Source organism: Panicum virgatum, chromosome 6N (genome assembly GCF_016808335.1).
Source record: "Panicum virgatum strain AP13 chromosome 6N, P.virgatum_v5, whole genome shotgun sequence".
Taxonomy (NCBI): domain Eukaryota; kingdom Viridiplantae; phylum Streptophyta; class Magnoliopsida; order Poales; family Poaceae; genus Panicum; species Panicum virgatum.
Genome location: NC_053150.1, coordinates 3669161 through 3738499, shown reverse-complemented (window position 1 = coordinate 3738499; position 69339 = coordinate 3669161). Strand labels below are relative to the sequence as shown.

The 69339-nt window shown below is 44.8% G+C and overlaps 6 protein-coding genes and 1 long non-coding RNA gene across 12 annotated transcripts; 6 read left to right on the top strand and 1 right to left on the bottom strand.

Moving 5' to 3' along the window:
- Positions 1-34380: 34380 nt before the first annotated feature.
- LOC120677614 (cytochrome c-type biogenesis ccda-like chloroplastic protein 1) lies at positions 34381-38351 on the top strand. The gene is made up of 13 exons (XM_039958766.1): positions 34381-34551; positions 34894-35099; positions 35193-35273; positions 35380-35435; positions 35724-35851; positions 35976-36061; positions 36162-36193; positions 36406-36567; positions 36840-36912; positions 37031-37131; positions 37335-37427; positions 37574-37620; positions 37975-38351. The coding sequence occupies exons 2-13, from the start codon at positions 34976-34978 to the stop codon at positions 38048-38050; spliced, it is 1059 nt and encodes a 352-aa protein (XP_039814700.1). The 5' UTR covers positions 34381-34551; positions 34894-34975; the 3' UTR covers positions 38051-38351.
- Positions 38352-40070: 1719 nt separating this feature from the next.
- Positions 40071-44577, top strand: LOC120677611. Of its 5 annotated transcripts, XR_005676375.1 has the most exons (7): positions 40641-41067; positions 42463-42548; positions 42686-42792; positions 43189-43424; positions 43500-43565; positions 43650-43736; positions 43815-44577. XR_005676375.1 is itself a non-coding variant. In XM_039958765.1 (6 exons), the coding sequence occupies exons 3-6, from the start codon at positions 43388-43390 to the stop codon at positions 44087-44089; spliced, it is 465 nt and encodes a 154-aa protein (XP_039814699.1). In that variant the 5' UTR covers positions 41074-42548; positions 42669-42792; positions 43189-43387; the 3' UTR covers positions 44090-44577. The 5 variants fall into 5 exon arrangements, 2 of the variants coding, with proteins under 2 accessions (XP_039814698.1, XP_039814699.1); XM_039958765.1 differs by lacking the exon at positions 40641-41067 and having other exon boundaries at positions 41074-42548; positions 42669-42792; XR_005676376.1 differs by adding an exon at positions 40071-40419 and having other exon boundaries at positions 40655-43424.
- An 83-nt stretch (positions 44578-44660) lies between these two features.
- Positions 44661-47831, bottom strand: LOC120677613. The gene is made up of 2 exons (XR_005676378.1): positions 47335-47831; positions 44661-44962 (listed from the first exon to the last, which is right to left on the bottom strand). It is a non-coding gene; the product is annotated as an uncharacterized LOC120677613 (long non-coding RNA).
- A 584-nt stretch (positions 47832-48415) lies between these two features.
- On the top strand, positions 48416-51459 carry LOC120677610. Its single transcript, XM_039958763.1, has 4 exons — positions 48416-48539; positions 48668-49408; positions 50281-50816; positions 50906-51459. Exons 2-4 carry the CDS (start codon positions 48694-48696, stop codon positions 51320-51322), a joined length of 1668 nt encoding a protein of 555 aa, XP_039814697.1. The 5' UTR covers positions 48416-48539; positions 48668-48693; the 3' UTR covers positions 51323-51459.
- Positions 51460-51934: 475 nt separating this feature from the next.
- Positions 51935-57272, top strand: LOC120677609 (protein CHUP1, chloroplastic-like). Of its 2 annotated transcripts, none has more exons than XM_039958762.1 (8): positions 51935-52111; positions 53349-54217; positions 54315-55271; positions 55367-55498; positions 55593-55774; positions 55882-55993; positions 56471-56614; positions 56873-57272. In XM_039958762.1, exons 2-8 carry the CDS (start codon positions 53432-53434, stop codon positions 56954-56956), a joined length of 2397 nt encoding a protein of 798 aa, XP_039814696.1. In that variant the 5' UTR covers positions 51935-52111; positions 53349-53431; the 3' UTR covers positions 56957-57272. The 2 variants fall into 2 exon arrangements, with proteins under 2 accessions (XP_039814696.1, XP_039814695.1); XM_039958761.1 differs by having other exon boundaries at positions 51935-52115.
- A 2173-nt stretch (positions 57273-59445) lies between these two features.
- LOC120679783 (chaperone protein ClpC4, chloroplastic-like) lies at positions 59446-63986 on the top strand. Its single transcript, XM_039961435.1, has 8 exons — positions 59446-59864; positions 59971-60123; positions 60210-60395; positions 60850-61068; positions 61148-61365; positions 62446-62521; positions 62613-62708; positions 62835-63986. The coding sequence occupies exons 1-8, from the start codon at positions 59466-59468 to the stop codon at positions 63984-63986; spliced, it is 2499 nt and encodes an 832-aa protein (XP_039817369.1). The 5' UTR covers positions 59446-59465.
- A 902-nt stretch (positions 63987-64888) lies between these two features.
- LOC120677608 (translation initiation factor IF-2-like) lies at positions 64889-69076 on the top strand. Its single transcript, XM_039958760.1, has 6 exons — positions 64889-65109; positions 65181-65535; positions 65727-65788; positions 67740-67830; positions 67915-67999; positions 68080-69076. Exons 2-6 carry the CDS (start codon positions 65270-65272, stop codon positions 68794-68796), a joined length of 1221 nt encoding a protein of 406 aa, XP_039814694.1. The 5' UTR covers positions 64889-65109; positions 65181-65269; the 3' UTR covers positions 68797-69076.
- The last annotated feature ends 263 nt before the right edge of the window (positions 69077-69339 follow it).

Here is a 69339-nt window from a genome sequence, read left to right as displayed (position 1 = left end):
CTTATTACTAGACTCGGCCTGACCATTGGCCTGAGCATAGTATGGAGATGAATTGAGTATCTTGGTCTTATAAGATTCTGTAAAATCACGTACCTCCTTTGAAATAAAAGATGAACCTTGATCCGTTGTCAAAGTTTGAGGAATACCGAATCTATGAATAATATGCTTTGTAATAAACTCAATTACCTCCCAATGTGTCATATTCTTCAAAGGAACCGCTTCGGTCCACTTAGTGAAGTAATCCGTAGCAACCAACACGAAGCGATGTTCCTTTGAAAAAGGGGGATTAATCTGACTAATGAAATCCAACCCCCAACCTCTGAACGACCATGGCTTGATTATAGGATGCAATAACGCAACAGGCACTAACTGAACATTACCAAATCGCTGGCATTCTTCACACCTTTTATAATATCTTAAACAATCTGCCATCATAGTTGGCCAACAGAAACCGGCCCTTCTAAGCAACCACTTCATTTTAGGAGCCGATTGATGTGTACCACAGATGTCTTCATGAACTTCCCCCATAACAACACGAGCCTGATCAGAATCTAAGCACTTGAGAAGTACATCTTCGGCGGTTCGACGATAAAGCTCATCATCGATCAAAATGTATTTAAACATCAAACGCCGAATATTTCTCTCTGCACCACGACCAGGATCCTTTAAATATGTCACAGTAGACACCCTCCAATCAGCAACCTCGGCCTTCCCTTTAGATTTGGAAGTATGGGCCGACACGCTATTCCCAGCAGTCTGACCAGTCAGACTGGTCTCTGGACCGGTCAGACCGGTCTGGACGGTCAGACCGGTCAGGGCATCCGGTTTGACCGGTTCGTCCAGAACCAGTAACTCGGCTGTTGCTCGCATCGGCTTTCTCATGTTAAAATATTTTTTAGTAACATCATAGCCAGATGCTTGCTGAGCCAGAGCATTTGCCTTCTTATTACTATCTCTCAGAATATGTCGAATTACAAATTCATCAAAGCAAGAGATAATATCAAGGCATCTATCAAAATATGCATTTAAAGACCCGTTATAGCATTGGTATACCTTGTATACTTGTTGCACCACCAGAAGTGAATCACCATAAGCTTCCACATGTTTAACGCCCATTGATTCCAAGAATTCCAAATCAAATAGAAGTGCTTCATATCCAACTTGGTTATTCGTGCGTTCTTTTTCCAATCGATTTGAGAACTCAAAAATAGCGCCACTCAGAGAAATAAGAACAACACCAATTCCTTGCTTCCGCATCAATATGCCGTCGGCCAACATATGTGATAATATACTCCCTTCCTTCGGTTTTTTAAGTCAAAACATCATCAATAACCTTATCTTCCGCAGCCACATAAAGCCTAAAAGGAGTACCTCTCTTAGGCGCCTTGAGAACCGGTGGTGAAGACAAATATTTCTTGATCTTCTCAAAAGCCTCTTGCTGTTCTGCCCCCCAAGTAAATACAGCTTCATCTTTCAACCGAAGAATAGGAGTAAAAACATCTATCTTTCTGGACAAATTGGATACAAATCTTCTCAAATAATTTACTTTGCCCAGAAACTTTTGCAAGTCTTTCTTGCAAGCAGGAGCTTCCACCTTCTTCATGGCTTCAATTCTTTTTGGATCAATCTCTATACCCTTCTCGAGAATAATGAAGCCCAAGAACTTCCCAGCCAATACACCAAAAACACACTTGAGCGGGTTCATCTTCAATCCATACTGACGCATCCTTTCAAGAGCAAGTCTTAAATCAGTCAAATGATGACTCAAGCCGGCTGATTTAATTACAATATCATCGATATAGACTTCCAATATAATGCCAATTAAATCATAGAAGATCAAATTCATAGCCCTTTGATAAGTAGCACCAACATTCTTCAAACCAAAAGTCATGACAACCCACTCAAATAAACCAACAAAACTAGAACATCGAAATGCCATTTTAGACGTATCTTCTTCGGCCATGAATATTTGATTGTAACCCGCATTACCATCAAGAAAATTGATAATGCAATGTCCAGAAGTCTCATTGATCAACATATCGGCTATAAGTATAGGATATTCATCTTTAGGAGTAGTTTTATTAAGATCTCTAAAATTAATGCATACTCTAATCTTGCCTGAATCTTTCTTCTCAACGGGCACAATATTAGAGATCCACTCCACATAACAACAAGACCGAATAAATCCAGCATCTAATAAATGATTGATTTCTTCCTTTATTCGGTCATACATCACAGGATTAAAACGCCTAGAAGGTTGTTTATACGGTCAAAAATCGGCCTTAATCGGTAGCCGCTGCTCAACCAAGTCACGACTCAAACCAGGCATCTCAGAGTATTCCCATACAAAACAATCGACATATTCTTTCAATAACTTAATTAAATTGGCTTTATAATCACCCAATAAGTTTGTATTTACAAAAGTCAGCCTAGGAATAGAACCATCTCCAATGTCTATTTTTTCTAATGGATTAGCCGACGTAAAACATTGGCCTAACTTATCTAAGTCACCCAAGTCCTCAATAGCCTCGCACATATCTTTCGCCTTGTCCCGATAGTGTTCAATGCGTTTCTGCAGCCACTCTGCGCTGGACCGGTCTGATGTACCGGTCTGACCGGTCGGCCGGTCCGACTGGTCAGAGGAAGCAGTCTGACCGGTCGGCTCTGTATTGACGCCCTGCTGCATCATAAAAGCAAATATAGCCGATTCTCCATCGGCTTTAGAACTGCAGACACAAAACCCTCCTTGGTGCAATTGATCAAGTCAAAATTGGTCAAGTCCAGGCCCGATAAACACTTGATGTGATCATGCGCACCAATGAGCTCAGAATCGGCGGCACCAATGAAGGAAGAGGTATCACCATGCACAACCTCAACTTCATCGCCGATCCACTGAATGAGAAACTAGTGCAAGGAAGATGGTACACATTGATTGGCATGAATCCAATCACGCCCAAGTATGAGGTTGAAGTTACCTTGCACCTCGGAGACAAAGAATGCCGTTGCAATTGTCTTGCTCCCAACAGTCAACTCCATTGAAGCAACCCCCTTGGCACCAATGGGATCACCTCCTCCAACGTAGCTAACCGTCATGTTCGTCTTGACTAATTCTTCATCCGTCACACCGAGCTTATTGTAGAATGACTAGGACATCAAGTTCACAATTGCCCCATTATCCACAAGCATACGAGAAACTAGCTTCCCATTGATGTGCCCCCTCACGTAGAGAGCCTTCAAGTGATTATCTGAATTCTTGGGCTTCTAAAATATAGCTTCGCGGGGCCCAAAGTCCAGATGTGTGGTCTCCTCCTCCGAAATCGCCCAATAGTCATCAGAAAATTGCACAACATTGATCCCCATGTTTGTGCGTTTCGCAGAAGCCTCATAATCCACCAACTCCTCGTCTTCTGCTGTAGAAGGAGCTACTGGAACCTCTGATGCGTCAGGAGACGAAGTGGGAATACTCTCTTCGGCTTTCTGCTCAAGCTCAAATGTCAACCGGTCTGACCGGTTGCTCTAAGCTGTCAGACCGGTCCGGGACACCGGTCAGACCGGTCGGCTGAAGCGGTCCGACCGGTCCTGTGGGCTGGTCAGCTGCCTTGACCTACCACACCTTACCTTGAGGGATCCTTGGTCTGTACTTGTCGAACTGCTCATCCCTCAACTTCTCCATCTCCTTTTCCTTCTATTTTTGGCGGTGAAGACGCTGCAACCTCCTCTTCTACGTGTGTGTCAACCCCGGTGGGCACCACCTAGGTTGAAAGTACTTCTCTTTGTCTTGGTCCTTGAGGTTGCTGCTGCTGGCCTCATGATCATTGGCCAACACAAGCTTCTGAGAAACGTTAACCGGTTTCTCAACGATCACCGGTCCCGCTTGTGCATCTTGATCTTTACGTTTTCCGTCTTCAACTTGCACAACCTTGACTGGAGCCTTCTCAGAATCAACTTGCATTGGCTCAGACTCATCCTTCTTCTCCTTAACGCGATATTCTTGGTGCACTTGACGAGTTTGGGTCGTCCTCTGCTGAGACCGGTCCGGGGTTCCGCCCCTGACCAGATTGGTGCTGTCCCAATCTATCGTGAACCGGTTGCCTTAACCTGTCAAATACAGGTCCTCTAGAGCTTCCCTCCCTCTGGAAGTTGTTGACGACCAAAATTGGTAGACCGGTCTGACCAGTGCCTATAAGCGGTCTGACCGGTCGAACCTATTTTAGGTCCGGCAAAGCGCCGAACGGTCTGACCGGTGGGTCTGACCGGTCAGACCGGTCTAACTAGAATCCGAGTACAACTAGGACTTTTTGTAGATTTAAATATATAATAGGATTTCTTGCGGGATAAGTCCACCCCACCCTATAAATATAAAGGCTCACGACCGATTGAGGGTATCCAATCGAATCTATCAAACACTTTTATCTTTTTTACCTTTTTTTTTGCCCTAATCTTTTCCAACCCTATGTGTTGTTCGTCTCTCGTCTCCATGGCGTGAAGGGGTGCCCTAGCTGGCTAGCCAGGCCTTGGGCAACCCAAGGTGCGCCTGCCCCAACGGGGTCCCTCCCAGGCGGGCGTTCGTTGAATCCTCGTCGGGCTACCCGGCGAGACCGGTCTGACCGGTTCACCATACCGGTCTGACCGGTTGGTGTTGCGGCTCTGCAAGGAGCATCACTGCGTACTGCGCGATCTAGTGCGATCGTGTGTTGGCCTAGAAAGGCGTCAACACAAATTGGCGACTCTGTTGGGAAACGAGAATCTGGGTATCATGGCCGATCTATCAAACTCCAGCAATATGATGACACTGGAAGGATTGCCTGAAGATCTACGCAAGGACATCGACATACATTTCCATACTCACTGTTATAGGGTAACAGAGTAAGGCGTCATCATGATGAAGATGTTTGTCATCGACGAGTTGAGGATGTTCGATCTACCAAAGCACTCTAAGTCCACAGCTAAGTTCATAACTGATTTGCTTAGTTTTGTGGATGAGCTGATTAATAAAAAGAAGAGTGTAGATCCAATTCCTATTCCTGAAAAGTCGGTTGTTGAGAAGCCGACTCATAATCCTTGCAAAGATTTGACAACTTATGATGTTGTTAATCAAGATACAATTCGGCCGTTTTAAGCCGAATTTGTCAACCCGAAATCCTCTAGCAAGAGCACAGAAACTATATCTAGTACCTCAATGCTCGGGGGCAACAGAATAAAGGCAAAGGTTCTGGTTGCACCGCGACCGGTCTGACCTATTTTCAGACCGGTCTAACTGGCTCATATGGAGTTTTGCAGAACAAAGCAACATCTAAGATGGTTAAACCCAAAAAACCAGAGATTGGTGTTTGGAAAGCTATTGAAGCCAAAGGCCATAGAAAGCATTAGAAGGAGAAGCCGAAGCCCGTTTTTGGAGAGCTTCCAGCTAAATCCAAAAAACAAAATAATGATGCCAGTCGGTCTAAAAATTCCATGCCAGCCAAATCTGTTCCAAAGCAAAAAATTCTATGATCGGAATCGGCAATTGAGTAATCCTCACATGGTCTTATAATATGTATTATTCTTATCCTCCATGGTCTTATAATTCTTATCCTCCATGGTCTTATAATGCCGTTTCCATCATATAGATCATCTTTACATGTGTCATGGGAATTTTGTTTTAATATGTATTATTCTTATCCTCCATGGTCTTATAATTCTTATATGCCGTTTCCTCCTAAATATTTTTGTTTAGATTTTATTACATATAAGGAATCGGTAATTAAAAAGTCACCACCTACCAGCAATGACCGTTTTAATCATAAAAATTGGTATGTGCAGAAAAAGAACATAAGGTGACTAAACAAGTCTATCGTGTCAAAAAAGATGGGAGGTTAACTAAAAATTCAGATTTGACACAAAGGATAGAAAAGCCGACCATTGAAAAAATATCAGCTAGTTCTATTGAACAAATTGCCCAGATGTTGAATATGTTTCAAATAATATAGTTAAACAAAAACCAAATTTGGTTGGGGGGCAAGATGATCTCAAAGCGACTGGTTCTGATGGAACCGGTCTAACCGGTCTGACCGGTGCGTCCAGTGAATCTGGGAATTCTTCTGAGGCCAAGAATTGGATAAGGCCGAACTTCAAGGAGCTCCTTGCCAAATATCAGAAGATGGGAACCACCCGGAAGCAAAGGAGACGGTCAAACGAAGCTAAAGATGAGAAGGCATCATCAAGATCTTGCGAGCAATTGGATCCTCATCTATCTCAAGGTAACCATGCTGCTATGTCATACTCAGGACTGGCTGCTCCATGGTTTTGGCCGAATCCTTGTTATTATATGCCTTATAACATGATGCACATGCAACCATATGGTATATAATATCCTATTTCATATTCAAAGTATGGTTCATCACAATGACCGATTACTGTTAATGGTAATTTGGCCAAGATCGGTGCATGTGCTAAACAGTGTGAGAATAATAGCAAACAAGGTTCTAAGTATACACAGCCGAGGTGGTGTCCCTCAGACTTATCTCACACCCAAAAAAGGAGGTTGCAATGGATGCGCAAGGAGGAGTCCATGGAACAGCAAGCGGAGGTTGTACCAGCAATGTCTGCGACTATGAAGCAGGTATGGAGGCCTAAGCAAGTTGTTTCGTCATCAGCTTAAAGAAGAGCAAGATACGGCCGATAGAATTTATCGTCCTTAAAACAAAAAATGGCCTATGTATGTTTATCATCGTCCTGAGACAATTTTGGTCAAGAGGCTTGTTTTTTGGCATGCGAGCATTTCCAAAAAAAATAGGGGGCATATGTTGACGACCAAAATTGGCAGACTGGTCTGACTGGTACCCATAAGCAGTCAGACCGGTCGAACCTATTTTAGGTCCGGCAAAGCGCCGACCGGTCTGACCGATGGTTCTGACCGGCCAAACCGGTCTAACTGGAATCCGAGTATAACTAGAACTTTTTGTAGATTTAGATCTGTAATAGGATTCCTTGCGGGATAAGTCCACCCCACCCTATAAATATAAAGGGTCACGGCCGATTGAGGGTATCCAATCGAATCTATCAAACACTTTTATCTATTTTACTTTTTCTTTGCCCTAATCTTTTCCAACCCTATGTGATGTTCGTCTCTCGTCTCCATGGCGTGAGGGGGCGCACTAGCTGGCTGAAGTGTCTCCTCATAAGAGAAGACTTAAATGTGATACAATATCAGTCCCAGGAGGCTGATAACACATTTATTATATCAGATGGTACATCACCGTACAACTATACGTGGTAACGGGCAGTGAAGCGCCACTATCGTGATGATAACAACTAAAACCCACACAACGATATTAATTACGAAGAGGTCATCAGAGTCTTGCGCCATACGGAACTCCTGCGGGTGACCCTATCCACAAGCAAGGTTGGGTGCAGAATGGAACCCCTACTCAACATCCTCGGGAACAAAGTCTGGATCTTCCTCTGTAAAAATTAAGTAAGGGGTGAGTACAAACGTACCCAGCAAGTCCAACCACACCCACAGATGGGGTATAAACAGAATACATGCACATGGTAAATCAAGGATAAGGCTATGGTTTAATTTGCGGAAAGCTAATTTTTATGCATGGGTTCATTTAAAAAGATTTTTCTTAAAGCAATTCTTTTGTAACCGAATGTGGTTGATCCACACAGGATCCCAAGTTTTGTAGCACACGGCACAGCTGTCGGACACTTTCCAAAACAACTCACGCCAACCCATCCATTCCCAGAAGAAATGCTAGTTGTGTGAGCAAACCATAACTCGGCCTGTACCGTGGGCACGGCTATTCGAATAGGTTTTAACTCTGCAGAGGTGTGCAACTTTTTCCACAAGCGGGGTACCACAGCACGATCACCTTAGTATCGGTGCAGATCCCAACAAAGCCATTACCCACCTTAGCTAGACCTGACTAGCCAACACGGAATCCACCAAGGGGCCATTGACCTATCACCGAGGTTTAACCGGGGCATAAGTCACACAGAGCTTATCTCTTCTCCTTGGTCACCCATTGCTCTCAGCTCTCCTGATGGCTATCAGACTAACTAGTGGGGTTTATGCTAAGCCGTTGCCACATACAACGGTCGAGTGGTTTGCACGATAGTTGAGTTAGGCAAAATGACACATCAACTCGGTCCTTAATTGTGACAAGATGGATATCTCCCAACCTTGCTCAACCACTGTAAGCATCTAGGCCCTCAAGGTATGTTTCGGTGATTAATGACAACCATTATTGTGACTAATGAGTTTGTGCAGCTTAATAGATCATTATCGCTCATTTGGTCATATGTCAAAAGAGGCCCCTCAATTTCATTATTTAAAAAGGCGATCTCGGTATTCAACTCAATTATATGTCAAGACTAAGGATCTTTCTAGTCCTAAGTGTCATAAGGTTGAGAAGGACACTTAGGTTAGTATAGGTTTTATAGTTTTGTAGTGATCGCACTATTAAGAGGGGTTAAGGCCAAGTAACTTGAGCATGGATATGGTCAATCAAAAATGGATGCACACTATGGTCACTCAGGTTTTCAGAAGTTCAAATAAGTGGTTCTCAACTTATATCTCAATAATATTTGGATTTCATTCAAGACTCAAATCAGAAAAGGCAAAATCAGGAAAAAGTCTATACACCGGTTTAACCGACGACTCCAATTTTCTATACGTCGGTTAAACGAAGTCAGCAGAGTCTGGACAAGTCAATACACCGGTTAAACTGACGCGTTTGAATTGAACGTCGGTGCATTAGTCCAGAGTTGGTTTTTCCAGGGTGTTTCAAGGTTCTATACACCGGTTAAACCGATGATGTTTGAATTGAGACGTCGGTGCAATTGTCCAGTGAGATGGTTTTTCCAGGAATTTCTGAAGTTGTACTCACCGGTTAAACCGACGATTGTTTTGAGTTAACGTCGGTGCAGTTGTCCAGAGACTTGGTTTTTCAGTTGATCAGTGGACAACTACACTCACCGGTTAAACCGATGATACGTCGGTTAATCTGCCCAAGTTGTAACGGCTAGTTTTCAGAAGGGGCAGTTTACATTCATCGGTTAAACCGACGCTGGTTATTGGAGGATCGTCGGATTAACCGGCGCTACGCAGTTTTCTGGCAGCTTTTTTCCAACGGCTCTATTCGTGTGAGCTGCCTATATATACCCCTCCAATGGGTCATTTTGCCACTCTTGACACCAGGCAACATCCAAACACTCATACTATAGTCAAGAGCCACCTTGAGCTTCATCTTTCACATACTTGTTCATCCAATCAATCAAGAAGCAAGATTAAGGACTTGAGTAGAGAGAAGCTTGTGTGCATTTGTTCTTGGTGATCGGTTCTTGCTCAAGTGAAGGCCCTAGCTTGTTACTCTTGGTGATTGGCATCACCTAGGCGATCTTGGTAATCGAGGTGTTTCTCGCGGAGCTTGCCAAGGATTGTGGGAGCCCGAAGAAGAAGATTGTACGTGGCTTGATCTCCACCACGCCGGGATGGTGAACGGAGACTCTTAGTGAGCGCCCTCGTCTCGGTGACTTGGGAGGTGACAAGACTCTTTGTGAGTGTCACAACGTGGATTAGGGGTGTGTCCCAACACATCGATACCACGGGAAAAAATCCGGTCGTCTCTTGTCCACTCTCTTTATTCAAGCATTTTCTTTCATGCAATTTATTCATGTGCTTGACTTAGAGATCATAACTTAGCTCTACCTTGCTAGGCTTTTCTTCTCGTTACCTCTTTCTTAGCTTGTGTAGGTAGTTTAGTTATCCGGTTGGTGAATTGGTGCCTTACTAGCATTGCATAGGTTAAGGTTGCTTTATTGTGTTTTAGAATTTGAAAAAAGCCCAATTCACCCCCCTCTTGGTCCATCGATCCCTACAATTGGTATCAGAGCCTCGTTGCTCATTTGGATCATTAGGCTTCACCGCCTAGAGCTATGGCCAAGATGGGTGGTTCGCCGCCTCACTTCGAGGGCAAGAACTTTGCCTATTGGAAAGTTTGCATGGCCGCATACCTTGATGCGATTGCCCCCGAAGTGTGGTTGGCAACTAAGACCGGGTTCACCGGAACTCCCACCACTGAACAATTAAAATGGAATGCAAATGCTAGAAATGCAATTTTCGAAGCCATTAGTGAGGAAGTCTTTGCTAGAGTAAATGGCATGGACTTAGCAAGTGATATATGGAAAGAGCTAATTGAAATCCATGAAGGTTCCACAAAAGTCCGCGAACAAAAATATCACTTGTTTAGAGCTAAGTATGATTCCTTTAAAATGTTAGCTCATGAAAATTGCAATGATATGTACTCTCGCTTGAATGTCATTGTCAAGGATATTAATGCACTTGAAATATCCAAAATTGACAGTGCCTCCATCAATCGCAAGATTCTCATGCTCCTCCCGAAGCCCAAGTATAACATCATCAATGCTATGCTTCAAAAGGAGAATCTTGACACAATGGAAGTGGGAGAACTTGTGGGCGAAATTCGCGCTCATGAAATGAGTATCCTTGGTATGTCCGAAGAGCCAACTTCAAGCAAATCAATTGCTCTAAAGACCAAGGCAAACAAATCCCGCAAGCTCAAGATGATCAAGCAAGATTCAAACTCAAGCAATGAAGAAGATGATCATCATGAAAGCTCATCCGATGTTGAAGATGATGGAGAACTTGCTCTCATGATGAGAAAGTTCACATGCTTTAATGACAAGATCAACAAGAAGGGTTTCAACTTTGACTCTAAAAAGGGAATGTTCCGGCCAATGGATGTCAAGAACAAAATTTGCTACAATTGTGGAGAAAAAGGCCACATCCGTCCAAATTGCCCCAAGCCGGACAAAAGAAACAAGGATAACAAGAGCAAGAATCGCCATGATTCAAGCGATGATGAAGATGAAGAAAGGAAGAACAAAAACAAGAGACTTGGGAAGAAGAAGAGCCATGACAAGAAGACCAAGCTCTTCCCAAAGAAAAAGGACACACCAAGAGAAGCTTATTGGTAGAAAAACAAGAATGGGTGACCGATGTCTCATCAAGCGAAGAGTCAAGCGATGAGGAAGAAGATATCGTCACCATCGCCTTCACAAATGAAGAACCATCACTACCTCCACCTCCAATGTGCCTCATGGCCAAAGGTAACTCTAAGGTATGTGAGAGTGAAGATGATAGTGATGATGAGCATGACCCTAATGAGTTTGCTAACCTCATTAATGAGTATACATCCGTCATCAAGAGGAAAAAGGGCAAAGTCAAAGTTCTTGAGAGCACTCGTGCCAAGTTAGAGCTTGCCCACTCCGATTTGCTTGGCAAGTACAATGACTTGCTCAAAAAGCACAATGAGTCACTTGTACTTGCTAAACAAGTTGAAGAGAGCCACAAAAAGCTTAAACAAGAGCATAGGGAGTTGGCTCACAAGTATCAAGAACTTGAATTTGCCTATGAAGCAATTGACCCAAGTCTTGAGAACTTTGCTCATGAAACTATTGAGAAGGTCAATGCTTCTACTTCATGTGATGACCTACTCATTAATGCAAATACTACTAATGCTTTGCCCGAGCTTGCACCTTCTAGGGAAAAGGAATTGATGGGTCAAGTGGCAAGCCTCAAGAGTAGTGTGGAGAAGCTCTCAAGAGGAGAATACATCCACAAGGAGATTCTCTTCAACAATGCCCGTGACTATGGCAAGAGAGGTCTTGGTTCATTTCCGGAGCCAAACATAGCTACTACTCCTTCTCCGGAGATCAAGATTAGCTTCATCAAGGAAGTTGGTTCATATTGCCAACATTGCCAAGTCACCGGGCACCACACTAGGGAGTGCACTTTACCATCACGTCCTCTTCCTAATTTACCCAAGAATTACTCATCAATGTTTCAAAATAACCATTTTCTCTTGAGTAAAGTGAAGGGCAAGGTGAAGGCCAAATTCATTGGCAAACTCACTAAGGAGTCAAAGAAGAAGCTCCCCAAGCAACTTTGGGTCCCAAAAGCTCTTGTCACACATGTTCAAGGCCCAAAGCTTATTTGGGTTCCTAAAACTCAAAAGTGATTCTCATGTGTGTAGGTGAACTACAAAGCCGGTGGAAAACATTGGGTACTTGATAGCGGTTGCTCTCAACACATGACCGGCAATGATAGCATGTTCACCACTCTTGAAGACCCCGGAGATCATGAACATGTCACCTATGGTGATAATTCAAGGGGAAAAGTTTTAGGTTTGGGTAGAATAACAATTTCTAAAGATTTATCTATTTCTAATGTTTTGTTTGTAGAAGCACTTAATTTTAATCTTATTTCAATTGCTCAATTGTGTGATCTTGGACTAACGTGTGCCTTTGACAAGAATGGTGTTGTAGTAACTCATGAAAAAGACAAGTCATTGGTATTCACGGGGTTTAGGCATGGCAACATTTACTTGGTGGATTTCTCTTCAAAGCAAACAAGCACCATGACATGCCTCTTCAAGTCTTCTCTTGGGTGGCTTTGGCATAGAAGAATTTCTCATATCGGCATGAGCAATCTCAAGAAAGCCCACAAGAGAGGGATGATCACCGGCTTGAAGGACGTTACCTTTGACAAGAACAAATTATGCAAAGCATGTCAAGCCGGGAAGCAAGTTGCAACACATCATCCCATCAAGACAATGTTGTCTACCTCCAAGCCGTTCGAGCTACTACACATGGATCTCTTTGGTCCAACTACATACAAGAGCATTGGTGGTAACCTCTATTGCCTAGTAATTGTTGATGATTTTTCACGTTACACTTGGGTTATGTTTCTAGGCGATAAGGGTGAAACTCCGGAACTCTTCAAGACTTTTGCAAGAAGAGCTCAAAGGGAGTACAACTCCCCAATTGTGAAGATCCAGAGTGACAACGGCACCGAGTTCAAAAATATGAAGATTGAAGAATGGTGCGATGAAGAGGGCATTAAGCATGAGTTTTCCACCACCTACACGTCTCAACAAAATGGAGTGGTGGAAAGAAAGAACAAGACACTCATCACCCTAGCAAGAGCAATGTTGGATGATTATGGCACGTCCGAGAAGTTTTGGGCGGAAGCAATCAACACGGCGTGTCATGCATCCAACCGAGTGTATCCTCACCGACTCCTCAAGAAAACTCCATATGAGCTCATCACCGGGAGGAAACCAAATATATCATACTTTCGAGTCTTTGGTTGCAAATGCTTCATCTATAAGAAGAAAAGGCTCGGTAAGTTTGAGAGTAGATGTGATGAAGGTTTCTTTCTTGGTTATGCATCAAACTCCAAAGCATATAGAGTATTCAATCAAACCTCCGGGTTAGTTGAAGAAACATGTGATGTGGAGTTTGATGAATCTAATGGCTCCCAAGAGGAGGTTGTTGGCTATGAAAATGTAGGTGATGAAGAGATTGATGAAGCTTTGAAGAATATGTCCATTGGGGATATCAAGCCGGAAGAGGAGCATGAAGGCAATGATCAAGGGGGAGGACCTTCCTCATCTACACCAAGCACCTCCACGGCACCCCAAGCGGATAAAGATCAAGAAAAAGATGATCCACAACCTCAAGAAGATGTGCCAACGCCAACACCCCAAGTCCAAGAACAAGAAGAGCAAAGTGTTCCACCACAAGCACAAGTCACCCATGATCCACCCCAACAAGCATCCACGCAAGTACCGCTAGTGAAGCATGGTCGCATCTCCAAGGATCATCCAATTGGTCAAATCATTGGTAGTCCTTCAAAGGGAGTAAGAACTCGCTCTAAGCATGCTTCATTTTGCGAATATCACTCGTTTGTTTCTTGTATTGAACCCACTAGCATAGAGGAAGCGCTTGAGGACTCGGATTGGGTGATGGCCATGCAAGAAGAATTGAACAACTTCACCCGCAATGAAGTTTGGGTCCTCGAAGCTCCTCCGAAAGACAAGAATATCATTGGCACTAAGTGGGTCTTTCGAAACAAGCAAGATGAACATGGGGTGGTGATACGCAACAAAGCAAGACTTGTGGCAAAAGGGTTTTCTCAAGTCGAAGGTTTGGATTTTGGTGAAACTTTTGCTCCGGTCGCAAGACTTGAAGCTATCCGCATCCTTCTTGCTTACTCTTCACATCATAACATTAAGTTGTACCAAATGGATGTGAAAAGTGCTTTCTTAAATGGCGTTATTAACGAACTTGTTTATGTTGAGCAACCTCTCGGGTTTGAAGATCCGAGGAATCCTAATCATGTTTATAGGTTGCACAAGGCACTATGGACTCAAACAAGCTCCAAGGGCTTGGTATGAAAGGCTTCGTGACTTCCTAATCATGCAAGGCTTCAAGATCGGGAGGGTGGACACCACTTTGTTCACAAAAGACGTCAACGGGGATCTTTTCATTTGTCAAATTTATGTTGACGATATTATCTTTGGCTCAACTAATGATTTACTAAGCCATGAGTTTGCTACCATGATGTCTAGGGAATTCGAGATGTCCATGATTGGCGAATTGACCTTCTTCCTTGGTTTTCAAGTCAAACAAATGAAGGAAGGGACATTCATCCATCAAGAAAAGTATACTAAAGATATCTTGAAGAAGTTCAAGATGGATGAGTGCAAGCCAATCAAGACACCCATGGCAACCAATGGGCATCTCGACTTGGATGTGGACGGTAAACCGGTTGATCAATCCCTCTATCGTTCTATGATAGGGTCTTTGCTTTACCTTACCGCATCTAGGCCCGATATAATGTTTAGTGTGTGCTTGTGTGCCCGCTTTCAAGCTAACCCAAAGGAATCACACCTTTCGGCTGTGAATAGGATCCTTCGGTATCTCAAGCACACCCCTAGCATAGGCTTGTGGTACCCCAAAGGCGCTAGCTTAGATCTCTTGGGATACTCGGATTCGGATTTTGCCGGAAGCCGTGTGGATCGCAAGAGTACCTCCGGGGGTTGCCACTTGCTTGGGCGTTCTCTAGTTTCTTGGTCGAGTAAGAAGCAAAATTCCGTGGCTTTGTCCACCGCGGAAGCGGAATATATAGCGGCCGGTGCATGTTGTGCCCAAATCCTATATATAAAGCAAACCCTTTTGGACTTTGGTGTGAAACTAGATAGGATATCACTCATTTGTGACAATGAAAGTGCCGTAAAAATTGCCAAGAATCCGGTTCAACACTCTCGCACAAAGCACATTGATATTCGCCATCACTTCTTGCGTGATCACGAAGCCAAGGGGGACATTTCCCTTCAAGGTGTGAGATCCGAGGAGCAATTGGCGGATATATTCACAAAACCTTTAGACGAGAGTACCTTTGTTAGGCTAAGGAATGAGCTTAATGTGTTAGGTGCGGCAAACGTCATGTAAGTTGCCATGTCATATAGAAAAATGCATACATATAGGACACTTGTCTAACCATGGTAAGATAGTGATGAGCAAGTGTTTAGCTAGAGGTGGTGGTCCACTTGTTTTCCTCTAGGCTTGTAGAAAGGCTCATCATGAAGAAGCTTCCCGTGGGTTCAAACCTGACAAGTAGAATTTAAAATTCTTGCTATGCATTTCTTGTCATATAGATGTGCACTTCATGTTTACCTTACTTTCGCATGTGGTTGTAGCTTGCATTATCATTAAATGCATAAGGGTCACAAAGGAGATCACTTGATGAAAATGAGACTTGTTTCATTTACAAGATCTTAATTCATGAAAAGTGAAAAGAGCAAAGTGTTAGGTGCATTATTGCCTAGTGAGCAATGTCATGATGAGTTTGAAGCTTTCTATCTTCAATATTCCTATGACATGGCTCATACATTTTATTTGGCGCTTTGTCTCTCTTGCGGCTTTTTCTTGTGTTCAAAAAGAAAACTATTTAAGCTAGTGTGCTATCCTATTTATTTTGAGGGGTAAAGTCACCTATGCAAGTCCATTAACTTGAGTTTATTTGAATCTTATAAGTTTATTGGACTTAGCATAGAAGTGTGAGCTGAGTGAGGGTTTTTGGCTTCACCGGTTAAACCGACGCTCAACGGATCAATACCCATCGGTTTAACCGGCGTTACTAAATTTCAGCCTCAGCTCAGTCAGTGTCAGGCGTTCAACCGGCGTATACAAAAGTGACAGCATCGGATCAACCGGTGAACATAACACAGTTTTGACCTGTCAATCAACCGGTGTTAGTAGCAATCAACCGGCGAGTTCAAAATGCTAATCGTCGGTTCAACCGGCGTTCAGATGGATTTCTGCAGAAGTCTCGGGTGAACTGCACCGATGTAATCAACCGGCACTCTAAACCTAGGCATCAGTTTAACCGGCGTTAAGGAAATTTGCGGGGCCCGCCTGTCATATATGAGTCTTGCTCGAGCCGCCGCCTCTCTTCCTTCCTCTGTTTCACCCGCATTCTTTCTTCTCGCCGCCGCCGCCCCGCTCCCGCACCCGACTCGCTCACGCCGCCGCCGTTCCACCTCGCCGCCGCCGTACGCCGCCACTGCAAGCCTTCGCCGCCGTAGTACGCCGTCCTCGCATGCCCGCGCCGCCGCCCTGTGCTGCCCGCGCGCCTTCTGAGCCGCCCCACGCGCACAACCGCCACCTTGCCGCGCCGCCGCCGCCTGCGCCCCGCCATTGCCGCCTCCAACGCGCAGCTCCATCTCTCCGCACCCAAGACAAGCAAACCAAGCCACATCGCCCACACAGCGCGAGTTCGCCGCACGCGAAAACCTACTCGCGCATCCACGCCTCGCACGCCAAGTGTTCGGTGTTTTGCCCGAACCATCGCGCTCGCCCTTGCTCGTAGTGCCGCGTCCTTGTCGCTCCCAGTTGTCGAGATGGGTCGTGAGAAGAGGAAGGGGAAGGAGGTTGTGGTCGAGAAGCCCGTTCGCAAGCGGACTCGTGCAGAGAGAGAGGCCGAGAGGGCCGAGATGGTGGCCAAGGCCGCCGAGGAGCAGGCGTCAGGCCGTGCTCGCCCGTTCGCGATCAGGGATCCGCCAGCCAGGGGCAGAGCCAGAGGCCGAGGTATGGGCCGTGTCAGAGGTGCCAAGGCCACCAGAGCCACGATAGAGGCAGCAGCAGCAGAGTCAGATCAGTCAGATACAGCTGCAGATTCAGTTTCAGAGGCAGAGCAGTCTGAGCAGTCTCAGGGGCAGGGCACACAGGAGTCACCGACTCTACGACGGTCTGGCCGCACTCGGCAGACGTCCCCAGCAGGAGACACTTCGCCAGCGACCGAGCGTCGCACTGGACCGAGGACGCGAGGAGGTCACCAGCCACAGGAGCCTCGTAGGTCCGCAGCAGCAGTAGCAGCTCGTAGAGCCGAGGCCCTAGAGGTCGAGCGCGCAGTGTTCCGTATGGACACTGTTGTGCGTCTGGAGCCAGGTGTGCTGCTCCAGAACTTGACCAAGGCCAATGCGGCGAAGGTCAAGAGGCTCAGGTGGAGTGTTCAGGAGGAGGACTGGTTCCCCGTGACCCGTGACAGCAGGGTCGACCGTAGGTTCTGGACGCTTCTTCAGGCCAGTTTCTACGAGACCTACCAGAGGCGGGGCCACAGGATCTTCCCGCACAGAGTGCTTGACTGGGTGTCACTGAGGACAGCCGCAGGGGGAGCAGATGTCAGAGAGCACTTCGCTCACTTCAGGGGCCTACCCAGGTTACTCCAGATTGAGCAGAACAGATATATCAAGGACTGGGTCAGAGTCTTCTATGCCACGGCCTGGATTGCTCCTGAGCGTCGAGCAGTACACTTTGTTTTTGGAGGCCAGGTCTTTGGTTTGTCGAGAGCGACGATAGCAGGGATACTTGGAGTTGACTTGGTTAACGTATCCCTACACGAGATGGTTTACGGAGATGCAGATCCACCGCGCAGAGCCATGATTGGCGGGATTGCACCTTCTCACGAGGCGATCTCTCAGTGTTTCCGCCAGCCGTTCCCTGCCTCCTACGCCAGAGTTCCCAGCCTGCTGACCCCAGAGGCATACGCAGTACACATGGCACTCCGGAGGACTTTGCTACCGAGGAGTGGCTACCCAGAGGGGTTTACAGGACTGCAGCAGCTCCTGCTTCTACACATCCTCACTCACGAGCCGTTTGACATAGTTGACTTTATTCTGGCTGAGATAGAGGATGTGATCACAGACGGGATAGTTGACTATATATGTTCTATGATTGTGCCAGCAGAGTCACCCATCAGCGCTCCCTACCATCACGACGAGGCTCTCCGGTTCCCAGTTTACCGACCGACAGCACCACAGGACCGGAGGAGGGGCAGACAGGCAGAGAGAGCTGCCATGGCACAGTTGTCACCAGAGGCACAGGCTCGTGTGGCACAGGAGGATGAGACACTGCTAGCCGCCGAGGCACAGCTTCCCGGAGGAGAGGATGAGATACACTGGTCTGAGCTTGAGTCAGACTCCTCCGAGGACGTGGAGTACTTCCCCGCAGCAGCCCCAGCTAGTCACGACCACGAGGCAGGGGGGTCCAGAGAGCCAGCCCCAGAGTCAGCCGCTGCTGCTACAGTCTCTGAGTCCCAGGTGTCTCAGCCGTCCGAGCTCACCGCACTTCTACAGCAGCTCGTGACTCAGCAGAGAGAGGACCGGCTTGCACAGGAGGAGGCCAGGAGAGCCCATGAGGCTCAGCTTGCTGCTATACAGAGGGAGGCCGCCCGAGAGCGGGCTGCGACCGAGGAACGTTTTGTCGGGCTTATTGACAGAGTCTCTCAGAGGACAGACGCTCAGTTCCAGCAGATGCAGCAGGGCATGATGGCGATGTTCGGGATGATCTCACAGCTTTACTCTCACACCGGACTCGCCCCGCAGCAGCCAGGACAGCCAGGCCTTTATGGTGTTGGAGCACCTCAGCTTGCCGTTACACCAGCTCCAGCCCCTACTGCAGCTCCAGCTACCTCAGCGACACCGGAGACCACGTTCTCGATGTCCGCACTACTTGGGTCTGCCGGTCGTCCACTGTTCTCACCACTGCCAGCGACTTCACTCTTCCAGGAGTCTCCTTCAGCAGTCCAGTCAGTCGCACTCCCCGTCGTACCACAGACACTACCTTCAGGGGGAGGAGGAGAGGGTTCTTTGCTTCAGCAGTCGACACAGCCGGCAGCTTCAGCACTCACTACTTCAGATGTTGACACATCTTCTGCTGAGCCGGTTACTACTTCTACGGACCCTCTTCCAGGCAGTGCCAGCACGCGAGCTTCGACGACAGCTACACCTCCAGTCAGTTCAGATCCAGCAGGCAGTACTGACCAGCAGCTCCCGTCTATTACCGAGGGTACACCGTCCGACGATGACGACGACGATGATGACCCGGACCGCTTCCTCGCAGTGCCACGACAGCCGGACCAGTAGCTCGCCTTTTTTTGGTGCTTTGACGCCAAAGGGGGAGAGAGTCAGGGGAGGGTAGAGTTAGAGAGAGCTCGTAGTTATTAGGACCTTGATGTTTTATTATCTCATTTGGTGTTAGTTCATGGATATGTACTTTTGTCATTTGAGTATGCTGTGGTTTGAGACATATCTATGGATTTCGTTTGAGCCGTTGAGCTACTTGGTCCTTTTTCGAGTTTGCTTGTGTTTATCTTGCTTTATCTTTCTCGCTCTCTCGTTATTTATGTTTGTGTTGTCATCAATCACCAAAAAGGGGGAGATTTTAAGCATCTAGGCCCTCAAGGTATGTTTCGGTGATTAATGACAACCATTATTGTGACTAATGAGTTTGTGCAGCTTAATAGATCATTATCGCTCATTTGGTCATATGTCAAAAGAGGCCCCTCAACTTCATTATTCAAAAAGGCGATCTCGGTATTCAACTCAATTATATGTCAAGACTAAGGATCTTTCTAGTCCTAAGTGTCATAAGGTTGAGAAGGACACTTAGGTTAGTAATAGGTTTTATAGTTTTGTAGTGATCGCACTATTAAGAGGGGTTAAAGCCAAGTAACTTGAGCATGGACATGGTCAATCAAAAATGGATGCACACTATGGTCACTCAGGTTTTCAGAAGTTCAAATAAGTGATTCTCAACTTATATCTCAATAATATTTGGATTTCATTCAAGACTCAAATCAGAAAAGGCTAAATCAGGAAAAAGTCTATACACCGGTTTAACCGACGACTCCAATTTTCTATACGTCGATTAAACGAAGTCAGCAGAGTCTGGACAAGTCAATACACCGGTTAAACCGACGCGTTTGAATTGAACGTCGGTGCATTAGTCCATAGTTGGTTTTTCCAGGGTGTTTCAAGGTTCTATACACCGGTTAAACCGACGATGTTTGAATTGAGACGTCGGTGCAATTGTCCAGTGAGATGGTTTTTCCAGGAATTTCTGAAGTTGTACTCACCGGTTAAACCGACGATTGTTTTGAGTTAACCGACGATGGTCTTTATTCAAGCATTTTCTTTCATGCAATTTATTCATGTGCTTGACTTAGAGATCATAACTTAGCTCTACCTAGCTAGGCTTTTCTTCTCGTTACCTCTTTCTTAGCTAGTGTAGGTAGTTTAGTTATCCGGTTGGTGAATTGGTGCCTTACTAGCATTGCATAGGTTAAGGTTGCTTTATTGTGTTTTAGAATTTGAAAAAGGCCCAATTCACCCCCCCCCTCTTGGTCCATCGATCCCTACAACCACACAGGTACGAGCACACCTTTCGGCAATTCACACAGAAGTGTCATCCATCTCATCTTTCTTTTGTTTCCAAAAATTCCACATTCTCCCTTCCCACACACTCACACATTTTCCTTTTGTAAAACAAGTTGTACCATATTCAAGGTCCTAACTATTCTAGCAGCGATTAACATCCAAATAGAATAAATCATATTCAGACATTAATCTAGATGGTCAAGGAATGGTTATAACAAATCAAGGGGTGGCTATCCAATCGGGTTTTAGTAGCAAAATAACATGCAGTTTTGAAAACAGGCCAATAGGTTGTGTTTATAAAACTGGGACAAAACATGCATCAAAGGATGGGATTGAACTTGCCGTTCTCAAATCCTTCCGGGAAGTCCTGATCGAGGTACTATCCTTCAGGTTCAGGGTAGCGGTACTGGTCCTCGCACACTTGCTCGCGGTACTGCTCATCGACGGGTTCTCTCTCGTTCACACCGTGATCTACTATGCACACAAACAAGCACACAATAAAGAAAAAGAAATAAAGATTTTATTGTTGAGCTCGAATCGGGAACAATTAAGATATGGATATAGGAGTAATATTTTTGGGTGGTTTTCTAATAGCATGGCCAAAATTATGTTAGGAATGGCATGGTCGAATTTTGGGAGAATCGGAGAATGTTTGGCGCATGAAATGATAGATTACAGAGAGGTTTAGGGGCTAAACCGGGATCAGGGGCCTATTTGTAATTATTTTTGAGAGTGAAAGGACTTGCTTATAATTTTTGGAAAGGTCAGGGAGGCCATATAAAATAGGAAAGGGTCTATTTATAAATTGGTTACATGGTGGAAGGGTTTGTTTTGGAATATAATAAAGGAGAGGTTTCTTTTACAAAAAGGGCTAGAGGGAGAGGGTTCTTAAAAGAAAAGAAAGAAGGGCAGGGGCCTAAAGGAAAAATTGCCTTTCTTCCTCCTCTCGACACAAAGAACAGAGGAGGGGGGTTGGGGCGCCGGCGGCCCTATGGCCGGCGTCCTGGGCCACGGCGGCGGCCAGGAAAAAGGGGAAAAGGGGCAGGGGGCGCGAGGGTTCGATTCCCTTCCTCAATCTCGGGGAATAGGGCCCGCGGGGAGGGGCGCCATGACGGAGGGCGGCTAGAGGCGGAGGCAGGCGTGGGATGGCGTGGGCAGGGGTGGCCAGGAGGTAGCCGGCCATGGAGGAGCTTGTGGGAGGGGTTGGGCGCCTACCTCGGTCCTTGGCTCGAGCGGAGGGGCGGCAGGACGGGCCGGCCACGGGAGGCAGGCGCGGCGGGCGAAGGCGCTTGCAATGGCGGCGTTGCAGGGCCGGGGAAGGGGCATGTGGTGGTGGCCGGGGTTGTGGGGCTCGAGGGCGCAGCGGAGGGCCGATTTATAGGCGAGGAAAGGCGGTGGAGGAGGGGCATGGTGGCCGGCCGGCGGGCATCCCGACGGCCATTAATGGTGTTTTGGAGCTAGCGCGGCATCATGGAGCGGCGGTGCGAGTGGCGAGGCGGCCACAGGGCGACGAGATAGCTCGGGCAGGTGCGAGCGGCGTGGCTGAACGACGGGCGGCGCGGCGAACATCCGGGCTCGTGAGCGCGTGGGCAGCAGGGGCACGCGTGCACATGGGTGGGGCTCAGGGGCGTGCGTGTGCAGAGAGCAGGGAGAAGGAGAAGGGGGGAGAAAAAGAAAAGAGGAAAAGGAAAAGGAAAAAAAGAAATGGGAAAGGAAAAAGAAAAAGAGAGAGAGAGTCGCGGGATTCTCGGCGGCGACCACGGGGTCGGTCGGGCACGCGGCGTGACGCGCGGAACGAGGAAAAGAAAGAGAAGGGATGGCGATTGGTTTTGGTGCCGGGTCGGCGGGATCGCCAGGGAATTTGGAGTTCGGACAGGAAGGGGTTTAGGAATGATTTGAGCTCAACGATGAAAAGAGATTTTGAAAATTATTTTTAGCGCGTGATTTATCTTGGTAATTTTTTTCGGGATGTTACACTAGCCTGCCGAGCCTAGGGCAACCCAAGGTGCGCCTGCCCCGACGGGGTCCCTCCGGGCGTGTGTTTGTTGGATCCTCGCCGGGCTACCCCGGCGATACCGGTCTGACCGGTTGGTGCTACGGCGCTGCAAGGAGCGTCGCTGCGTATTGCGCGATCTAGCGCGATCGTGTGTTGGCCCCAGAAATGCGTCAACAGAAGTGTGGTGGATGCGGCATCGGATAGCATTGCATCCAAAATCCCCCGTTCTCCCACGCGGGAAACTGAGAATTTGACGCCGGTGGAGTCCATGGCATAGTAGCATACATCGGCTTCATCATCTGAGGAGGGAACATGGTAACCACATCACCCCTGCGCTTGCTTGATTCTCCCCTAGGAGATGATGGCACACCTTGACGCGGAGGTGACCTCGGTCTCTTTTTTAGGGGCCGATCGTTTCAAACGTCCTTTGTGTACTTGTTCAACAGTTGGCCAAATGTAGACTTCTGATTTGCAAGCTTGCCCTGCACCTTTGGCTGATTAGTGTTCCACATACCAACTTTCGGATGCTTAGGCTTGAATGTTCGGGGCTGATCACCAGGGCGGTCTGACCGGTCTGACTGGTCAGAGGAACCGGTCTGACCGGTCTCGGCTGAGCAGCAGACCGGTCGCCTGAAGAAGAGCCCCCTTGCCCACCAAGTGTACGAGGCTTAAGTATGATACTTATATTCTTGTTCCCATCAGGAGCCTTCTCCTGAATCGCCTCCCTGACCAGAATCTTGTTATCAACAGTCAACAGCTTATCATCACCAATGATCACATTCTTGCATTTTGCCCCTTCGGCTTGATCCGGCCGAATCAACACCTTTGCATTGTTGAGATTAATGGTGTGAACTGGAAATGGAGCTTTCTGGAAATGGAGCTTTATCTATCTTCATCTCCGGAAAGTCCAATCGTCCTTCATTTATGGCTGATTGTACCTGTCGACGAAACACATTGCAATCGTTAGTTGCATGAGATGAAGAATTATGAAACCTACAATAAGCACACCGCTTTAGCTCCTCAAGCAACGGTATAACATGAGTAATCTTTAAATGCCCAAGTCGTAATAATTTATCAAAATTACGATCGCACTTGGACACATCAAAGGTAAATTTCATCTCCTCTTGCCAATTCCTTTGAGTCGGCTTGAGAGATGTGCAAGTAGATGGTTTGCCCGAAGCAGGCCAAACGAACTCAGTAGCATATACCTCTTTATCGTCATTGTCCGGAGAATCGGAATCATATTCAACAATATGCTTGTTTGAACGATTGGACTTGTAGGTATCTTTTTCTTTTTTTAAACTTTATTTCTTGGCTTAATGCCCTTGCCTGAAGCTGATTTATAGAATAAAAACTCAAACTATCAAGCTTTTCTCTATAGTTAGAACGCAAACCCGCAAGAGCCAAATCGACCAAATCTTTTTCAGAAAACGACAATTAAAACATCGGTTTTTAATATCTTTAAATCTTTTAAAGTACTCATGGATAGATTCATCTCTACCATGTCTAACTGATGTCAAATCTGTCAACTTAGTTTCGTTATCCCCGATATAAAATAATCATGAAACTTTTGCTCTAATGCGTCCCAAGAACAAATCGAGTTAGGGGCTAACGACGAAAACCAAGAGAAAGCCGTCCCAATCAAAGACAAAGAAAACATGTGAATGCGCAAAGACTTGCTAGAACCAGCTTCCCCAAGTTGAGCGATATATTGGCTAATATGCTCCGAAGTGGACCGGTTATCATCACCGCTAAACTTGACAAAATCGGGCACACGCCAACCAGCAGGGTAAGGAATTAAATTGAAAGCATCAACATACAACCTACGATATAGCCGACTCTTACCCACAACAAAACCAAGTTTTTCTTTAAGCATATCGGCCAGATCTTCTTTCATCCTAGCAAGATCGGCCTCATAGTTGCCAGTAGATGTTTGGCCGAAACGATGTGTCGCTGGATCAGTAGTGGACATCGTTTGTGCGGCATACTGAGAATTGGCCTTAAGCCAATCATCCCAAACATCTTTGGGCAACGGCGGAGGAAAAGGGGGTTCACCGTATGACTTTATAGTATACAACGGCACAAAATCTGCCAATTCTTGCTCTAGGCTATAGTCAGTCGAAGTAGGAAGAGGCGCAAGTTGTGGCTGTGACGCAGAACCGAGCACCATGGCACCGGTCTGACCGGTTCGCCTGCCGAGGCAGCGGTCTGACTGGTCGGAGTGACCGATCTGACCGGTTCGGCCCGGGATGGTCGAACTGCGCCTAGTGGGGGGGTGTCCCACGAAGAAATTCGGCGGCATACCATACTGATAATTTTCTGACGGTGCGGCCGAAAGACTAGGATTAGGGGGAAAATTAGAATAATCATTGACAGTTTTCGTACCCTTGTTTTGTAGACTCAAATCCAAAAGTAATTCTTGTGTAAGCTTTTGGGACTATTCGAATCTACCTAGAAAGCCTTCAAAAAACTGCTTAATGGAATCGAATGTAAAACTAACATCTCTTGGAGTGGAAGCATATGAAGCAGCAGTTGTAGCCGTAGCAGATGGGTTCGGCGGTGGCGGCGCGAATGTGGGCATGACAAACTTCTCCTTCTCGAACATGCCTTGCCGGGTCTTCCCAAAGCATGCAAGCAATCTCTTCTTGGCCTCCTCCTGTTCCTTCTGGAACGCAGCCTCGAATTGCTTGCGGCTCTCCTCAGGTATGTCTTCGTACTTGATATCAACAGGAGTTGAATCTACCTTGGGGTCAACCTTCTCACCGGTCATTGCGTCCAATGAATACAGATATTTCCCAGCAGAGTCGCCAAAAAGTATGTTGACGCAGAATTGGCCAACACACAAGCGCTAGAACGCGCAGGATCGCAACAATCGCAACCAGACGAAGTTCCCCGGCGACCGATCAGATCGGTCGCGCCAACCGGTCAGACCGGTCGGACGCAGAGCAGCTTCGCGAAGACCTAAAACCACGAGCTCGGGAGGGACCCGTCGGAGTTCGCAGATCTAGGGTTGTCTTGAGGTAGGCAGGCCACCCATGACATCCTTGAACGCCGTCGAGACGAGTAAAGAACAGCACGAGATTGGAAAAGCTAGGGTTTGGAGAAAAATAGGAAAATTGTAAATTGATTGATTCGATTGGATAGAAGGATCTCAATCGGTAGTGGCATCTATATTTATAGGCCGGAGAAGACGTACCCCTTCCAATTGAGTTACAAACAGATTCCAAAATACAACCCTAACTCTACTCGGACTGCACAGATCCAGACCGGTCTGATCGGTCGGCCCAACCGGTCAGACCGGTCGGCCTCGGTGTTTGCCAATTTTGACTGCCAATAGGTGGCCAATTTTGAGGAGACATTTGGAACGCGGCGACAGTATAGAAATAAAAAAGGGCATGGAACCGTAGGTTCAACTTGGAGAAACTACACTGCTTTGGAATTCATGAACGGAGCTAATGGGGAAGTATAACCAGGTGAACTACCTTTTGCCCTGGAATGCTCCCGGTACAACAGAAGAAAACCAAGACCACAGCTCCTGAAGAGCCGCAGCACAACTCAAACATGTATTTACAGGTACCAATTTGCCAGCAGCCACTGACTGCACAAACCAAAAGCTACAAACTATTCATCTCTCAACAAAACACGGCGATTTCGCCACTCGATCAAGAGCCACCCTCTATGCTCTAACCTTTTTGGCAGGCTCTAGGTGTGCAATGGACGCCATTCCCTGTTCCTTCCTCTATGATCCTGCCAGCCGCTTCTTTGGTGGTGCCCCTCATCAGCTGCAGCTGGAGCTGGCTGATTGGCCCAGCCGAACAGGGTGATTATCTGCCCCAGCATTGCCCGATCCAGTAGCCGGGGCTGGATTATAATCCGAGTCGAATGGTAGCCGTACCTTATCCAGGTCAGCTACCAACCCAGGGTCAACTTTGCAGCAGTGGTCGACCTTATCAATGTACACATCAGGGTCTGGCAAAGGAATATCAGAAGGTTGGCCATGATAATGAGCCCAGAACCTTGCCTTTGAATTCTGAAAATTCTCAAAGGCTCCTGAATCATCCCATTGCTCAAGATTATTGTATACTGAAACATATTGCTTGTTTTCGCAGAACCTCCGCCAAGAAATGTTGCCGACATAACTGCAGAATTCCCTTTCCCATAATGGGACTGAGCAGTGCTCGTGTCCTGCATACATGAAAATAAATGTTAAAATTTTATGGAACTGTCGTGGTAATGAAGGATGATACAGGATTTGCAAGCCTACTGCATTCAGCAAACTGCCAAAACTAAAATTATTTTACAGCTAGATCAATCAGTACTCTGCTGTGTAAATTTGGAAGATACCAGATTGAAATTTTAGATTGAGTACAATAACCTGGAAGAGAAAATACTTTTTGTTTCAAATTATTGATAAGGGTAGAAACTGAGTACCCCAGAGGCCCAGAGATAAAATTTGTTCCAATCATCCAAGTTTACAATTGCAGAGGAGAACATATCAATATATAAAGGAAGATAAATTTAGAGGCTACGCTATGCTCATTCAAGACACCTTCTAGATAGATAAGTCTCCAAGTTATCTCCTGTATTTATTAAGTGGCAACGTAATACCGCAATCTGAGAACTAAAAGGTTGCTGTTCTATCATTCTAGTTTTATTGGCACTCTAGCTTTACGAATTACTGGGAGGGGATGTTCTTTCCAAGTTAAGCTGACTTTTGAACCGGTAGTGCTGGTGAAATGTTGCTGGACCTTCTGTTCTAAAAATTGATAAATAGAAAAATACAATAAATTCTGAAATAATGGCCAATTACTCTAGTTAATGAAACCTAAACACTGAAACTGGAGAGTTGAAATCAGTTCAAAGGAAGAAGATCAATGCAGGACAAAAGCTATGATGCCAAGAAAGACACAGGTACTTTGTTTCCCATGCTTGTTCTATTAGAAAAGTGTTTTCCACTATGTTGAAGTTCTGGTGTTATGTGCTGATGTTATCCTGTAACTTTATTTTGATTTCAACACATAAAGCTGGTGCCTATCCTACTTGGTTTGGGAAAAAAAACATAGTGGATGAGGAACATTAAATTTCCTATACCATCTGCAATTTTTTTGCACCTTTTCTTATGTTCATGGCTACGTTAATAAGGCTTCCTGAAACATAATGAAGGAACTTGTTTGCCAGCTTGCAAACTGGTACACTGGTGATGGCGGGGGTATTCCCTGTCATTTTTTAAAATTAGTTTTCACTTTTTCCTATTTGATTCTCACGAATTCTGTCAGTATTGAGAATGGTAAGAAAAATTCTAACTTTAAAACCAAAACCATATCCCTAAAGGCTAAAACTTAGCCTATCCATATAACCCAACATTCTAGGATTACTAGCTTCGGAGCCTATAGTTATAAGGTGTTTCTTTCATAATCCAAGCCGCTCAAGCTAGGATATAAAATCAGTAATTGTTTGGATGGTCTTCCACTTCCTCTTCATTCCTATGAATGAAGATCAATGGCGCGGGAGAAACATTGGGCAGTTATATGCATAAGGGGTGCTAAATGAAGGAACCATTCATAATTCTTGATATAGGGTTTTAATCCTTAAATGGCACCATTCATTCTACAGGTAGGTCTCTATCTCCTATACAGTTGGATTGAATGTGTCATTTATTTAACGATAATAATTAGTAAGCAGGAAGGAAGCGAACATGTGTCTTCAAGCAGATCATAACTTTGAGGCCATATTTTGCCTAAGAAAAAGATGGACACCATGCGCAGGACCAATGAATTACTTTCATTGGCAGATGTACGGACAGACCTTGGTTGCTTAATCAGGAAGGGACTAGACTACTAGAGACTAAGACTACTAGAGACTAAGCATTTCGATAATGTGTGCAAAAAGGAGAAAGTAATAGAAGATGGCACAAGACACGAATTGAGCCATGAATCTGGAAGATCCCAGCAGTTGGACCTATATAAAGGGTGAAGTAAATGGTTGTATTGTAGCCAACTAGAAGTGGGTAACATTCAAAATCTTAAAATCAGACACACACCATGTATGGGACAATGGTAATACTTTCATTGGCAGGCGTACAAAATGGACCTCAGTTGCTTAATCAGGAAGGGACTAGTGATGAGGTGTTTTGACAAAGTGCAGGACAAAGTAATCAAAGATAGCGCGCAAGGCGTGAAGTGAGCCATGAGTCCGGACAATTCCAGGTTCCAGCCATTGGATCTATGTAAAGGGTTAAATGAACTGTTGTACTACAGCCGACTAGAAGGGGCAATGATTGAAAAGCTTAAAATCAGTGCACTGCATGATTTTGTACTTCCATGTATCTTCAAGATATTTTGTGTTAACTTTCCTCATTAGTCATTACCAATTTGAATACTGGATATAAATTATACATTACGCAAAATGAAGAGTGGCCAGAAAGCACAGCCTGCAATTTCAGTACGCAAGTACCCTCCCTTTTCCAATTGGGTTAATTGGAGATACAACATTACTATTCATCATATTGTAAATGTGCTATTATAATTTCAAATTTTTTGAAGATATGCCATTACTTACCCTTTCAGTGTATTTATAAAAATATTTGGACCAAAATAGCCCCAACCTTTCATCCCCTCTTCACCTTCTCCACTCTCTCCATGTCAGCTCTCCTTTGGCCGACCGATTGCTAGCTCTCGCAGAGGGGAGATCCCCCTCTCGCCGCGCTGGTCACGCTCCCCGCCGCCCTCTCGCAGCCGCACTCCTCATCAGTGCTGGGCAGCTCCAGGCCGCCAACTGTGATAGAACCGCCAAGTTAAATGGCTTAATTAAGCGTAATGGCCATCATTTGAACGTATCAGGCGCATTAGCTTAATTAAGTGTAACCTGACAGCCTGTTTCCAACCCACAGGCCGATCGAAACACACCAGAAGTCCCGCGCGACGGCGAGCACAGACAGTACCAGCATAATATAATTTCACAAAAATAGATAATAACATAAATATTTACAAAACAACTTTAAATTTAGAATTTACATAAAATAAATGACAGCAGCGGAAGAGAATATGACCTGAGAGAAGGAAATTTGATTAAGAACCAATAAAACAAAACGATAACTATGAACACGTGAGGACGTCACATCGAGCCCACTGATGTGAATCCTGGTTAGCTTCTATACCTGAAACAGAGTAAACAACAAACCCTGAGTATACTAATACTCAGCAAGACTTACCCGACTAAGGGTATACTTAGCCCATTATCTAGACATGCAAGGCTTTTGGCTGGTGGGTTTGTTTTGCCAAAAAGCATCTAAAATAGATCCTTAACTTCAAACTTTTAGCTCCAAATTATAACAATAAATTGGCTAAACATCTATGATTTACATATCTATAGCAACCAAGGTGGAAACATAATTAATTAGATAACATCAGCATTTATCAACTCGTTTTGTTTCATTTCCTTACTACGATGTGACTCGGAGATCAAGGTGCTCATGTCCGAGAGCGACTGACGGCGAATCAATCCGATTTAATCTTGCAAGGTGGACCTAACCAACATGACACGTATTAGTCCCGTCGGACCATACGGACCAACCATTCCCCTCCCCGCCTCGAACTACAGGAACCAGCCCAACGATATATGGTTAGCCGAGCTCAACGTGAGACCACCAAAAATAAACATATGCATCCCCATTTCTCCGCGACTACTCAACTACCCCAGGAGTTGGGTGCGGGTTCCTGTACTTTCGAAGCAAGGCAGTACTCGGCTTACCGGTTTCGACTACCTCCTACTCCCGGCATGCGGTTAGTATAGTTCAAACATGATCAGCAGGGCCAACAACGGTACGGTCCTCAATCGACACGGACGAGGCTAAGACACCCAGGAACCCTGTCCTGCTGCCATACCTATACATCATCATCATTCCCCGCCCGGTCTCATATTTCCATGTCAATTTCAACAATTCAGATAATGTATATAAGTATATAACCTATATCTCGCGAGTAACCGGAAATTACTCAACTTCTATGTATCATATATCTCGCGAGTGCAAAAAGTCACTCGACTTCTATCGAGAAGTATTAAGCATAGCATTTCTATCGTCCTATACATGCTAGTATAATTCAGGGCAACTTAGGGATCATGCAACTAGGGTTCCAATCAACTCCTGAAACGTAATGCACAAGTAATAAATACATATATAGGTGTCATAATTCCAAATAATAGGATGTGCACCGGGGCTTGCCTGGGATTAATACTAAGTCAGTGTTAGTTAGATGATACTCGCTTGGCGAGCATCTTCCTTTGGTCATGCACATCGGGTTCCATCCATCCGTCTTCGGGATATGTCCACCAACATTGTCTTCGGGTTTGGCTCCAGTAGCATGTCCTTCATATGGTTCATCTATCGTACCTAAATGAGATGCGACAATGCATATGTATGAATGCATGGAAGTGCAACACGCAAGACATTCATAACAGTACAATATACTAGCATAAGCACCTAGAGCTATATAACTTAACCATCACTCAAGCATCTCATAGAAGATAACAAGCACATCAAGCATGTCACACAAATTAACTTAAATTAAACCACTGCAAGCATCCACCATTCAGGAAATTAGCCAAACCTTCTAGCCAACAAAATTTAACATGATTCACCCAAAAATGACATACTTGATGTATCAAACCTTGCAGAAAAGAATGGCTTAGTAATACTTTTGGAAAGTGAAAGATATAACTAGAAACTATACAAATGCAAAAATTTAACTTGAGGACATGATATAGCAACCAAAATTTACCAGCATGATGAGCTATTGATAAAGCATGCAACAATATTTTGCCAACATTTATTAACAACAGAAAATATTTAATTTAGCCCTAGCAAAACAAACAGAACAAAAATAGATTTACAAACATGCACATAGCTTCTGGTTCTGAAATTTTTATAGTGAACTAAACATGCAAAGAGTAAGCTACTGCATAAATTTCATAATTTTTGAACATCCAAAACTGCAGATATTAAATAGACAAGCGTAAACAAGCATTAACCATGATTGAATCAATACATCATGAAAACATTAAACAAATAGAAGGTTAAATATTTTTCCTAAGTTCTACATGCCAAATCAAATCTAATCCAACTGGTTTTACATTTTTACCATTTTTCTACTATTTACTATGCATTTTCAAAGCTTGCAACCACTTAAACTAACATTTAAACTAGAGCAAAAACTATTTAGAAACTGAAGATCAACCTGTAAGGAAAGTTGTAGATATTAGGACAAGGAATCCAACAAATTTTAGTTTGCATTTTTCTGATTTTTCTATGATTTTTCAAAGTATCAGCCAAACTATTACAAAAGAACCATTCGTAGCACTATTCACCTGAGTCATGGACTTCGCAGAAAGGCCCCTGCACTTCTTTCTATTGTTGCCTGGGGTCCCTAGCCGCGATTTTTGGAACAGAGGAGGCTCAGGGAGCTCGGTTCCGGCGAGCTCTCTCACCGGCGGCGAGAGCTAGGTGGGGGAGGAGCAAGAGGAGGTCACGGGCTACCTTTGGGGTGGTCTTAGCGCGGCGGAGGGCGGCCGGAGGCGTGCTGTCCACGGGAGCAGTGCACGGCGGCGGGCGGCGACGGCATGTGGCGGTGCTCCAGTGAGTGGCTGGCGACGGGGCGGCCATGGGAGGATTCAGTAAGACCGGGCGGAGTGGGGCGCTCGGCGGCCCAGCGCAGGGGCGCGTGCACGTGGCTCGCGGCGAGTAGCAGCATGCCGGCGGCGGTATGACTCGAGAACGAGCGCGGAAACTCGCGGAACGCGATGGAACGAGGAGAGCATGAGCTTCAGGGAGTCGAGGAAAGTCGATTCTAGTCTTTGGTTGTCGAAGATGATGACCGGAAGTGGGAGTTCACTGCTGAGCGGATCTCGGTGGCCATGGCAGCCGATGGTGGAGCTCGGGCGCGAGCAAGAGAGGACGGCGTGGTCTGGGAAGGAGAGGAGGGAGTGAGGCACCTGGATGAAGGGATAAGGGCGCGGCGGGATGGGCACGGCATGGGCCCGGGACACACGTCGCGCGCAACACGTGCGGGCGGCGTTCGTGGCCAACTTGACCACGGCGACGACGAGCAGCAGAGAGTCAAGCCAATTAGTTTAGGGTTAAGCACGTTTAAGTTAACCTCTGGGGTGTTACACCAACCAGCTGCAGCGCCGCTTGCGAGCGGCGGCAGGATGGACGCGGAGGCGATGGAGCGGGATATGCAGGTGAGGGTGGACGGGATGACGCTCGTGCTGAAGATGGCGGATGCGCAGCAGCTAGAGACGATGCACGGGGGGTGGTGGCGCTACTCCGCGCCCACGCAGGTCGTGCACTTCCTCGCCGCAGCCAAGCTCCACCTTGCTGTGCATGAATTCTTTTTTTTTTGTGACTTCGCTGTGCATGAATTCGGGCGCCACAAGGATGGGCGCGCCGGCGACGCCGCAGCCGTAGCGACGCCGACGCGTGGCAACAGGCCTGGCCGCTCCTCCACGGCCTAAGTGGTGCCTGGCTGCCGATCTGGTCAGCACGAGCTGTCCCGATAAGGGTGATGGAGTGGCCATGGCGTCCGGAGGGGCTGAGATTTGCTTGTAGAGGGACAGGATCACAGGAGTGTGTGGCGCACGTATTGGTGGGTGGAATCAAGGATCGGTGGAGTTGGAGCACACGGATTTTGTGCGGTGGAGCTCGGCAATTTTGGGGGCAGGAGCAGACCAACGTGCGATGGAAAGGGTATTTTGATCAAAATATTTTTATAAATATATTGAAAGGGTAAGTAGTGGCATATCTTCAGAAAATCTAAAATTGTAATGGCACTTCTACAATATGATGAATAATAATTATATATCTCCGAATTATGATAATTATAATGGCACATATCCAATTAACCCTTTCCAATTTCCCCAACAGGAATTGTTATCTCCAATATTCAGGTAAAGGTAGCATTTTTTTACTTCATTGTACTGCAATGGCAAGAACAGTCTAGACAGATGAGAAAGCCTGAAGCAACAGGTCACCGAATCTCTGTTCCACAAGAGATTACGTGATGATATAACCCAAATCAGAAGAACATGGGAATGAGAGGAAGAGGTGGGTGCGAAGGGCGGCGGGAGCGGTCCGGCTGCCTCCTCACATACCGCGACCGATTCCAACCCCCCATCGGGAGGAAGAGGAGGTGGAGGAGGACCAAACCCCCAACTCAACGATTCGCCAAAGCTCCCGAGCCCCGGCGGCACCAAGATAAGGCAGCCCAATGGCACGCAGTCGGACGCCCCCCACGAACTAGCTCCCAACGAGCTGGCTACGAATCTATCGCGCCACGAGATTGGGGCCGCCTTCCTTCGTCGGGGACAGCAAGTGTCCGGAAGTATATCGACACAGCCAGGAGCGGAGAAGGCAAGCGGCGAGTGTGCAGAGGTAGAAGAAGAGATGGGAAGAGGAAGCCGCCGAATCTGACTGAAACGTGCCCGAGAAAATTAGAATTTTGCCCCGACGAGAAGCGGGCTTCGCTGCCATGCTACCAAAGCTGTGGAGTTCGCTGCAATGCTATTATGGAGAGCTATGAATGTCGCGCTTTTGCTGCAATGCTATTGAAGCCGTGGGATTCGCTGCAATACCATGTTGCACTTCACGCTATAATGCCATTTTGATATTTTTGAGCACTTCACAAATTTCTGCAGCTCCATTTTTTACATGATTTGACGGCTCCATTTTTTTACCTGATTTGACAATTTTGCCCCTGCCTTTACCTCTCTTATCCTCTCCTCTTTGTCTGGTCACGGGACTCCCGTTCCTCCCGTCGAGATCTCCCTCCCGTCCCGTTGCTGTGCGCCACGCGTCCCCCGGAGCTGCCGCCCCCAGCCACCGCTCCAGGAGCTGGCGCCCCTTGGCCGGCGCCCCCAGCCTCCGCCGCCCGAGGCCACCGCGGCCCAGGGCTGCCGCGCCGAGGAGCCCCGCCCGCAGACGACCATCAGCAGGGGCCGCGCCGCCCCTACTGCACCGCGATCGGCCAGGGCCGCCGCCCTCTGCACGGACGGGAGAAACCGGAGTTAACGGGAGTCCATCCAGAAGAGATAGAGGCAAGGGCAAAAGCATCCATCCTGGTAAAAAATAACTTGCAGATTTTGTGTAATGCTCAAATGGGCGGAAATGGCAATATAATATTATAGCGTGAAAGATAACATTTACAAAACTTACAATTTTAATGGCATTCTAGAGAAATTCATTTTGAATAGAGGCAAAATTCTAATTTTCTCCACATACGCTGCCTTCTTCGGGCGTAGTTTTTGGGCCAGGCCCGTCAAGGCCCATCATAAACTGGGCCAGGAATATCTAGGCGACTCACATCCACCAATTCCAATCTCATTGTCGCTGGCCGTTGCTTTCTCCACTTCGCCCACCATGCTCTCCGCCATGGCCGCGCGCTGCCCCGTGACCGCGAGCAGCTCACGCCGCCCTCCTCTCCCAGCTCAGGCGGCGGCGGCGGCGGCGGCTGCTGCTGCTGCTGGCCCTTTCTCTTCCCCTGGTACGTATGTGCCCGCCGCTTGCTCGAGCGCGATTATCTGATTATTCCGCCTCTTCCTAATCTTTTTTTTTATGTTTCTGTTTGCCCATACAGCGGTTCGTGGAGTCAGATCGGGGGCGGGAGCGAAGCGCTCGCTCCTTCGGCCGTGCCCGATGCTGCTGACGTCTGTGGCAGGTAGCTCTGAGCTTCCCTGTTCCCAACTTCCTGGCATGCTTACTTTGGTTGCAGTCCGTTCGATGGAATGGCCGTGACTTACATGAAGGCGATGTGTGGGTTGCAGTGGGGAGTTTGGTTGCCGCTGGGGCCGCTAATGCTGCCGAGCTATTGGATCCTCTGGTTAGGAGAATCACACGTGCCTTCAAATATGTTACATATTCACTGTTTATTGTTCATTTAGGAGTTGTTTGATCCTGATTACCTGTATCAAGTTATGATTACAGCAGGGTTAATTTGTTAAGAGATATTATTATCATCCATTGCATAAGTTGTAGCATGTCGCACTTGTAATGTAGTCAATTTATGTCTCTTGTTCTTCTTTTTTTTTTGCATCCATTAGCTTCAACTTCCATTATAGTGATATATTTATAGTGCATTAATCCCTGTAAACTTCTTGCTTTTCACCAGCACGGATCATCAGAACTTCTTCTGGCTGATCTTGGCATTGGAGATTGGTTTGGGGGTTTGCTGTTTTCTGCTGGACAGCAGGCTAACGAGGCTGTTCAGGATCAGCTATCTGCTCTTAGTTTCTCTAGGTATGTTCCTTTTCACTTCTGTTAACTTCTTATTGACATTTCTACCTCCTCGTCATTTTCAATTTTTCTGCCTATTGCCTAATGCTCGCATCTCTTATGTCTCACCTTTACTATTACTCTCCAGCTTGGCAGTTATTTTCGGTGCTGGACTTGTAACTAGTTTGTCTCCATGTACACTCAGCGTTCTACCATTGACCCTAGGATATATAGGTGAATATGGGGGTTATCGTTTGTGATGGTTGTTAGATTCATCTTCAGAATTAGTTGTCACTGATGACTCTAACATAGTTCTTTCTTCATAAACTTTTAGGTGCATTTGGCTCTGGAAAAGGCCGAACCGAGGTAATTTAAGATGAATGAACAAGTGATTATGTATTCCATAGAAGTTAGGAACTTAGGATGCATATTTCCGAAAACTTACCTCCACTAAAGCACTTAGTTGAGTTATTCGCCTAGCATCTATAATGATTAAAGGTTGACATTTCCAGCTGGATACTTCCCTTGATAAAATTACTGGTATGTGAGTATGTGACATGGCTTTTCCTATCTATTAGGTTATCGGAAATTCAGTAGCATTTTCATTAGGACTGGCAACAACCTTAGCTATTCTTGGTGTTGCTGCTTCGTTTGCTGGAAAGGCTTATGGTCAGGTTGGACAAGGACTCCCAGTGGCTGCTTCTGGATTGGCCATCATCATGGGACTGAACCTTCTAGAGGTAAATCACTGCAAAATGAAAATTTGGATAAACTGGAGCATGTCAAGGAAAATTTCTTCATGCGTTCTTTCCTTCAAGTCAAATCATTTATGAGCAGATTTGATACCTGTGTTTCTTGGTTTCTCATTATATCGGTAGTTTGTTTGGATAAACTGATTGCAGTGGTAGTTCATCTAATGAAATGACATTTATGCTTTTTATCTTGTGTCTATATTATTAGCACGTAAATTTTGCCTTAATGTTTTAATTTCATGTTATTGTGTACTTAACAGGTAGTTGAGTTGCAACTTCCCTCCTTTTTCAGCGATTTTGATCCTCGAGCTGCTGCTGCTAACCTCCCTTCAAGTGATGCCTCCTGACATCATTGTTTATTTCCTTTCGAAAAAATACTAATCGGTGTATCATTATGTTTTTTAGTAAAAAATAATATCTTTCTTTTGTCGCTTATTTTATGTTATGTCAGGTGTACAAGCATATCTTGCTGGTCTTACATTTGCATTAGCAGCATCACCTTGCAGCACACCTGTTCTTGCTACCCTTCTGGGATATGTTGCCACTTCAAGAGTATGTATTATTGGATACATAAGTTGTCTCAGTAGTCAAAAGTTTATTACTGTTGTTTAAACTTCAACACAATGGAAGACACTGTAAAAAATTAGTAAATCACATTCTGCCATGCGGTACTTTATTTTGTATTATATGCTTCCCCTAGCTTCTCTCTTTCGGAATGATATGTTGTCACCATAACTTCAACCTCTTTCTGTCAGGACCCCATTATTGGAGGAAGCTTATTGTTGACATACACAACGGGCTATGTTGCGCCTCTTCTTATTGCAGCTTCTTTTGCTGGAGCATTACAGGTATGGATGCTGTCTATTTCTTGGTGCCCTACCTATTCGAACAGGATTTGAACCTTGAATTGCTTTCAAGACTGCTCTAGACAAATAGACCAAATGTGTTTATTCTCTTTTATGCCCCTCATAATTAACTTAGTTGCCTTATGTAGAGTTTGTTGTCATTCCGAAGATACTCAGCATGGATAAACCCAATCAGGTACCTACTTCATGCTGACATTTGAATGTTTTCTCTTAACAAATAACTGTTGATCTGAATATTCATTAGCATCCTGTGCTTTCTAGTCGAAGTCTTAATAACAAGTTTTCTAACTTTCAGATTGCACACTCTGTCCTTGCATAATCACTCTGAGTCTGCGTCATAAACTAGCTAACTTGATTTACTCTTGGGCTTTGGATATGAGTAGACTGGCTAAAGAAATAACACGCATGAAATGACATATGAACCTTTTTTTGTAAACTACTGACCTGATGTAAAGATCATTATCAATTGCTCCTTCCAATACTCTTTCCTTTACTAGGGATACTTCTTGCACTAACATTTTTTCGACAGTGGTGCATTTCTACTTGGTGGAGGTGTCTACACCCTTCTGGACAGGGTGTTTCCTGCAACATCAATGGCAATGTAGGACATTGTTGGACAAGAACTGCAAGACAACAGTCCATTGAACATGTGATAGCAATGTCTTTAGATGTACAGTAGGTAATGATCAAGCACTGACAGAGTATTTTTGGTTCTCTCTGCAATGTATAGGCGTGTAAATGATTCCAGACAGCCAAGACATCTTTACCTCATTAGTCTGTACTGTAAGGGCCTCAATAATTGGAGGTGTACCCTGTTAAAATTACTTACATCTGGAGACTGGAAGGATTATATAATACATGAAATCCATATATGCGTATGTACCTAAGGATCGGTGTTTGAACCAATGACCAAAACTGGTTATCAGGGCATCTGGCGGGCCCAAATTTAGTGGTCAATTCCTTTGCAATTCTTTTTCTTCAGTTTGTTTTCTGTAGGGTGCAATATTGCAGAATACTTCTGTTAATTGTTACAATTTGACATGATATGAAATCAGACAGTTAATATCCAATCAGCTTTATGGGCGTCAGTGACCAAATACCCTCTGGTGTAAATTTTTTGCACAGAGCTGATGCTGAAAATAAGTGAGGCGACGCATAACATATCCTAATATGGATATGTGGAGATGAACATCGAATGGTTTCTGGGTCTAGGATGTTGTATTTACCGTGCTTCCACTACCCGTTTTCACCAAGCTCGGACATCGACCCATACCCCAGGAGAAACACTTGGCCATTACTTTCCTCCTAAACAGTGTCGGCAAAATTTATTACAAAAATGATTTACATGGAGATATTTCCCTAACAGATATATTGATAGCATTTTTGTTTAAATACAATACTTTTGTGCGATCAAAATTAAAAGTTTTAAAGTCTGCTTACACGAATTACACGGGTTCTGACAAAGGTAAAATTAAAATACGGTTGAAAATTAAGTCACACCTGCTAGATTGATTGGAAAAGACTCTGTACAATCATTATCCGAGTAACCAATGGGCAGACTTGGCGTGACAAATAAAAACGAGATGTGTGGCGGGTGTGCCATGTGTGCGTGCAAATGCCGGTTGCCATACATGTGTCCGGTTTGGTGGCCGGTTCCTGTTTCAGTTCCTACCTGGCCGGTCGCAGAAACCCACCAAATTCCTAGCAAAAAGGCAAAAAGATCTGAGCTGAGGCCATGTTTAGTTCCGGAAATTTTTTAAAATTTTCCGTCACATCGAATTTTTGGACAGATACATGGAGCATTAAATATAATTTTAAAAAACAACTAATTATATAATTTAGCTGTAAATGATGAGATGGATTTTTTTAGCCTAATTAATCCATGATTGGACACTAATTATTAAATAAAAATGAAAATGCTAAAGTAGCTAAACTAAAAAAATTTCGCGAACTAAACACGCTCTGAAAAGGCATGGCTCACCAAACTGCAGAGCTCAACCAGCAGGATTTCAACGTTTTTTTTCATCATATTCAAATTTTGTTTGAAGAAAACATCTGGCGATCGAAACTCACACAAATCCCCTTCTGGGGTATCTTAAACCACAGAGCAAATGCGGACCAAAAAAACCCTCAAAAACACCTGAAAAAGTCGGAACTAGTAATCGAGTAATTGAATTTGTCAACAGCAGCAAGTAAACATTACTACTACTCCCTCCGTTCTCGTTTCTTAGGCGCGCAGCCACGGAGCACTAGAACCAAGAGCGATTCTCAAAGCACGCACGGGCTTTAAACGTGGCGAAATTTAGGCACCGTAGAGTAATTGCTGCATGGCTACCTGCAACATAGGCACCGTAGAGTAATTGCTGCATGACGTCCCGTCGGTTGCCAAAACACTACGGCAAACAATTCCCGCGCTATTTTTTCCATCAGAAAACATTGTCGGCCCAACCGCCAAATTCTTTTTCGCCATCGTCAATTTTTTCCCTGCCCGCGCTCATCGCATCTGTCTTCTGCCCCGAAATTTTGAATTGCATCTACACTTTTCCGTCTGAGCCAAAGTAAATGGAAAACATGTGTATAAATAGCCTGTCCAGCTCTCACGTTCTCATCTCCCCTCCTCTTTCTCCAATTCTTGTAAGCCATGGCGAATCCACAAGGCTTTGATTTGAATAAAGATGCTGTTGGGCTTGATCTTAATGTTCCAGTGCTTGAAGAGGATGCTAGGGAGGTGCAGCGACTACCTGCTGTAGAGGTTAATCTACACAACCCGATTGACTGGGATGAGCTGCAAGAAGATCTCTTTGATTTGAGTAACCCCATATATTTTTAGAGATTTGCTCCCTATCAATTGATTGAGATTTTGTTTTTCTGTCAATCAACATGGAGAGGCGTCGGATCGGCGACGAAGGGAACAGATCGACTTGTGTGTCGGGTCCGCTTCCGCGATCCGTTTACTTCCTTAGAGGGTATTCGGGTTTGTATATTGTTGTCTCGCCTCGTGCGTTCTCTTCCTCGGTCCTCCCTCCTCTGTCCGTTACTCCATCTCCTCACCATCCACAGCGATAGGAGGAAATGGAGGAGTAAATCTACTGTTTGGCACTGTAGATGTACTGTTTGGCACTGTAGATAGAGAGAGCGTGGGAAACGAGGCAAGAGCAAATTTGCTCTTGCTCTTGCCATTGTGGACAGCCTAATTTCCCATTTCTCAGAACCCGTGATGAGCAAAGGAGTTGAAGGTGGGGGAAGCAGTGCCGCGTCGGCTTTGCAGCGGCAACGACGTGGGTTCCGTGAGGCACGGAGAGATCCCTGCACGGCGGTGGATCCGCGGACCGCGGATGTCGGCGCATGATCCGCGGTGGCCTTGGCAAAGGAAAACTGCAGTGGTGGCGCGGCTTCCCGGCAAGGGGTGACGGCGTGTCTCCCTGGCGGGCGAGCGTGGGTTCCCCATGGCGTTAAGTGCCTAAAACTTTACCCCTCATTTCCTCCCTTTACTGAATCTTCTCCTTCCGTTTCCTTGTTAATTTTGCTTCCTATGAACTGTGTGTGTGATGCTTCATAGGTTGCGAGTTCCTATGGTAGGAAATGTGATTTTCTGGATTTGATGGTTTGGGAGGAGATCGAGGTGATGGGAGAATCTTGTTCACTCGAATCTGGTTTGCTGAATTAAGAAAAAAATGTTTAGGATGAAGGACAAAAGCCACAAAGGAAAATGCGCATGAGTATTAACTATGCATGTCCATGACTTTGGATGAAGTTTCTGCTCTAGTCTTCAGTAACCATGCTTGTGTGAGTGATTGTTTGATTACTTGCTCGCTGCAGCCATCTCTGAACTCTTGCTTTGTGCTTAAGTAATAAAAATAGCATGAATGAGGTGACTGTACTACACGTATTTTAAAATCTAATTGTTTTTGTGATCATGCTGTAAATTCAGTAACTTTCTTCTTTTTTTTGTATTTGTTGGTTTTAACAAAATATTGCATTATTTTCACCCAGAGTCATCTTATTATGCTTAGATAGAGTGTAATCTTATTTTATCTTTTAACAAATCTGCATGGAAGATAGAGTGTAATCTTATTTTTACAGTATCAATTCTTTTTTCATGTATGAGCTCGCCTTTTCTTTTAGTACTTGTATCATGTGTCTTTATTAGACCATTCTTTAGAAGCTTAGCTGCCACTCAAAAAAAAAAAGAACTCACTAGTAGTGTATATGAAATAACACATTCTGTAATTTTTTTATTTATTATTCAGCTACCACTTGAAAAAACATGTGTGTGTGTGTGTGTGTGTGTGTGTGTGTGTGTGTGTGTGTGTGAAGTAGCGGATGATTTAACCCATGCAAGTAGTTTATACTTTTGAACTTTTGAAGCATGTATCCAAATCCCAAGTGGCAGCTAAGATTCCTTATAGTTTTAGTTTTCGATGTTCTGAGCTGTTATTTCATATGTATTATATTATTATTAAGGCATGTCTTGCTTTAGGAATATAATATAACTGCCATGCCATTTCTTGAGTGTATACACTATTACTCTTAACCCGAGTAATTTATCATTTCACCTGAATTGAATTATATACCACAAAAGGTTTTGTGTGTGTGTTGCTTTGTGAGATTGAATATGTTTATTGATAGATGTGCTTTTTTATTTTAGGACTTACCAAACTATATATATTCAAACACATCAACATGTTGCTTAATTGACATCTGTTTGTTACTATGAATGTTTTTTTTTTGAATTGAAAAGATATAGTCTACACCTTCTCATTAAGGATAAGATGATGCAGAATGTGGTAGGACTAGGAGGTCACATGGCAGTAACTTGAGGCCAGGCAGTAGCAGCATGGAGTCAATAAGCAGTATTATAATCTCTAGCAAAACTTTATTGTTAATTGACAAGACTTCTCTTAGCTGTAAGTCAAATTATGCCATATTTACTTGAAGGTTAGTTTTCAGACTTGTGGACATTGCCTGGTTACCGTAGAAATCATGGTTTGATTGTTTGGTGTTATCTCATAAACAGATAGGCATTTGTGGACATCATCGTAGAGAGCCTTTGTCAATTTCTCTCTACACAAAGATTGTGAAGGTTTCTTGCTCCCCTTTCAGGTAGGTCAAATGATTAACTCATAATCTAACTCGAAGAATATCTCATTTGCGGAAACTCTATTATGTTAGTTGTAGTTGTAGCAAATCTTAGCTTAGTTTTTTCTTAAATATCTTCTATAGGGTTTCGATTGTGACAGCTGCAGTTTAGGAGGTGTATCTATGGACGCCATCTTGTCAGCCACCAGATGCCCAGAATGTTTGCTGTTGGTGTATCAACAAATAATAACACAAACCCATATAATTGGTAAATTTGCTGCCTATTATGTAGTCTCATTGAATGTGCATATGCCACCCAAAAATTTTAAATGTAATTTTTCTATTTATTGTTTTTGTTTTGCTATTTTTTGTTTGTACTCGAGATGAGAAAAACACACAGACAACTTTTTATTTGTTCTATTTTGTCGATTTTTGTATGTATTTTAGTTGTAGAAAAATAAAACAATTGTGGCTGATATATGTAGTCTCCTTGTATGTTCGTATTTTGCCCCAAAAATTTTAGGTGTAATTTTTTATTTTTTTGTGTTTATTTTGCTATTCTTTTGTTTGTACTCAAGTTGACAAAAACAAAGATACAAAATAGTAATCACTGGGCTTAATGCTTGTACTGGGCCGGTAATAACAAATGCAACATTTTTAGCAGAACTCCAACAGGGACAAAAATTACCAGGTCTAATAGCGAGGGCGCCCAATAGACTGTTTGATGGCTGTGTAATAGTCACATTCGGACCCGGTAACAGCAGAAAAGAAACACAAAAGCTTGCTAGGATACGTACAACGTGGATGAAGAATCACTGGTCCAGGCCGGTGATTGACAGATATGTATATATCAATCGATTGACATGGAGACACTCCCATATTTTCATGCCCCTGAAGAAGGTTCGAATACTTTGAAGTCTTTCTCTGTTTGTATCTTCTTGTTGTCGCTAATATGTTTGTCAAATTAATTTATAGGAGATGAACAGCATGACTTCCAGGACACTGAAGGAGAGGACATACAAGATGTACATCAAATGCCAGGTTTGCCTCTGAACCTTTTGTAGACATTTCATCCATTGGAGTTTTTGGTTTTGGATGGTGTAGACATTTTTTGTTCACCTGCAGATGGAGATGTACCATCGAATTTGCCTTTCCTGAATCTGAGTGCAAATGCCCAAAGAGATGTTCTACCTGATCTAAATATAATGCCTGGTAGGAGTACTGTTATTTTAGTTTTATTTTACTCAATACTCCTACATGCTGTCTCACACCTTTTTTGCTCATGTACAGGTTTAGAAGACGATACTAGTGGCTTTGATCCTGATATTGTTCAAGATAACAGCAGCAACAGCACTTGTCCAGTTAGTACGAGAAAAAGAAAGCAATATAGTGATGATACAAAGCGAGCTGTATACGCCATGCTGTTACAGGGATCAGAGCAAGGCCGTTTGCCAGAAGGGTTATCGTTGCAAGTGTCTTTGGCTATGGATGTGTCTCTCAGATCAGTGCAACATATATGGCTACAAGGGCAAAAAGGGGGAGGAATTCATGCTGTCGATGGGTAGTGAAGCTAGATGGACGAGAGCTTGCGCTGCCTGTTCATCCTCATTCGTGCGAACCGGTAGCTTGCCATCATCCTCAACAACGAGCATCTTGTCGCCGATCTCATCGCCGTTGCTACCGGAGCGGATGACCTCGTCGTCGTTGCCGTCGGAGCGGAGGACATTGTCGCCGTTGCTATTGCCGTTGGAGCGGATGACCTCATCGCCGTTGCCGTCGGACCTCATCGCCGTCACTATTGCCATCAGAGCGGATGATCTGGTCGCCGTTGCCTCCGTAGTGGACGACCTCATCGCCGTTGGAGCAAACTTCAACTCCGGCGGAGGGGCTAGCCATGGAAGCAGAAAAGAAAAAAGGAGTTGGCTAACGTACGGCCGTACTCAATTAGGAAGGGCGGAAAGGCAAATTGTACTAGATTCCATATTTGGTAATAAAGTATTCCGATTAGTACAATATGAAAAAATAGCACCGATTATGGCTGATTTTTCTGACAGATCGTGTCGCATCACCGAACCTCCTAATTTGCTTGCTTCTACATGTTTCTACCTTATTGATACTGAGGATTCATTAATCATGAGGCATCGTGGAACAAAAAGATATTCACCAAGCAATTGATAGAAAATCGTCAAGCACTTCAGAACACACATCATCACCCCCATGACAAAAAAATGAATGCAGAAGTGTCATGCATCATCATGCATCTTAGAACATAGTTTTCAGACCTACATAGTTACATGTATATGTCTACTACTTTCACTACGGAACTATGTAAACCAGAAATCGCAAAACGCACTCAATTTGTACTACCAAGTGCCTGTATTTGCTTCTAATTACTCAAAATGCCTTCCAATCTGCACCCATGTTCAATATCTGGTGACCTGCAATATTATATGACAAAAAGAACAAAAAAATCAGAGAGAACATGCAACTATGTAAGTAACATAGGTCTTACTAATTAGCAGGTTGAACTTGTAACGGAGGTCTATTTTGTCCAGGCGAAAAAATTGCTTAATGAAGTGTATTATTATGCCTAGATACAACAATAGAATTTCTTATTGGGAATTAGTATATTGCCTATGTAGAACAGTTTTATTGAGAACCAACATTAGGCATATACGAGACTGAAAAAAGACATAACCGACCTAATTAAAATGCTTAGGAGTTTTGCCAAAACTGCATACCAGATATTGACAAAATGCTTATGTACTAACGAGAAAAAGCGTAAAATTTTCTAAATTGAACTGAAGAACAATACTTTGCCTAACTAATAACAGTATTTTGCTAGACTAATAACACTACTTTGCCTAACTAATAACACTACTTTGCCTAACTAATAACATTGTTTATAAATGAGAATATTTCTTATACTTATCATATTTGCTAGTGCATGACAATGAAAAAAAGGCTACTCTGAAACATGGTGTAAAAGGGAGAAAACCAAATAATCAGAGGAGATAGATAGCTTATTGTTTATACTAATCACACTAGGAAGTGGTCATATTATTTTGACTGCACATATGACATGCCGAAAACATTGGTTGGAACCATAGAGTTGATGCACATGCAAGATGTGATGCACATTACTGATCATGCAGGGCAACATTATTGTCTAATTCCTTCTATATTATTGCATAATTTAGAGCCAAGTTATTGCCTAATGAAAAATGAAAAAGGAATGATATTCATGACTGTTCAATTGCTCTAAACAAAGTGAAGCGGTAGCTGCTAGCATCTACAGAGAATACCGGCAAGGTCAAATGGCATGAACAAAAGCACGTAGACCTAAAAATTTCTATCCTTTGACCAAAAGCAAGCAAGCCATAAAGAAAAACAAGTACGCTTAATTAATACCATAATACTATTCGTAAGTACTATTTGATAAGATATATTATGCGTAAAGACATGATATATAATAGACTCAAAAAGCAACTTAGGGCAAGTGAAATGCATCAAATTCCATGAAACTGCCTATCATCATAACACAAAAAATACTCAAACAAAAAGAGCAAATATACTAAACTATTATACATAAATTATTCGTCAATTTTGCCTATAGGTTGAATGCATTAGTTAAGGAGGCCAAACCATGTGTGTTGCACTAGGGTGCACTGTCTAGATTTGTCTCCCTCTAGAATCTTTAACCTGGGAGCAGATAATTTCTCGGAACATGATCATGCAAATACAAAAATGTTATAGTAGAACAAAAAAAATGCTAACCTAAGATGGCTAATTTGCTTGTTGAAATAATAAACTTGCCTATAGATAAAATTCCATGGGCTAACCTCGAGAAATATAACAGTCAATGTAATGGTCAGGGAACAACCAAGTTGCTGCTCGAGATGTTGTAGTTCTTTGTATTTCTAATGGTCAGAGGAAAAATTGGATGCTATGTTTTTGAATTAACTGACAAAAAAGTACAAAACTTTATAAATTGCTTCATGTGAATATTTAAAATGCTAGCTGGATAGCATTTAAATGCCTCATGACATTTATTGAAATGCTGATGTCAACTTGCATGCAACCAGTTTCAGTCGTGTGATGGTGAACATGCATGGTAAAATGATGTAACAAAGAAAATGTATTTCTAGATGAACTTAAATAACATAGACTAGTTAACACTAATTGGAATGATGAATTGGTACATTGCAAGTTACGTCACACAGATCATGTTTGTTTCCTAAAGTTTCTATTCATTTTATTGCCTACTTAAGGATCATATTTTTCTCTGATATGTGGTATAGATAGTTGATTTGTTGTAGCAAGAAGAAACATCAAGAATATAAGGCTTACTGATATCACAATTCTCTCAAACACACCCACGCTATAAATTGGGCTAATCAGCACTTATCAAGATTAATTTGGCCGTAAATCCATGGTGAAAACAAGTTTACTGCATTGCAGACAACTAACACAAGGCCCATGATCTAAAAAAAAACACCCACCCACGCACACATGGCTTCTAGCTCGATAATTAAATTCACTAATCCCTGATTAGTGACAACCTCCCTCAGTCTCTCTCATCGCAAAAAGGGAAATGAAACAACACTCCTGCTAATCAATTTCCTGTAGAAGCATTTATCCTAGAGGGCGGATACTTGAATTACGAAAGCGTTCATGCAAAAAAACAGTTGATCCCGAGAGGAATTACACCACACTAACCATCATTTACTCAAACAATCAACTAACATGTGAGGTCGCTTTAGACAACTAGGTCTGAGGAAGGATTGGGACTATGGGGGGAGAATCTAACCTGATCTTGAGCGCATGGCTGAGGGAGTCGACGGCGTCGATGAAGTTGCCTGCAGCTGGAACTCGAAGGGCGGCCATGACACTCTCAGAGCCGCGAGATTTTCACCAGGCCCCCCTCCTTCCCGGGTCTGACTCGCGAGGCCTCCGCCACCGATGGCCCCTGCTGGGCACAGGCTTCTACCGGAGTTGCCACATCCTCCCCGATGTGCCCGCCCAGGAAGGGAAGCGGTCGGTGCCCATCGCGCTCGAGGCGGCGTGAGGCTGGGTCAAGTGCGCCGGCAGATCCGTGCGGAGCTCCGCTTCCCACCGTCGTCGCCGCCGCCGCTGATGGCGATGGCTACGGGTGCCAGCCTCCTTGCCGACTGCATGCGGTCGGCGCTGTCCGGGAGTCGCCTCCCGCCGGCGAAACCCCAAGCGCGAGATGCGGAGTTGCTGAGGAGAAAAGAATGGAGATAGAGAGAGGCAGAGGTGCGTGACGAAGTGCAGAAAGGCAACAGGGAGAGGAAACGCCTGGAGTTGTGTGGACCCTACACGTGGGTGAGTGGGTGAGAAATGAGAGGCCGGCCGTTTTGGAGAAATAAAATACGGCGGGCTGTATACTGGTCATTACCAAGAAAAAAAAAACTAGGTGGACTGAATGCAGAGGGCCGGGATTTATATGTATTTGTGGGCTGTTCGTTTTCTGTGGGCCAATTCATTCTGCAATTAAATGAGCAGAGAGTACCGAGACACATCAACGCGGCGACGCCCTACAAACAGGGGCGGATCTAGAGGGTGGGCCGGGTGGGCCACGGCCCACCCTAAGAAACAGCCCAAATTTTTTTTTTTCATCTCAAGTGCAAGAAACAGCCCAAGTGCCCAACAAACATCCCGTTCAGCACCCTCCCTCTTCCTCGCGAGTCGCGACCTGCTCGCGACGAGACGACGACGCCCGGCAGTCCCAACAGCTAGGGTTTGGGAATTGGGAGTTGCCGAGTTGGGAGACCTTGGGGGCGGGGCGGCGAGCTGCTGGCCTGCTGCGGTGGCCGGGCGGCCGGCGGCGCCGGCGAGACCGCGGGAGGCGGGAGGCGGGCGACGGTCAGCGCCTCGACGGCCGCCGGCGTGCCGGCCACGCGGGTGCCGGGCAGCGCCGGATCTACAGCGCACCGAGCACGGGAAGCAGTCCGCTGCTGCATCAGCATCACGGAAGCACAGGAACTAGGCAAGGTAATTTTGGTTCTTCTTGTACAGCTGCCCTGCGACCGTGAGTTGTAGATTGGTATCTCAATCAGAAATTAGCCAATTAATCATGGTAAAATTAAGAATTACTTATTACAATTTGTAACTTCTATCAGGATTGTTGAGACTTGAGAGTAGAAACATGAAAAGGATGAAACAGGGAGACATTGCGTCTCTTTTTCGGAGACATGAAGCAAAGAAAAATGATGCCGCTTCACCAAATACTGCAGTTGTCTCAATTTTAGCTCAAGAACAAGAAGACATTGGATTGCCTTCCTCACCTGCAGCTGCAGTCCCACCTGAAGATGTCTCACCAGTGTTGCCACCATCACCGCCTCAACCACCACCGGCCCCTGAAGATGTCTCACCAGTGCTGCCACCATCACCGCCTCGACTAGCGCCACCCCCACCGATTTATGATCCTGATTGCCTTCCACAAGATCCAGCAAACAGGCTTCCGATTTTAAGTTATCCCACCAATGATCAAGATGCAGTTCGAAGAGCATATATTATTAAAGGTCCATTCAAACCTTTTGCCCATCAATTCAAAAAAAGGAAAATTGGAACCAGATATAGGTCTTTCAATCCTATATGGTTACATCACTATCACTGGCTTGAATATAGTATCAAGAATACTGCTGCATTTTGCTTTGTATGCTACCTGTTCAAGAACAAAAAAGGCAAGGGGAAGGGAACTGAAACATTTACTATTGGTGGATGGAGAAATTGGAACAGAGAGGATGCACTTGTTAAACATGTGGGTGGTGTAGACAGCATACACAATGCAGCCCAAGAAAGATACAACTTATACATGACTCCTAATGCAAAAATTGATAACGTAATGGAGACGGTGACTAGTGAGGAATTAAGGCTTTACAAGATCAGATTAACTTATTCAATTAGATGCTTGAAGTTTCTTTTGCATCAAGGATTGGCATTTCGTGGGCATGATGAAACTGAAGAGTCTAGCAACAGAGGGAATTTTCTTGAACTTTTGAAATGGCTTGCATCAAACAATGAAGAGGTGGATAAGTATGTTTTAAAGAATGCTCCAGGTAATTGTACCTTGACTTGCCCAGATATACAGAAGCAAATTATTCAATGCTGTGCCATAGAAACTAGAAATAAAATTATTGAAGAACTTGGTGATGACCACTTTGCAATTCTAGCTGATGAGTCAAGTGATGTATCACACAAAGAACAACTAGCTGTTTGCTTGCGTTTTATTGATAAATCGGCAAGACCTTGTGAACACTTTCTTGGAGTTGTGCATGTGTCTGATACTACTTCTTTATCACTTAAGGAAGCAATTCAGTCTTTACTTACTAGACATCATTTGACTCTATCTCAAATCCGTGGTCAAGGCTATGATGGGGCTAGTAACATGAAAGGAGAGATTAAAGGGTTGAAAACATTGATATGAAAGAGTCACCATCAGCTTATTATATTCATTGTTTTGCACATCAACTCCAGTTAGTTCTTGTTGCTGTTGCCAAGGGAAATAATGATTGTGTGTGGTTTTTTGATCAAGTATCTCTATTGCTGAATATTGTTGGGGTTTCTAGTAAGCGTCATGACATGATTCGAAATATTAATCTCCAAAATATCTTGAAAGCAATTGAATGTGGTGAACTACAAACTGGAAAGGGGTTAAATCAAGAGAAAGGTTTAGCTAGGCCTGGTGAGACTCGATGGGGCTCTCATTACAAAACGGTTCTCAATATTATTTGTCTGTATCCAACAATCCGTGATGTACTCATAAGTCTTGGGGAAGATAATTCACAGAGGGGTGATTGGCCGAAAATACACATTATGGTTGGGGTGTTGGAGTCATTTGACTTTGTCTTTAGTGCACACTTGATGTTTACAATTCTTGGATACACAAATGAGTTGTCAGAGTGTTTGCAAAGAAGAGACCAAGATATTCTCAATGCAATTTCACTTGTCACTGTGGCAAAGAATAGAATGCAGCAATTGAGGGCTGATGGGTGGACTGCATTCCTCCAAAAAGTCACTTTGTTTTGCAATAAATTTGGCATCCATGTTCCTGCAATGGAGGATGTATATGTTCCTTATGGAAGATCAAGACGGTTTGTTCCAAACCAAACAAATGATGATCATTTTAGAAGAGAAGTATATATTGGTGTTATTGATCAAATTAGTCAAGAGCTTGATACTCGATTTGATGAGGTTAATATGGAGTTGCTTTCTTGTATGGCAGCATTGAATCCTTCCAACTTATTTGCTTCATTTGATTCCAATAAGGTATGTAGACAATGCCCACTCATTTGCTTCTTTTCAATCCCTGCTCATGACTTGAAATGTCAACTTATTAATCTTGTTATTCCTACAAGCTACTTAGGCTTGCTGAATTTTACCCTGATGATATTCCAAGCAATGCCTTTCAAAGACTTGAAATGCAACTTGATAACTATATTGATGACTTGAGAAAAGATGATAGCTTCAAAGACCTAAATAATCTTGTTGACCTCTCGGTTAAGCTTGTAGAAACACAAAGGGACAAAGTTTATGATTTGGTATATTTGCTTCTCAAGTTGGTATTGATTCTACCGGTGGCAACGGCAAGTGTTGAAAGAGCATTTTCAGCAATGAACTCAGTGAAGAACAAGTCAAGAAATAGACTGAGTGATAGTGTTTTGGATGCTATCCTATGCACCTATATTGAGCGAGAAGTTTTCTTGAAAGTGAATGAAGATGATGTATTGGAGACTTTTATGGCCATAAGAAAGCGTAGACCCGACAAGAAATAGTATTGTAACCTTATTTGAATTATTATTATAAGCATGTAGGTTTCATTTGATGCAAGTTTCATACTTAATTCTAAGTTTGAAGTCGTTTGTAAGACATTTTACTAAGCTACTGTGGTATCTAAAATTTTTTTGTCTTATTGGACCACCCTAACATCAAATCCTAGATTCGCCACTGCCTACAAAAACGAAAAAGCAGAAAATGGACGGGCGCCTAGGGAGTAGTCTACTACTACGATGTCTGTATGTAGAGATACGAAGGCCAGATACAGAGATACTTTCCGCCCTTGTCATACGGTGAGCGTCCCAGATACGGACAGAACCCGTTGACGCCTGGCGCGTGTCTCGCTGCCACGCGGGCCCCACCCCTGCCAACTCACGCGCGGCACCCGGCGCACGGGCACGGGCAGCGAGAAACCAGGCGAAAAGCCGACCCCGACCGCGCCGGCACCGCGGGCCCCGCCTGTCAGTGAGCGCCCCTGCCCTGCCTGCCCCCCGCTAGCGTGCTGCCGCTGGCAGGGCCTGCAGCTAGGCTACGGCTACCCACCTTTTCCGTTTCAAAATTCAAACCCCCTCTTCCGCCTCCTCCTCCCCGTCGCCTTCTCTCTCTTCGCCACGGGAGAGAGAGAGAGAGAGAGAGAGAGGGAGACCTCGAGGCGGCCGCGTGGCGTCTCAAAGTTCGGGGAGGGAATCCATTGAAAAATCCGCGCGTGGGGTGGGGGGCGGAGGCGAGGCGATTCTTCGCTTCGGGCGGCGCGAGGCCGGCGAGCATCCGAAGCTCCATCTCCCCTTGTCGGTATCCGTCCTCCACCCCGTCCTCGCTGTTCGATTTCGCTGTTTATTTATTGACTCGAGCAAGCTGCGGCTAGGTTGCTAGCTGCTCCGTATTCAAATCGCCGGCGGCCACCGCGGTCGCGGCTGCGGGCTCTGTCCTAGCTGATTCGGGGGGGTTCTCGGTGGGGGATTGGAAGGCTGGAGGCAAGGCAACCGGCTCCCAGCTGCGTGCGTGGGGTTGTTGGTGTGCAGGCTAGGTGGGGGGATTTCAGGATCGATTTGAGCCGTGCTTGTTTCCCCTTCTCGTCGTACTGAATCCTGGTGATTTGGAGCTGGTAGTGCGGGGGGAAGGCTCAGGGTTTCTGAACGGGGGAGTGTGCCTGAGCTCAGATTCGTCTCTCTCTTGCTCATGGTTTTAGCTGAGGCGAGGTCCCTTAGAGGGCACTCCTGAGCTGTGGTCTGTGGCATCAGGACGAGAGGTAGTCGCTCAACCAAGTGGGATGTGCTAGCTGTGTTGAAATGCTCTCAGTTTCTTCTCGTTCTAAGATGTTGCGCTTTGATGGCATTCTCTTTATTCTTTTTTTGGTTGGGGCTATAGGACGCCTGTTTCTTAAGAGGTTTTGGATTTGGATGGGTATTTGCTATCTGTCGATGTTCCAGTAAGCCAAGTACATTTCCGTGAAGTCTGGTAGAATACAATTCCTGCAGTTTGTTTTCTAATCATCCCCAACAAGCATGCTTTGGACGAGTTAGGAATCCAGGGTTGATATGATATTATTGATATGATATTATGATTACATAATAACATAAACCTTGTGGAGAACAGCAACCTAGTAGTACTAAACATGATTTCTCAGACCTTCGTATTTCTCTTTTTGCTTCATAACCGCTGTATTCAGGGATAGACAGAGTTGATTCAATCACTATGAATGTTACTCTAATGCTACGTGTAAGGGTGTTATAGGAAGGGAGGGCTTTTCGAGGCTAAATGGTCCGTTATGGCGTAAATTGCGTCATGCATATAGCTGGTTACTAAGAACACCTTTGATTATAAATTGAGATTGATGAGTTAGTTACATACACTATAGAGCTGGGAAAATGGAAAGAACTATTTGATTTCGTTGAAAGAGTTAAAAATTCCTGTAGCTCTTTTCTGAAATTATTTGAATCTATTATTTATCCTTCTCTCTCTGTGGCGAAAATCGAAATTAGCTGCCAGGTATAGTAGTACTGATTTCCCCCATTTTATTTGCAGGTTTGGCTGCTGGAGCATTGTACTGATCAGGTTCAGTCACAGTTGCATGGTTACTGCTCTGAGCGTGGTAATCCAGGAAAAAGATGAAAGAAGACATCATGTTTGACAACCAAACAAAGCCATGCAGATCAAGGGTTGACTCCAAAAGCAATCCAAGTTCTCTCAAGCCCAAGTTTGGATCCTCATGGGGTTCCCAAATTGTCAAAGGGTTTACAACAGACAAGAAAACGAAAAAGACAGCTGCCATTGCAAGCAAAAAACCACCTCTTGCAACTGTTGAAAATGTCAATCAGACCAACCAGCAGATTCCATATCACTCTAGGGTCAAAAGATCTCTTATTGGAGACTTCCCTTGCTCACCAGCTGGTGCTCAAGTCCATCCCCATGTCTTTGATTGCCACAATATTAGGTCCCCAGCATCTCATGATCTCTTTCTTGAGTTGGATCATCTCAGGGAACAACTGCGTGAGTCAAAAGAAAGGGAACTAGCATTACAGGCAGAGTTGCGGCAATGCAGAGAAAACCCGAGAGTTTCAGAACTTGAGAAGGAGCTCGATTCTAGGAAAGGTGAAATTGACAGGCTTGCACGGCTTAATACTTCACTAGAAGCTGAGAAAACAAGCCTATCTGAACAACTATCAGCTCTATCTTCTATGGTAGAACAACGTGAAGAGAATGTAAGATTAGACGGGCATGGCAATCGGGTACCTAGTCTAGACGGCAACAATACACCTTCTTCAGGAAACTTGGAGTTTGAAGTTGTTGAACTACGTCGGTTAAACAAAGAGCTTCAGTTTCAGAAACGAAATCTTGCAATTAAGCTCTCTTCAGCTGAGTCCAAATTGACTGGCCTTGAGAAGAATGCAGAGGTACCACTGTTTGAGTTTGATTATTTTTCATCGTACTTTGTAAGGAAATATTTCAACTAATCCTTTTTTTTTGCCTATGTATTAAATTCTGTAACAGAGTGATACAGTCGCCAAGGTTCAAGCTGAGGCATCATTGCTGAGGCACACAAATGCAAACCTGAGCAAGCAAGTTGAGGGATTGCAAATGAGTCGGCTAACCGAGGTTGAGGAACTTGCTTATCTTCGGTGGATCAATTCATGTCTACGCCATGAGCTCTGTAACTCGGATCAAGCAGCTAGAGCAATGACTGATATAGATTATAATGGTGGCATGGTGTTTAATGAGTATGACAGCGTTGAAAGTGATGCAAGAAATGCTGAGGACAATTCTGATATAAAATTCAGCATTGCAGAACGCATCAAACAGTGGTCTCAGAATGATAAGAGTTGTCAAGCATCTAAAAAGGAAGCACCTCTTGATAAGGCATGGGTAGAAGCTGCAGAAGCACGAAGTCCTACACGTAGGCACTCACTTGGTGGGACAAAGGGATGTGCACAAGACTTCAACATCGTGAAGAGAAGGCAATCGGATACCTTTGTCAGCCTTCCAGACGCAACGGACGATTCATTCTCCTGTAATAAGGATCCAACAATCAGGGAGAAGCGTGACCTTCTTGTGGACAAGTATGATTTTGGTCGATCTGAAAGTTCAAGATTTGTTCTTGGCAAGTCAGAAGTATGTAGGTCTCAGTGTCTGGATGTTGAAAAGCGTGTGTTACGCATCCCTAACCCTCCACCAAGACCTTCTGTTTCTGTGTCAAATTCTGGTCCATCAAACGGATTGACTGCAAATCCACCACGGCCACCACCGCCTCCGCCTCCTCCAAAGTTTTCCTCAAAAGGTACTGGGGTCATGAAGAGGGCACCACAGGTTGCAGAGCTCTACCATTCACTTATGAGAAGGGACTCAAAAAAGGACACTTCCAGTGGTGGAGTCTGTGAAGCTGCTAACTCCGCTAATGTGCGGAGTAGCATGATTGGTGAAATTGAGAACCGCTCGTCCCATTTGCAGGCTGTAAGTAGTGCACTCAATCCGGTGATCATCCAAATATTAATAATTGGTTGGTTCTGGCACTAACCGTGTGCTTTGACTTTTTATTTAATTTTCAGATCAAGGCTGATGTTGAGACTCAAGGCGAATTTGTGAAATCATTGATTAAGGAGGTGACCAATGCAGCCTACAAAGATATCGAAGATGTGGTTGCATTTGTGAAGTGGCTAGATGATGAGCTTGGCTTTCTAGTATGTATATTCCAATGCAACTGATTTCTGTGTAACCATTTTATTGCAGCAGTCACTTAAATTATTCCTTTTTTTTTAATTTCCTCACATGAAGGTAGATGAGAGAGCAGTGTTGAAGCATTTTGATTGGCCTGAGAGGAAGGCGGACACTCTACGAGAGGCAGCTTTTGGCTACCAGGACCTGAAAAAATTGGAAACGGAAGTATCAAACTATAAAGATGATCCAGGCCTTCCCTGCGACATTGCGCTGAAGAAAATGGTTGCAGTTTCTGAGAAGTATGACCAAGTTTTCTGAAATATACAATGAACTTGCATCCATTTAATAATTATTACAAGTAACAATGCACAGAGTACTGATAATTTGATTGGCGTTCTTAATTCAGAACTGAGAGAGGTGTCTACAATCTTCTGCGAACAAGAGATTCTATGATGAAGCAGTGCAAGGAGTTCAGTATTCCTACTGACTGGATGCTTGATAACAATCTTATTAGCAAGGTAAATATTCTTTGATGGACTATCCCCTGCAGGTTTAAATTCTAAAGTGTAGTCTTTCATCAGCTAATAAATCTGCAAGTGGCCTTGTCATAATTACACTACTTCAGTGGAATGAATCAAAGCTTGTTGTCTATTACTTTTAAGCATGTTTTGCATGATGGCTACTAAAAGCTCAATTGTGACATTATAAATGCTTTTTGTTTTTCCTTTTTACTCGAAGAGCCTCGTAATCCTAAATGAGGGAATCTACAATAATATCTCTACTTTCCTTGAGAATGCTGAAACTATTGTTTCGAGCATTTTCGCTTAAGGAATGCTATTGACCTCTCAGGAGTCTGTGATCCCTTGTCAGCAATTGCATCTTGCTGTCATTATTCATGAAAGCCTATATGGCAACACCAGCTTGTGAAATATCTGCTGGTCTGTCTGTTCATCTTGCCGGAGTATTCCCTTATGTTTTTTCCTTGGTGACTGCAGATAAAGTTTGCTTCTGTGAAGTTAGCGAAGATGTACATGAAAAGGGTCGCTATGGAGCTTCAATACATGGGACCCCTGAACAAGGATCCAGCTCTGGAGTATATGCTGCTCCAGGCTGTGAGATTTGCCTTCAGGATGCATCAGGTAACACATTGTAGCAGTAATTCACAAAAGGGAATATCTCATGCACTGTATCACATACCCTACTGATCAGATCAGCAATCATTGTTTGCGTACATTTTTACCACATACAGATGCATTTCACACCTCTTAATTTCCAATTGCATCAGTTATTTAATATATTCACTTTCCTCTAGCTGTCGTTTTGCAAAATTTACATGTTCTCCCTAATTAAAATCTGCAAGTGATTTTTTTGTTCTAAACTACCCGCTCATTTTGCAGTTTGCTGGGGGTTTTGACCCAGAGACCATGGATGCATTTGAAGAACTGAGGAACCTTGTTCATGTCAGAAATAGCACCCAGTAGCTAGGATGCAGTGCGACAAGCTTTGGCAAGAAAGAGAAGCATTTCCGAAAAAGGACTAATTTCAGGCTTACCCTCTCAGTAAGCATAACAGACAGTTGGCTTTTGGTTGTGTGACGTTCGTAGGTTTGGTGTGCATGTTGTGTAATATACTAATATATGTACTGTTCTCCTATGTGTTGTGTGTAGAGCGGGCTGAAGAGACCTGCTGCTGGCACTGGGCTTGTGTAGGGTTTTGTAGCAACCTTGCTGGAAAATAGAAAATGCGTAGGAACATGCTTCTTGTGTGTTAAGTGTGCACCGAGCAGTGTTGGTTGTCTCTGCCTCCTAGAGTTTTGAATCCATGCCTGATCAAAAACTCTCCTACAGGTGATGGATGCTTTCTGAAAGCCACATGCCTTCTTATAGTTCAATCGCCTGAAGCGGCGCTCCTTTCAGTCGTCTGAGATTTTGGAGACCGCATTTGCCATCACGTCCATTGGCCTATAAAGTTTTGAGAACACTTCAGCCTTCAGGTGCTGATCCTGTACTGCACCAGAAAAAACACATCAAAACGAACTGGAAAAATCCAACCAAAATATACGAAAAAACACATCAAAATGAACAAGATACAACATTCATTGCAAAATTCGGGGTTGAACAAAATTTGTGCAAAAATAATGCATGAGGACCATTGAGTTAGATTCTGCAGAGGCAATACTTGAAAGTTGAAACAATGTAACACAACGCTCTTCGCGTCCACGAGCACAAAGCCCACACGGCAACATCTGGAGGATTTGGAATGGGTAAAATCTTGTTCGGTTACATATGATTTATTTTACATTGAGAATAATAGATATAATGAGAGACTTATGATAGGTACAACTATAATCATCGAAGTTCCCAGAACGACGAATCGAGGAATGCAGAATCACTCTGTTCGGCATGCAGCTCCAGCTCCAGCTCAACAGTATTTTCTTCTCACACCACTCCAGCCATCAGCTCCAACTCCAGCCAGCCCAACAGTATTTTTCTCTCACACCATTCCAGCTCCAGCCTCCAGCTCCAACCTGCTGAACACAGTGAATATGGAACGATATTTGGTATGAGTTTTTACACTATGGAAACGAAAATGTTCCCTGTTTCCATCCCCGGAACGTTGTTCTTGGAATGTTGACTGTGACTATAGGTACAACAAAATATTGAGATTTATTTCAGATCAAAACTAATTGCAGTAGAATAGATCGGTAAGATTCTGCTGAACCAACACGACTCCGCGGCGATTTCCAAATTTACGTTAGTACCCCCGTTGCTTCGCGCGGGATGAGGTTTCCTTCCGATCCCCGCCGCCGCCTCCCCCATCACCTTCGCCTCTCGGCCTCCGCGGCTCACCCTCCGGCAACCCCACCCCGATCGCACTGGCCACCCGCTTCGTTGCCAGCCATTGCGGGGTGGGGCTGCGAGGACTGAGGAGGGACCGGCGAGAAAGCTCCTTCGCCTTCCTCGACGATCGAGTCCTCCGCCGCTCCGCGCCGCCACCGCCGCCTCACAGCAGGTACCCAACTGCATACCCATCCTTGCCTCCTCGCGGCTGAGCGCTTGCTCGCTTGGGGTTTTGTCGCTTCAGTGCTTTGCTTCGTGGTCACTGATCGTTCAGGGACTCACACGGTAAGCCGAACCGTCAGAAGCCTAGGCAATGATTAACTCTCCCAGACGAATTCGTTGTACCTGAATAATCGTGGTAAAAAAAAATAGAAGCATGGACGAGGAGAAACCTAGCCAGTGATCGTGGTAAAAGCTGCAATGTTGGATTTGTTGTAGCGTGCCATAAGCTTAGGATGATGCTTTAGGGCCTATTTTCAACTAGTGGATTTTACTGGCAAAGACATGATTCGCGTAGGAATAGGATACTCGTGAGATTGTTTGAAATGTATGTAAATACATTAATTTGGTTAAAATTCGAGCTCAAAGCCTCAAACAAAAAGCATGTTCGTCGTGGTAACTTCTATGATAAAGATAGGTCTATTATGTAACACAAACCCAATTTTCATATTAGCAAAATATGTACGGTGCTTCGTTTTGTCACTCTAATCATCGACCTTCCATGCACAGGCAGCGCATTAATTTGGAGTCATGGCCTTACTCTGCCACCCTGCTCCACTGAAACTACCTCCTGCCCATGGTGCCGTCCGCCATACCATAAGCGCGGAACAGGTTGCCAGGATTGCAGGTGCGTTGAAAAACATATGCTTAGTTGTGAAACCTGTAATTGTTTTTCTGTATGATTCATCTGATTTTTATGGTGGTTAGTTCTTGTATTATGTACGCGGCTACATGCCTCTCTGTGAGTTTCAGAGGATTCCAAGGATCCTTGTTTCTTTTGATGTAACTATATTGTAACTGAGCTCTAATGTAGCTGAAGTAGGTTCCAGAAATTTTAATTAATTTTTCTCATCAGAAGAAGCATCTAGGATGTTTTACCTCTTAATCTGATTATCTGTCATATTCAGGCTATGGGGCTGCATTTGCAATCATGACACGAACCATATGTGGACCACCTTCTCTTAGATCACCAGGCGGAGGTAGCACAACAAACTGGAAATGTCAGAGCACCAGGAGGCCTCCCTCAATAGTATTGATGGCTCAAAACCATCAAACCAAGACACCAGCATTTGCTGGGCTACGAGCAATGCATAGTCCTACTACACCCTTACTTGGTTCCAAATCTAAGTTTCCCAACAGATCATCGAGAGGACAAAAGAATGCTCTTCTCCTCACCAGGGCGACACTCAATAGCTTCACCGGGGAGATTATGAACATTTTTGCACTTGCACAAGAGGACCTAGTCCTCAAGATTGGAAGCAACCAAATCTTGTGGAGTCACATTTCACAGTGCATTTGCATTTTGCTCTTGGACCTCATACTCAATGAGGTAAATTATATTCAAATAAAGTCTTTGACTCTGTAGATCTGTATCACTCTTGAATACATTTGTATGCTTAGTTGATTGCTAGTCATAAACTTTTCTTGCATCTCAGGCCTTCCAATTGATCGATGGTAGAGTTGGGAGAGGAAGCAGCCAGACTTCTTTGAAAACTCGAAGCAGTGAGACTTCTACTGAGACAAAAGGCAAGATGTCAACACCGACACTTGATGAATATGGAATTAATTTAACAAAATTAGCAGAGGAGGTACTGTTCTGGACTCATTAAACTGCAACACAATCCATAATATTCTGGGACACTAATCGAAAATTTGATCATGCGATTTACTTTAGGGAAAGTTGGATCCTGTTGTCGGAAGACAAGAGCAGATTGATCAAGTTGTACAAATTTTAAGCAGGAAGGGGAAGAACAACCCCTGCCTGATTGGAGAGCCAGGAGTAGGAAAAACAGCAGCAGTGGAAGGGCTTGCCCAGCTCATTGCCCGGGGGGATGTTCCTGAAACAATGCAAGGGAAAAAGGTTTATTTCTTTGTTATAAAGGGCCTCTATTGTGATTAATTTTGTCTTTATTCTGTCTGATTGTTATTCAGTACAGCAAACCGTTTTACATACAAGTAAGCTATATGGAAAAGAAGTACCCATTTACGTTGGTTAGATTTATCAGTTGCTGTCTTGCTGTTTTCCTTTCACGTTTGTGCTTGTAGATTTATCAGTTGCTGTCTTGCTGTTGTAATATATAGGCTGTAACCTGTAATCACGACGAGTTTTTAAGCTATTAGCGTCTGATGAGTTTCTTAGGAAACATACATCCAGATTAATGCAGTAGTTCGTAGCTCTGCAAATTTACCAAAATTAATGAAACACAGCCAACTTCTCTGATGATTTTCTTTTGCTTTATTTGAGCTGTCCATAACAACATCAGATGGGGTGGTCAATAATTAATTCTCGTTCCCAAAAACTCAATTAATGGTAGGTCATCTCCGTTGACATGGGATGTTTCCTTGCTGGTACAAAATACCGTGGAGAATTTGAAGAAAGATTAAAGAATCTTCTGGAAGAAATCAAGAAATGTGGCAATATAATACTCTTCCTCGATGAAGTTCACACCCTAGTAGGAGCAGGAGCAGCAGGAGAAGGCGCCATTGATGCTGCTAACATTTTGAAGCCAGCACTAGCTAGAGGTGAACTACAGGTGAGCATATCACGTTGGACCTGACATGTGGGATTTTTTTTTTTGTTCTAAGGTTTTCAGTCTGACATTGATGGTTTAGTGTATCGGAGCCACTACAACTGATGAATACATTAAACATATTGAGAAAGACCCGGCACTAGAAAGGCGTTTCCGGCAGGTCAAAGTTCCTGAGCCAACAGTTGATGAAGCAATAGAAATTCTAAAAGGGCTTCGAGAGCGTTATGAAACTCACCATGAAGTCCAATACGCTGATGAAGCACTAAGTGCAGCTGCCGAGCTCTCACACAAGTACATCAGGTCTGTTAATCTTAGAAAGGAGCTATCGTGTCAGTGAATGTTGCTCCATTCAATTCATGAAAGAAATTTCAAGATGGAAACACTATATTCTGAATTCTGTTGTTTGATAAAAATAGGGAAAAGTCCAATTTTCACCCTTGAACTATTGCAAAAGTCTGATTTTCAACCTTCAATTACGAAACCGGACAACATAGGCCATCCAACTGTCAAAACCGGGTAAATTTGGCCCTTGGGGTGGTTTTGAAGATGGTTTTGCATTTTCTAAAAAAATAAATCTAATTATATTTTAAAAATCAAAACTAATTCACTTTAAATCAGAAAAATATGAAACTAGTACCAAAATTTTCCTAAAAATGTAACCTATCTATTATTGCTCCATTTGAATCTTAGTTATTAAAAATAATAGGCATAACTACAAGTAGCTAAATATTATGAACATAAAAAAAATTAGATCTGAATAGCTCACAAGTCATGTGACAATAGATAAGTTATATTTTTAGAAAACTTTTGACACCCATTTCATAATTTTTTGACTTAAAATGAATTACTTATAAATTTCTTAGTGTAAAATTGAATATGTTTAATTCTCACAAAATGGAAAACCACCTTCAAAACCACCTCAGGGGCCAGATTTGCCCGGTTTTGACAGTTGGATGGCCTATGTTGTCCGGTTTCATAGTTGAAGGTTGAAAATCGGACTTTTGCGATAGTTGGAGGGTGTAAACCGGACTTTTCCCATAAAAATAAATTGAATTCAGATGATGTTGAAAGCTGTAAATTTGATCCTAATATGCTACATATATTTAGTTAAATATGTATAGTATAAACCTTAAAATGTATTTTCCAACCATGCTGAGTGCACCTTCGATTTTCATGAAGTTATATTTGAAATCACTCTATAGAGATAACAACCCATTTCAGATGACATTCTTTGTTAAGGACCTGTTGGAGGTCGGAGGGATTATTTGAACCCTAAATCCTACTTACAGATATCTGTAACTCTACATCTTGTTCATAATTTCACAGCAGCTTTTGTTTTCCAGTGATCGTTCATAATTTGGCAGCATCTTTTGTTTGCAGTGATCGTTTTCTCCCGGACAAGGCCATTGACTTGATTGATGAAGCAGGTTCCCTTGTCCGCCTACGACATGCCCAGGTACAAACAATCGCAAATGTACCATGATTGTTTTGTTATCCTGAACTATCACATACATTTTTACAACATATCAATCTGAACTGATCCACAGCGGAAGCTATCCAAGGAAGTTAAAGATCTTGAAACAGAGATCAAGAAAATCATGGAGGAGAAGAACGATGCCATCCGCAGCCAGAACTTTAAAATGGTAACGATGCATCTATGCATTTCGCTGCTTGATAAACAACAGATCGTGGCATTTCTTTCTGCCATCTTCTCCATGTTGTAACATGTTACTGACTGTTGCTGACAAATCTGAACGATATGCAATCAGGCAAAGGAGCTTCGCGACCGAGAACTGGAGCTACAGTCCCAGCTCGTATCTCTGATGGGCAAGAGCAAAGAGGTGGCCAACGATGAGATGAATCCCGGCATGTCTGTGGTGCCGGTGGTCACCAAAGAAGACATTCGCCACATCGTGTCCCTCTGGACCGGCGTGCCCGTCCACGATGTCTCCACCGACGAAACCAACAAGCTCCTGACGATGGAGACGGCCCTGCACCGGCGCGTCATCGGCCAAGACGAGGCTGTCACGGCGATAAGCCGGGCCATCCGGCGCGCCCGCGTCGGGCTCAACGACCCGCGCCGGCCGATCGCGAGCTTCGTCTTCGCCGGCCCAACCGGCGTCGGCAAGTCGGAGCTCGCCAAGGCGCTGGCGGCCTACTACTACGGGTCGGAGGAGGCCATGGTCCGGCTGGACATGAGCGAGCTCATGGAGAGGCACGCGATGTCCAAGCTGATCGGCTCGCCCCCGGGCTACGTCGGGCACGGGGAGGGCGGCCAGCTGACGGAGGCCGTCCGCCGGCGGCCGTACTCGCTGGTCCTCTTCGACGAGGTCGAGAAGGCCCACCCCGACGTGATGAACATCATGCTGCAGATCCTGGACGACGGCCGGCTGACGGACAGCATGGGCAGGACGGTGGACTTCACCAACACGCTCATCATCATAACGTCCAACATCGGTGGCGGCATCGTCGCCGCCGCGGACGGCGGCGGCATCGTCGCCAAGAGCAAGGAGCTGGTGGAGGAGGAGATGAAGCGCCACTTCCGGCCCGAGTTCCTGAACCGGCTGGACGAGACGATCGTGTTCCGGCCGCTCACCAAGGTGGAGGTGAGGGAGATCGCGGCCGTCATGGTGGAGGACGTAGCTGCCCGGGTCAGGGAGGTGGGCGTGGAGCTGCGGGTGACGGAGGGGTTCGTGGACCTCGTGGCGGAGGAAGGCTTCGACCCGAGGTACGGGGCGAGGCCGCTGAGGAGGGCCGTCGTGAGGCTGCTCGAGGACACGCTCGCCGACAAGATGCTCGACGGGGAGATCGCGGAAGGGGACTCGGTGACCGTCGACGCCGACGCCGCGGGGAATGTCGTCGTGCTCGGACGGAACAGCCGTGTCCTGCAGCTGCTGCAGCCTGCAGCCTGTCACGTTTGAGATGTAGATCAGGCCCATTTTTGTAGATAATTTCTAGGAGTTTAAGAAGTATACTTGCTCTCTCTTTCCCTGAAATGTAAAATATTTTAATTTATTCTAAACCAAGTTTTAAAAAATAATAATATTTTGAATATTAAATGAGAATAATTAGATCTATTATAAAATATATTTTCATAATTTACTTATTTAATGTGTTAGATGGTAATATTCTTCTCTATAAATTTGATTAAACTTAGGCTACTTTAATTTAGCATAAAACAAAATATCTTACATTTTAGGATGGATTGAGTATTTTCTTAATTAACTGTGGGCGTGTTTAGTTTGCGATTTTTTTTGAATTTGTCTACTGTAGTACTTTTTGTTTTTATTTGATAATTAGTGTCCAATCACAGACTAATTAGACTCAAAAGATTTACCTCATCATTTACACCTAAAATGTGCAATTGATTATTTTTTAAACTACATTTAATGCTCCATGCATGTGTCCAAAAATTCGATATGACAGGAAATTTTGAAAATTTTTGGAGCTAAATATGGCCTGTGTTGGAAGAAGTTTGTATCTTTGCCCCTCAGATTATGATGGTTATTATTAGTAGCTAGTGTCTACGCTTATCTACCACCCAACTAAAAATTAGCTAGTATAACGCAGATAATAGTTAGGCTATCATGTCATATAAATATATTAATTTGGTGTGCATGCAACATTTCTAATATAGTATAATATTATCTTATTATTTCTTTGAGATACCAAAACAATCAAATTGCCTCATTGTGTCTATGAAAGTGGGCCCGAGGAATTTGATTTCGGGCCCAAATGTTCGATTCGTGCCATCGCTAGGGGCACACGCTCACCGGTCCAAAACCTGGTTGACACGCACCGCACAAGCAGCCCGTGACTCCTACGCGACGCACCGGAACCAGTCGAACCAGCCCGGCGGCCCATGGAGTAGGTTTCGGTCACCCCTTGTCCCCTTCCACCCCCCCTTCTGTTCCGCTCGCCGACCCGACCGCCGCCGCCGTCTCGTCGCCGGCGAGGTGCCACCCCCACCGATTTCCCAGTCCTCCACCTTCGAGAGGCGCCGCCCTCTTCCCCGTCCTCACCTCCCTCCGCAATTGGTGGCTGGTGAGTAACCCTAGCTTGCTCGCCCCCTCGAATCAAATCCGAGCATCTCATCTCCTCCTGCTGTTCTCCAGCGCGCGAGGTCGATCCGGAGTACCTGCGGGGCGCGGTTTATTTTCTCCACCCCAGAAATTGCGCGGAGTCGGCTGGACTGAGGAACCCCATGCCGGACGTGAAGCCCCCCGCTCCCGCTGCCGCTCCCGCTGCCGCCGGCGCCAAGGTGGCGGCGGCGGCGGTTGGTGATGCGCCTTCCCCTGCTGCCGCTGCTCCCGCTCCCGCCCCGGCCCCCGCGGCCGCCAACGCCAACGGCAATGGGACGCCGCAGAAGCCGCCTCCCGTCCCCGCCGCGGCCTTCGACATGCCCAAGCCCAACCTCCGGGGCCTCAACAAGCCAAAGTGCATCCAGTGCGGCAACGTCGCCCGCTCCCGGTAAAAAGACGGAACTTATATAGCTTCCTTATATTAGGCAGGATTGCTTGCTCCTACTGGTTGTGTGGTGTGTGAAGGCAGTTAGAGCCTTAGAGGCAACTCAAAATCCTTCACCTGTGTTTATGTGATAGGCCGAGGTGTCGATATTGATTTGTGAATTGTATGTGCGTGCTTTGCGCGGCCTTTCACAGGTGCCCGTTCCAGTGCTGCAAGGCCTGCTGCTACAAAGCCCAAAATCCTTGCCACATTCATGGTATGTGCGATGACGCTCCTTTACCTTGATCTGTACTTGTATTTAGTGACCTGCAGGCAGTTTGGTAATATGCTATCTTTAATATCTTCATGATTACGTATCTGGTTGACCCACAAGTAGTTTAGTGATACGATATCTAAATGTCTGTGTGATTACGTTTCTGGTACAACCTATTTTCCACACATCAGTTTCCTTTTCCCCTTATATTTTTGTTCAGGCGGAATTTTATCAGTATAACGCTCCACGAATCATTTTGCTAACATACCACTCTCCAAACTCATTTTTCTATTTTATCACTCCCCAAAATTGTCTTGATACAACACTCCACAAACCATTTTGCTAGCGCACCACTCTCCAAACCCCTTATTTTTCTTTCTACTTTTGCACTCCCTACTTCTCCATTTTTACCCTCCTAGCACTGCATTCACGATTGAAACCGAAGTACAGATTAGATTCGAGGACTCTACATCTTACCAGTTACCACTATCTTCTCTGTCTCCATAACCAGTCCCAATCCTCCGGTCCTCCTCTGCCTTGTTATCCTCCATCTTCCTTCCTCTGCCATTAACCTCCATCTTCCTCCCCTCCAGCTACCGCAGATCTCCCCGTCATCAGCGCAGGGCACTCCCTGGTGGTGGCTATTCCGCTGAACATTCACGAGCACCACAGTTGACCAACAGACAAACCACGGACCCGTTGCCCAGAGCCACCATGAGGTAAGCAACACCATGTGCATGAGCTCATCTCCAGCCTCCAGGGGACTGAACCATGAGTAAAGCCGTGCTCCATGTACACACTCTCTCTGATGCTCCTTGGCCTTGGTCTTGGTCTCAGCATTAATTTGGTCAGATCTGAGGGCATCCTTCGTCCTCTTGTCCAGCAGATCTGGCAGGATGAGGCAACAGCGCAGAGAGGAGGAGAGAGGGGGGGGGGGGGTCTCGGCTTCAGGTGATGTGCAGAGACAGATAGTGACAAGGAGGAAGGAGACGAGATCTAGAAGGAGCTCTGCCTTGGCAACAAAGGAGGAAAGGAATAGCTGAAGATCGCAGGTTTGACGAATGAGTGCTAAAATAGCAAACTGAGTTCGGAGTGGCATCTTAGCGAAACAGGTCGCAGGGAGTGCTATTGAGGCAAATTTACATTTGTTTAGCCTCACTTATCATTTAGCAGTTGTTCCAAATTTATTTAATGTTAGAATTTAGTGGTGCATCTGGTTTCATAGCTGAGATGAGCGCTTTGAGCTACAAATTAGGAAATTTGACGAATCTATCCTAGCTCTGGCTCACTGTTTGTTTATTTGTAGTTTTTTTTATGGCACGTTTATAGACTAGTGAATTGACTATTATGTCTGGAACAATCTTTCAAATAAATCTTACAAACTGCAAGCACCACTTGTCCAGCAGATATCAATTTTTTTTTAAAAAAAATTAGCAGGTGATGGAAGGTTGTAGTTTCTTTTGATGGTGAATACTTGCAGACTATTTGAGGATGTAATAACCCTGTCTTGCTTTGTGGAACATGTTAAATAACTGGGGAGGGAAGAGTGAGATGTATTATTGATTCGACCTTGCATTAACTTTCTTATTTCATGAAGAAATCGGGGGAAGAGGCTACTGCAGAAAAAAATTGAGAGGTTCTGAGAGTTTTTTGTAGTTTCATTTTCCAAACATCCAGTCTAGCCAATCAGTATTAGAAACTCTGTTGCCTATGATTCAAATATCCCCTTATACATGGCACTGTTAGTGGTTATGTTAGAACAATTTCTTACAGGCATTGATGTTTCATTTATGATATTTCTACCTCAATCTACTTGTTGATTCCTTTTTCGTATCAACTTTCTTTTACGTGATTTTGTATCGGGTTTGCTGCTCTGTGCTATCTCAGCGTGTTGTTTATTTTTAACTCTCCTCTGAACACCACTAATATTGTCTTGTTTCACTGATCATGACAGTTCTGAAGCAGACCAACACATTGGCAGACAAGCCATCACCTGCTACTGCTCCTTTGACAGAACAGACATCTACCAATTTACCTGCAACCGGGTAAAGTTCATGAAACAATGTTGATAATTCATCTTTGGCAAAAAATTGCATTGGTTCTGATGCTTTGTTTGCCATTTGTCACAGTTCAGTATCAAGGCTTGCTTGCTTGCAGAAGCTGCCCCACCATTTTCTGAATTCTCTCCGAACAAAAAAGTCACTTGCCAAAAAGGTTATTGGCTGTTTCACCCACTCTTATCTGTTTCGTGCCCTTTTTAGTTTCTATCGTGACTTTTGTTTTTTGTGTTATAGGATGTTGCGGGCATAAACAAGTGGAGATTTATGAAGTTAAAGGAACATATGCAAGGAGATATTGATGCTGAAAATGAAGCATATGAGAGGTACACACAGAATGTTGGGCTCCTGGAGGAAACATTCTGTCCCATGGAAGATGCTGCTAATGAATCTGAAGCTGAAGCAACTTCTTCAGAAGAAGAAAGGATGGACCTGTTGGTTTCGGAGGCAAAGGTGAGGTTGAAGTCGGATAACGAAAATGCAGATAGCTTCAAGGAAAGGGTTGCCACTATCTTGGACGAGAAGCTGAAGAAACTGCAAGAGAGTCAAAGTGCCTATGAGGATGACAAACCATCTGATCAGGATCAAGATGATCATACAACCCCAGTGAAGTTTAGTGCAAAGCAGAAGATGGAGAGAGCCGCAAAATTTAATGAGCTGCTGGGTAAGATGACAAGAGCACGGAGCGAGGATGATTTGAAGCCTTGCCGTGATCTTATCGAGCAGCTGTTTGGAAAGGAGACGCTGTTTGGAAAGGAGAATGGTGGCTCCATGGACGATTCAAACAGAATGGAGACGGAGCTGAGCGGCCAGGAGTCAATTACTGTTGCAGCAGCAGCAGCAGCACAGCCGTATTCCTTCCCAAAGCTGTGCACTAGGATAGAAGTTGGCGAGGACTTTGCCTACACAGTCAATGCTGAATTCTCTTCTTTGAGTGAGGTTGCGCAGCTATGAAGTACGAATCTGAGACCAGGGCTGATCCCTATGCCACTGTTCGGTAGAGGGGGTGTTATCACCGAGCGTCTGTGGTGCGAGCTAACTTGACAGTGTAATTGGTAGATGTTTAGTGACCGGCCATTTAGTGTAAACTAGTGTGTAGCTGTTTGCCGCTCTGACGGCGTTTCATATAATCTGTTTTCTTTTGAGCTGTGTTTGTTCTTCATACATGGAGCATGAATCGAAATGCTGTCTCGGTTAAAGCAGCAACTGCTGGGCTGCTCTCTTCATTGGTTCAGTTATGTTGTTCATGTCCAAATATGAACCTTGTTCATCGCATTCGGCACGCAGAGCATGCGCACGACGCAGGCTTCTCTTCGCATGCCGAACCCACTGGGAGCGCACGACGCCCGGGCGAGCTGCGGCGTGCGGCGGAGATGAGATACCCGCCCCGCCGTCGGAAAGCGTTTGCTGTGGCGGCGAGCAGGGGCAGGGACGCAAATTTGTGCAGCGACCGGGAGCATCACAGGACCGGGGGCCTCTTCCTCGTCAGGAGCGGCG

Coding starts and splice junctions, on each gene's coding strand:
- LOC120677614 (XM_039958766.1), top strand. CDS start 34,976: ATGCTCTCCGCCATGGCCGCGCGCTGCCCCGTGACCGCGAGCAGCTCA. Junction 36,913..37,030: donor TGCTGCTAACCTCCCTTCAA/GTGATGCCTCCT, acceptor ATGTTATGTCAG/GTGTACAAGCATATCTTGCT. Junction 37,132..37,334: donor GATATGTTGCCACTTCAAGA/GTATGTATTATT, acceptor TCTTTCTGTCAG/GACCCCATTATTGGAGGAAG.
- LOC120677611 (XM_039958764.1), top strand. CDS start 43,388: ATGGAGACACTCCCATATTTTCATGCCCCTGAAGAAG. Junction 43,566..43,649: donor AGATGTACATCAAATGCCAG/GTTTGCCTCTGA, acceptor GTTCACCTGCAG/ATGGAGATGTACCATCGAAT. Junction 43,737..43,814: donor TGATCTAAATATAATGCCTG/GTAGGAGTACTG, acceptor GCTCATGTACAG/GTTTAGAAGACGATACTAGT.
- LOC120677610 (XM_039958763.1), top strand. CDS start 48,694: ATGAAAAGGATGAAACAGGGAGACATTGCGTCTCTTTTTCGGAGACAT. Junction 49,409..50,280: donor CGTAATGGAGACGGTGACTA/GTGAGGAATTAA, acceptor TCAATATTATTT/GTCTGTATCCAACAATCCGT. Junction 50,817..50,905: donor CTTCATTTGATTCCAATAAG/GTATGTAGACAA, acceptor TATTCCTACAAG/CTACTTAGGCTTGCTGAATT.
- LOC120677609 (XM_039958762.1), top strand. CDS start 53,432: ATGAAAGAAGACATCATGTTTGACAACCAAACAAAGCCATGCAGATCA. Junction 55,775..55,881: donor ATGGTTGCAGTTTCTGAGAA/GTATGACCAAGT, acceptor TTCTTAATTCAG/AACTGAGAGAGGTGTCTACA. Junction 55,994..56,470: donor ATAACAATCTTATTAGCAAG/GTAAATATTCTT, acceptor TGGTGACTGCAG/ATAAAGTTTGCTTCTGTGAA.
- LOC120679783 (XM_039961435.1), top strand. CDS start 59,466: ATGACACGAACCATATGTGGACCACCTTCTCTTAGATCACCAGGCGGA. Junction 61,069..61,147: donor TAGCTAGAGGTGAACTACAG/GTGAGCATATCA, acceptor TTGATGGTTTAG/TGTATCGGAGCCACTACAAC. Junction 61,366..62,445: donor CTCTCACACAAGTACATCAG/GTCTGTTAATCT, acceptor TTTTGTTTGCAG/TGATCGTTTTCTCCCGGACA.
- LOC120677608 (XM_039958760.1), top strand. CDS start 65,270: ATGCCGGACGTGAAGCCCCCCGCTCCCGCTGCCGCTCCCGCTGCCGCC. Junction 65,536..65,726: donor GGCAACGTCGCCCGCTCCCG/GTAAAAAGACGG, acceptor GGCCTTTCACAG/GTGCCCGTTCCAGTGCTGCA. Junction 67,831..67,914: donor ACCAATTTACCTGCAACCGG/GTAAAGTTCATG, acceptor CATTTGTCACAG/TTCAGTATCAAGGCTTGCTT.